This window comes from Mobula hypostoma, chromosome X1, assembly GCF_963921235.1.
Source record: "Mobula hypostoma chromosome X1, sMobHyp1.1, whole genome shotgun sequence".
In the NCBI taxonomy this organism is placed as follows: domain Eukaryota; kingdom Metazoa; phylum Chordata; class Chondrichthyes; order Myliobatiformes; family Myliobatidae; genus Mobula; species Mobula hypostoma.
In genome coordinates, this window is record NC_086128.1 from 33533897 (window position 1) to 33605985 (window position 72089).

The 72089-nt window shown below is 41.3% G+C and overlaps 2 protein-coding genes across 3 annotated transcripts in view; one reads left to right on the plus strand and one right to left on the minus strand.

The window, feature by feature from the left end:
- LOC134340433 (male-specific lethal 1 homolog) overlaps window positions 1–4122 on the minus strand; it is a 17796-nt gene extending 13674 nt beyond the window's left edge. The window contains exons 1-2 of the mRNA XM_063037662.1: window positions 3348–4122; window positions 1093–1316 (exon numbers count right to left, since the gene is read on the minus strand). Of these exons, the coding sequence (XP_062893732.1) occupies window positions 1093–1316; window positions 3348–3824 (701 nt within the window). The 5' untranslated portion in view covers window positions 3825–4122. The remainder of the gene's footprint in view (window positions 1–1092; window positions 1317–3347) is intronic.
- An 18815-nt stretch (window positions 4123–22937) lies between these two features.
- On the plus strand, window positions 22938–45974 carry casc3 (casc3 exon junction complex subunit). 2 transcript variants are annotated; one of them, XM_063037659.1, is made up of 13 exons: window positions 22938–23119; window positions 28505–28532; window positions 29067–29119; window positions 31418–31567; window positions 34236–34387; window positions 34676–34852; window positions 36563–37266; window positions 37515–37570; window positions 38692–38863; window positions 40447–40545; window positions 41890–42095; window positions 42651–42813; window positions 44061–45974. In XM_063037659.1, the coding sequence occupies exons 1-13, from the start codon at window positions 22973–22975 to the stop codon at window positions 44072–44074; spliced, it is 2121 nt and encodes a 706-aa protein (XP_062893729.1). In that variant the 5' UTR covers window positions 22938–22972; the 3' UTR covers window positions 44075–45974. The 2 variants fall into 2 exon arrangements, with proteins under 2 accessions (XP_062893729.1, XP_062893731.1); XM_063037661.1 differs by having other exon boundaries at window positions 22940–23119; window positions 42651–42773.
- The last annotated feature ends 26115 nt before the right edge of the window (window positions 45975–72089 follow it).

Consider the following 72089-nt stretch of genomic DNA (forward strand, 5'->3'; position numbering starts at 1 on the left):
AATACAACTCCGTAACAAGAGTCAGGAACTACTGTCCTATAGACATCAAGCATAGGAAAAACTTCAAAACAGGAATCACTTTCACAAGATAGGAAAATAATGTCATCCTTAGAGCTTCCTCTTTCGTTTGCAAAGTGCAACCACATAATTTAATAAGTTAATTTGTGTAACAGTTATTTTTCTCACTGCCACAAAATGAGTTTTCTAACAATCATTAATACTTAAATCCGCACAGCTACTTGTGGTAGTACTTAGGTTTGCTCTTTGACTAATACTTTGTCTGTAAAGAAATGATACATCCTGTGTTTTGGTTTGGGGTAAGAAATAAGGTTCTCCACTCACTTTTGCTTTTCATCAGGCACTACAATCAGCACAACTTAGAAAGAACAAGAGCTGCAAGAGGTAAAAAGCCCAAAAATGTTGGGGGGGGGGGGTGTCCTATCATACCAGATTGGAAATGCAGGAGAAAATTTCACAAAAACCAGCTTCTTGCCCACTCCCTGTTGAGAAGCAAGCTAGTTTCAATAGTTAGTATGGAACTAGGGTTAGAAATGCAAAATTGCTCGAACCAGATTTTTGTCTTTCTCTGTCAATGATCTTAACATACCATTTTAATTGTTACAACTTAAAAATTGTTACAATGTTTATCTGCAAGTCCAGCCAAGTTCTACTACACCCTAAAAGAGAAACTATGTTGAAAGTAACACATGAGGATAAGCACAATGATATAAACGGCCTAGTTTGTGTAAAACATGTTCCCTCAGGAGAAACTGGCACCATATGTTACCCCAGTAGCACGTGACTACACCAGTTCCATTAATAAATGCTTTATTTTCATAATAATGACACATCAACTGCAGTGTACCAGAAGTTTCACATTTTAATTAATTTTACCTTCAATATTGTTTTATGTTTTAAAAAAACTCATGCAATATCTTTGCAATTCTCATTCTACCCTTTATTTAATTGCTGAGGCAATGGAGCAAGAGGAGGAACATTCCATGTATTTCCACAAATTTGCAATCTACCATACCTCCCTTAATAAAAAGCACCCAACTAAACTTGAAATTCCGCTTATAAAGCACCGAGTACCTTTTGTAACCCTTCCCTGAATGAGTTTCTGTTTGATTGATCTGTGCCTGAACCAGAGGCTGTTCAGGGGTTATCTGTTGATGTTCTGGCTGGATTTTCTCTGGTTCTGTTATATTCTTCTCCTCATTCCCATCCACCGCGGGAATGAATCGATGCTTGTCCTTATCATTCTCTTTTTTCACCAGCTGCATCCTCCTTTCCATGCGCTCAAGACGAGCCAGAAGCTATAAGGAAAATTGAAGACCTCAAAGTATCCAGTATTTTCACTTGTTACTTTATGGTAGGATCACCCAGCTTCTTTTAAAAAACCTAGCATTGACTTCAGGTGAAACAATGGTACAGAACATCAAATGCCATTTAAACCCCCAATTTAAGTCATTAATTCTGTCCTTGTCTTCATATTTCTGGTACAAATACCCAAGTGTAGTGTGTAGTACCTAACGGCACAGAGAGTTAGCTACCTTTGACTCAGCACAATTACTATGAGAAAAGTACTTTGCTGCACAATGGGTTGGTGCTTGCAACCCAAGATTAAATATGAAGATGAACTCACTAACATTTCTCATTCATCAGTGGGACTACCTAGAAATATTATGTACCTGATATCCGATGCTGTCCCACATTAGCTCAAGGTGCAAATTTAGTGATCCTTTCAATGGGTGACTACTGCTTAAACTCCACCATGGACAGCTGTGATAGGAGGCAGGTTGGGGATGGGGTTAACAACCCCATCCAGTAAAAACCTAGAGCTATAGAAACATCAAAAGAAGCTCCAAAGACCTCATCCCTGGGCGGGGAAGAATCTTCACCTAAAAGACTAGCCCAAGACAGAGGGTTCTGGCTAGCTCCTGTCGGCAGCCTATTCCCCAATAGAGATGGGCTAAAGTAAAAGCTACTGCTTACTGAAAACATGATTGCAACCATTGTAGAGACTTTCATTTAGAACCCGTGCTAACAAAAAATGATTCTTATTAAACAAGATTATTTTCGGCATACACCATTCCTTGCTCCCTTCTATTTTAGGACTCTTTAAATTAAAAAAGGGAATATTCCACCACTTTAAAGCAGAAATAATCTTAACAGGTTGCAAAGAAAAATGTCTGAATGGAAATGCAAATCTTTAGGATGGTAATATAGCATTTCTTACCTCAATCCTCCTTCTCCCAAATACATCTTAACTGCCAAAATGAAAAAGCAGATGCTAAAGTCAAGCTTCCTATAGCATTCCCAATATGACGCTGCACCAATTTACTTCAACCATATATATAAAAAATAAAATACATATGCAGCAACAAAAGCTTTAGATCCCAAAAATAATTTTACCCAGTGAGTGGGAATAAAATAATAAAGGAAAAACAAACAATAACCTGGTAGCCAGAATCTACAAGTACTATTCTCAAGCATTTAAGATTCCAAATGCACTGTTTGTAATACAAGCTTGGGATCTAAAATGGAAATGATGCTTAAAATGTTTGTATGGCAAGATGGCCTCAAGAATAAGGGTGCACAACTATGATTTTATTAAAAATTAACAATTGATAAAAGCAACCTTGGCAACTAATTCTGCATTTTAACAAATTACACAGATGGCAGCACATTGGTTTGTGCTTTATTTTTTAGATGTAAATCGAGTCAGGTTTGATGTTTCTTTTTTCAACGTCATTAAATATTTAATGGCAAAATAGACAGTGAAACCAAAATGTTTCCCTTGTTTATTGGTGATTGGAACACAACCATTCGGCAGTAGTTCTACATTTAAAACATAACAGCTGAAGAAACATACTTGAACATATGAGACATCTCTGTAAAAGATAAAAATACTGAAGAGCAGCATGGGTAGTACTAGTAAAGGCTTATCAAAGGAAACATATGAAGAAATTGAACATCTGAAGCCGCCCTTTCGGTTGATTTGAGAAAGAAAGAAAATGGAGCTCTTTCTTCCAAAGACTTTGAATTACAGGCCAAGCAGGAAGGTAGTTTGAGGAGGACAGTGACGTCATTGTCGTGCGCCACTTTGCCCAGCCAGACTAACACTCGCTCGACACCAGTGCAGCTTGGGAACTGTAGTCCTGCAAGCAACCCAGGTTTGTAGGTCAGCGTGGAAAGAGCAACTAGGGGTCTACAGTTCCCGGCGCGCCCCGCGGCGACTCCTCTCCCTCCACCATTTTAGCGGATTCTAAGATGGTTCCCCGACACCCCAGCACATTTAACGCCTGTCATTGTCAGAAGCGGCCCCGCCATTTTAGGTTCCTCACCGTCTCTTTCTCTGCCTTCAGCTCGTCGATCTCCCTCTCTTTGAGCTGGAGTTGCTGCTGCTGCTGCTCAATAAGGTCGAGCTGCAGCAGGACGATCTGTTTGAGGCGGGCGCTCTGGCTCGGGCCCTGCTGTAGCGGTTGCTGTTGTGATGACGGCGGCTGTTGCTGCTTCTTCACTTTACCCCAGTATAAGGCCTCCAAGCCGGGAACTGGAGCTATACTCTCGCCAGGTCCCCGTCCGCCACCGTCGCCGCCACCTTCTGCACTGGGCACGGCCGCTGCTCGAGCCCAAGCCGTCCGCACTCCCTTCGCCATCTTGCCGTGCTCGCTGCCGTTCACCTTTCGACCGCCTTTGGTCGGGTTCTCCCCGCCGGATCCCACGGCCTCTCCGCCATCGTGCTCGCTTGCCGTCGCCGCCCGCTTCTCGGCCTCGGCCACCCCGCCCGGCTGCTTTAACAGGCCTGGCTTCATTGTCATGGCCCGTTGGCCCGCTTCGGGCACAGGCTCCGCGCCGGCCCGCACCTGGCGGGCGGCCTGTCCCCGCTTCCTTCGCCGGCCGATTTCCCCCCCTCGGAGGCTCGGCGCCTCTGCCGGGGCTCACAGGCGGCGCTGCTGATTTATGTTATTGTCGGGGCGGAGTCGCCCCCTCCGCTGCGGCCCAGCTGCTCTTTATTCAGTGTGCTTTATTATTCATTGATTCATACATGTCTGTGCTTGCCCGTCCCCAGCCCGGCTCTCTCCCTACCTCCCACCCCCACCCGAACCCTAGCTCTTTCTCCCGGTTTGTTTCCCTCCGCATCTGCTTGGAGATTGCTTGCGGACTGCGCAGACGCAGCTTATGTTGAATAGCGTTACGTAACAATCGGTGGGCGGAGTCAGACGACGAGACCAAGTCACTGGGCGTATTTAAAGTGGGGGTTGATAGGTTCTTCATTTGTAAGGGCATCAAAGGTTACAGGGAGAAGGCAGATGAATGGGGTTGAGAGGGGAAAAATAAATCAGTTATGTTCATAATTACCAGAACAAACTGGATGGTCTAAGTCTGCTATATCTTATGGTCTTATTATCACTGATTATTGTGAAATTTGTTGTTTTGTGGCCACAGTACAGTGCAAGACACAAAACAATTAAAAATAAATAAAATGCAAAAGGTAGTGTTCATTGACCACCCAGAAATCTGATGGCAGAAGGGAAAAAGCTGTTCCTAAAGCACTGAGTTTTAGTAAAAGCTGAGGCTTTGTTACTTCCTCTGGTGCAGTGCAGAGTACTTGCCGGTGCTGTAGGTTAGGACTAACACATTCAGCTATTCCACCTGCTGCATGTTGCTGAAAACATCAATTCACTATTCTTGCTGTTATATGTGTATTTTGCATTCAGTTTTACAAAGGACTTCACCCGAAGCTGAAACTCTTTCCCCAGATGCTTTCTGCCCTATTGCCTTTTTAGAGCATTTTCTGTATTTTCACTCAATCGATGGCAGCAAGATGTAGCTAGATGTAAGCTGATCTTTATTATCTTTAACTTTATGAAATCATGGAAGTCATGCTGATTTTTATATGAATTGAATTGACTATTTCCCATACCAAACTTCCTCAACCATCTGAGGTGAAAGAGGCGCTGTTGTGCCTTTTTCACCACACAGCTAGTGTGTACAGATCATGTGAGATCCTCAGTGATGTGGATGCCGAGGAACTTAGAGCAATTTACCCTCTCAACCCCACATGCATTGATGTCTATAGGGGTTCTGGATAAAGCTCTGGATCGGCCAAGTGATAGAATTTTTTGCCTAGTTCTGGTCATCATAATTTAGGAAGGATATGAGGGCTCTTGCGAAGGTGAAGAGGCGACTTACCAGAGGGATGAGTGATTTTTATCACATAAATTCTATGCCCATTAGTGGGTGGTACAATGGCTGGAAGGCACATTTAGAGTTTTATGTAAAAGCAATGATTTAAAAAGGAAATTGGATAGACACCATGGGGAATAAACTTGCAGAGCAACAGGTATAGGGTGTAAAGTAATGTTTGGGCTGCCATGGTCTCAGTGGATCAAAAAATGGCTCCTGTGTTATGATTAACTGTGACTTATTCCCCCTGTTGCAGTCTGGGTCTGATGCACTGAGTCACTCCTTGTTATAGTTGGGGGTTACTGCAATATGGGACTGTGTTTACTCATTCCTCCCAATGCATATGAACTGGTACATTCAGCCATTCTCCCTTATGAACTGTTCTGTTGTTGTCCTTGTTCCATTCTCAGCCTGCTGTGTTTAGTCGTTCTCACTTCTGCAGTCTGAGGCTGAGATCAATAGCCTGATTAGCATGTGTTGCAGTGGAAAGCAAGGGCCTTGGGCATATTCTTCCACATATTTTGTGGGTGGGGCATCAATACTGAAATAGAAAATGTTTGAGATAAACCCCGTTACTACAGACCTGTTTTGGCAATGAAATCTGGAAATAATGATCAGGATATTGATAGAAACTGAAGACAGAATAGGTTACAGGGAAAATAAGTGGGTGAATGTGATTTTTCTACAAACGAGAAAATCTGCAGTTACAAAGGAGTAGAATAGAAAAATGTGATTGTTATTGAGAATTCAGTAACTGGAGTGATGAATAATATCTTTTCCATTCATAGTTGTCTCCTGAAGGTTTTGCTGACTATCTTCTGCAATAAAACTCCAATAATCTGCTTCAGCCTGCAGAGGGTGGTAAACCTAGCCCAGTTTATCACAGGCTCCTCACTTCCTTCCATCCTATCCACCTCCACAGTACTTTGCTTCAGGAAGGCTAACAGTATCATTAAGGATTCCTGCGACCCTGGCGATTCCATTTTCTCTCTTCTATCTTCTGGTAGAAGATACATGAGCTTGAAGGATTGGATGTCTAGACTCAAGAACAGCTTGTTCTCTATTGCTATCAGACTCCTCAACCAATCATCTTTTTTACACTGACCTCAGAATCAGGTTTAATATCACTGGCATATTAAAGTTTCAAAGTACATTTATTATCAAAGAAAGTATAAATTATTCAACCTTGAGACTTGTTTGCTTACAGGCAGCCACAAAGCACGAAACCTGAAAGGACCCAATTTTAAAAAACTAAATAAGGACCAACGCCTGATGCGCAGAGAAAGGGGGGAAAGCCACAAATCATGCAAACAATAGAAGCGAGCAACAACATTCTGAACCAAAATGAGTCCTCAGATCCAAACCCCGGGGTAGGCCCAAAGTCTGGGTATCAGTTCATCATATTAGCAGGCATGAAGCACAGCAGCTGGAGCGGTCTTCATAGCCTCGGAGTCGTGGAGCTGAACATTGCGAGAAAGAGAGCAAAAGATGTCTTTCCAGTATATCTGAGAGGGTGTTTAAATTGTCCAGACAGCATCTTTTACCTTGCCCTGGTACTGGGACTCGGGGCCCCGGCACAGCAAAATGCACTGGGTCTAGACCACACTGCCCAGTGACCTGCTCCAGGCCCAGATTTTGCCATCCAGCCCGATGCTGCTCTCGATCTCTCCAAATCGGCTCGGCACCCAGAGCGAGCCAACCTTGCACCCAGGCCAGTTGTACGGGCATCAGAACTCCTCTGCCTCAACTCCTCCTCTCCGAATAGCTCACTCCATCTGTGTCAATTCTGCAACGTACCAGCACCGTTCATCCTCGAATTTGGTTTGCCTTCACTCACCTCTTCATTGTTTGCAGTGATAATTTACCACAACTTACCTCTGAGAAGGTGTTATTAGTAATGTTTTTAGTTGCGTTTCTTGCCCTTTGAAATACCAGTAAGCTGTTGCTTGCACTCAGTAGTGCCATTTTAAATCATAAGTTTTAATATTTCATGAAATTTGCTGTTTTGTGGATGCAGTGCATTGCATTACATAATAATGAATAAAACTAAATTACAATGAGAAATATTTATATATAAATTAAATAAGTACTGTGAAAAGAGACCCCAAAAAAACAGTGAGGTAGTGTACTATGGGTTCAGTTTCTATTCAGAAATCTGATGGGGGAGGGGAAGAAACTGTTCCTGAAACATTGAATGTGTGTCTTCCGGCTCCTGTACCTCCTACTTGATGGTAGCAATAAGAAGGCATGTCCTAGGAGATGGGAGCTCTTAATGATGGATGCTGTCTTTTTGAGGCATTGCCTTTTGAAGATGTCCTCAATGCTGGGGAGGCTGAGTTTGCAACCCTCTGCAGCTTTTTCCAATCCTGTTCAGTGCCCCCCCCATAACAGACAGTGACGCAACGTGTTAGAATGCTGTCCATGGTACACCTGTAGAAAGTTGCAAGAGTCTTTGGTGACATACCAAATCCCCTCAAACTCCTAAGGAAATATAGCTGTTGTCATGTTTCTTTGTAATTGCATCAGTATGCTGGGCCCAGGTTAGATATTCAGAAATGCTGACACCCAAGAACTTGAAACTGCTCATCCTCTCCACTGCTGATCCCTCGATGAGGACTGGTGTGTGTTCCCCTGACTTCCCTTTGCTGAAGTCCACAATCAATTCCTTGGTCTTATTGACGTTGAGTGCAAAGTTGTTGCAACGCCACTCAACCAGCTGATCTATCTCGTTTCTGTACACCTCATCACCATCTGAAATTCTGCCAACGATAGTTGTGGTGTGATGGCATTTGAGCTATGCATAGCCACACAGTCATATGTATACTGAGAGTAAACAGTGGGCTAAGCACGCCTACTTGAGGCGCACCAGTGTTGATTGTCAGCGAGGAGGAGATGTTATTTCTGATCCATACAGACTGTGCTCTCCTGGTGAGGAGGTCAAGGAACCAGTTGCAGAGGGAGGTACAGCTGCCCAGGTTTTGAAGCTTGTTCATTAGTACTGAAGGTGTGATTGCATTGTATGCTGAGCTGTATACGACACACAGTAGCATGATGTACATATTGCTGTTGTCCAATGGTGCTGCCACATTCTTGTACTCTTAACTCTACGTCTTTTCGGTTGCCACAGAAACACTATTGCTACTTCAGTGTTTTTTTTTGCTCTGCTTCAGATTACATCACAATCTTTGTACCATTCTGCTCTTTTGTACTTGTTGTTATATTGTTGTGTTAATTATGAGGCCCTCTATTGGTTGGGGTTGACTATGGATGTTGCATTCCAGCTGTCTATGATACGCAAGCTAGGGCAATACAATATGGAGAGCAAGCTGTTGCTCACACAGCTAACGAATCCAAAGGAATGGCAGAGACCAGCGGTGTTGCAGGACTTGCCAGTTAGCATTGAACTCAATGTAGGACTGTCTTGGGGATTCCAGCTCTGGTTTACTCCCAAAGACTTCCCCATGAATGGGTATAGCCTCAAGGTAGCGGAGGTTTGAGATCAGAGTTTTACTTCTCCTAGATGAGCTGCCAACCACAGCTGACTAGCCCCATCTGCCCGAAGCAACTAGTTTTAAGGCGTCAGTAACCCACCTTTGCCCCTTCTCCTATCAGTAGAAAGAGCTTCGCCGGGCTTAGTAGCTAAGCCGCACGTGAAGGCCAGGAGCTGGACTTGGTTGTCAGAGGCTATTTGAGATGCACGCCATTGAGAGCATTTAATAGGTATTGGGAGCTTGTCCCCATTACCAGCCCCATGTCCCCCACCCCTCCCCCAACTATAACAACCTTAAAGAACGAATTGTGTTATAAACTCTTCTCAGACTTCCAACCGAATACAGGTATTGATTTTAACCACCATTTCGATGACAAACTTGCCATCTGGTGAAAACATCGGTTAAAATTGATACCTGTACACAGCTGGAAGCCTGAGAAGAGTTTATTCGTCATATACATCAGGAAAGCACTCAATCCTTTTTAACCAATTGTGTTAATTATTAATCTAAACACACTGGGGCCTCGGTTGTTCCACTTTGTTTAAACTCATTAAGGCACTGTTCCCATGCTCCCTGTAAACTTGTTGCCTTGTTTCAAAATTCAAAGTACATTTACTATTGTGCATATATGTCACAATATACTGATGATTGAAGGGTAATGATTGTTCCTGAACCTGGTGGTGTGGGGCCTAAGGCTCCTGCTCCTTCCTGATGGCAGCAGTGAGAAGAGCCTAGATGGTAGGGGTCCTTGATGATGGATGGTGATTTCTTCTGGCAGTGCTCCTTGTAAATGTGCTCAATTGTGGAGGAGAGGGGGGGAGGTGTTTTTGTCTGTGATGGACCAGGCGGTGCCCAGCTATTTTTGTAGGCTCTTCCATTCTTGGGCATTGGTGCTCCCTTTAAGTTCACCTGGTTCACTGGTAAAATTATTGTACCGTAACATCTTAAAAACAAATTTAAAGTACTTTGGATTATTAATGGGAGCAATATCCAGTGGGCTGGAAAATCTGGAACAACAATCTGCTTGAGGAACTCAACAAGTCGAGCTGCAATTATGGAAGGAGAGAAGTTGTTGACATTTTGTCTTTGAATTCACTGTGCTCTGTGAAAGAAATTTATGGCGTTTAAAATTCAAGTCTTTTGAAGATCCAGAGTTCCGATTCTATTCTCAGATTTGCCTACAATCCCTGATGCAGGATGTTGACCCAAAATAACAACAATTCTTCCTCTCTCCCAGATGCTGCTTGACCCACTGAGTTCCTCCAGCAGTTTGTTTTTCGCTCCGTGGAAGATGTTTATACCTGGAATGCCAATAGGGTAGGTCCCATCCTCACCCAGAGTTCTTGCAGTAGTTTGGTTTTTGTTGCTGAATGAGAACTTTTCACAAAAATTTGGAAATGCAACACAACAGCTGAAAATTTGAGGCCGTGCTTCAGACTTAGTTGTTTTTTAGGTTCATAGGGATGGTTTTGGGGACAGCGAGGGGAGTTAGGGATCAGGTTAGGGTTTCGGGATAGGAATGTGAAACAGTTAGAAGTCAGGCTGGAGCCTCTGCTCCATGCTCCACATTCAAAAGCCAGTGATGTGGATGTGGACGGATGTTGGGCCAGCAAGAACTCTAGATGAAAACCAAAGAGGCTGAGGGCTGGTGGCATCGCATCCCTCCAGGTCAGCGGGTCCTGGGATCAAAAGTCCATGTGGGCAGGAATCATGGAAGCCGCTAACCCCCTTAGGTCATGAGTCAGTGAGTCCAGAGTTGAAGGCCTGGAGTTCAGGATTCCGTCACCGCTGAGTCTGGAGTTTGAGGCCTGGTGTTTGGGGTCCCATCAGCGGTTAGTCCTGGAGTTGATACTGAAGATCGAAGCCCAAAGGTCAATCAGAAGTACGGAAGCCAATGCCCGACAGCCGAAGCCCTGGGTCCATGAATCCACTGGAGATTAGCGGCCGGGGCGGCTTGTCCTGGGCTGGAGGAATGGGTGAGTGTGTGTGTGTGTGTGAGTGTGTGTGTGTGTGTGTGTGTGTGTGTGTGTGTGTGTGTGTGTGTGTGTGTGTATAAGAAAAAGGAACTTATTTTGATGTTGTGGTTTTGTTGCTATTGTCTGTTGTTGCTTGTGTTGTCTGAACATTGTGGGCATGCTATGTTGGCACTGGAATGTGTGGCGACACTGTGGGCTGCTTAGGTCGTTGATGCAAATGACACATTTCACTGTACATTTTGATGCATGTGTGATATATTAATGAATCTGAACCAGAATCTAGAAATTGATACTTATGAAATGATTCTGTTCATAAGAGCAATGCCTTATATGTTCCTTTGTTTTACAACAGGTAAATGAAGTGGAGCCATATTGGCAACGGATACCATCAGACCACAAAATGGCAGATGTAGGTAAATCACCATTAATGCTGCTTGTAACTGACTAGCATAGAGTTTTCAAAAACTGCCATCTGCTGATTTGTTATAAAATAAAATTGACCTCATTTTTCAATCCTTGCTTGTTCAGTAATACTGTGTTTTGAATCTAATTATAACTACTGGAATAAATTGAGGTAAGCTGAAAGGATGTATTATTTAACACATGCATTTGATCTGCCAGCTCTGTGATGAAATCTGAGAACAGTGTTCATCACTGAAATCAGTAAATGAAGTCCTAGGATCTGGTTTTTTGGTGGAGCCTTGAGCAGGTTTGCACCTAAACATCCTTTTCCCATCCAAGTGGTTGCAGGGTGCAGGTCTGTACACCAATTAATTACTAATTACTTTACCACACAGAATAGGTTTCAGTCACCTGAATTTTTTGTTAACCTCCAGCTGGCTAAAGTTAACCTGCAGTGGTTTCCTGCTTTGTCTTTAAAACTTGTTCGTGCCAGTTACAGATCAGACAGAGTCGTGGTGTATGTATATTTGTCTTCTGTATTATTGTGTGGAGTAACCAGAATAGAAGATTACTTATTTCTGTTGATAACAACAAAAGAAAAAAAAAAGCATACTGACTTTGCAAGTAACCTTTCAGTAATTGTAGTGTAATTTCCATTTCCTATTTGGAATATATTAGATACGCCATTTAAGTTGCATTCTATTGAGTCGGTCCACCGTGAAGTTTGAATAAACCTCTTTCATCGCAACTCCAACTCACCGACTCCGTGTGGTTATTCTAGCGCTGTGTGTAGCACATCGCTACAATTGGTGACCCCGACGTGATGCGTCCTCTGCCTGTGCGCGCTGTTTCGTGAGCCGGTTCGTGGGTGTCAGAAAGTGGGTCGCCACAATACCAGCATTGTTGCATCATAAGACAGAACTTCACAAGTTCCAGAAACTGAAGATCCTGATACTAATTCTTGCGGTACTGTTAACACAGCAGAAACACCATCTTAACATGACCTTCTATTGATGAGAGTAGGAGATCCATTCATACTTTTACTAACTCTGCCACTTCCTTATTTTTTTCTTCCCCTCTATTGCTGAAAAACATCTACACACAGGACACCGGCTTGAATTGATCACCTTGGTAGAATGATAAAATTCAAGTCTCTTGAAGATCTGGAGTTCTCATTCAATTCTGGGATTTGTTTTCACTATCTGATGCAGGATGTCAACTTTATACTTTATTGTCGCCAAACAATTGATACTAAAACGTACAATCATCACAGCGATATTTGATTCTGCGCTTCCCGCTCCCTGGATTACAAATCGATAGTAAATATTAAAACATTTAAATTATAAATCATAAATAGAAAATAGAAAAATGGAAAGTAAGGTAGCGCAAAAAAACCGAGAGGCACGTCTGGATATTTGGAGGGTACGGCCCAGATCCGGGTCAGGATCCGTCCAGCAGTCTTATCACAGTTGGAAAGAAGCTGTTCCCAAATCTGGCCATACGAGTCTTCAAGCTCCTGAGCCTTCTCCCGGAGGGAAGAGGGACAAAAAGTGTGTTGGCTGGGTGGGTCGTGTCCTTGATTATCCTGGCAGCACTGCTCCGACAGCGTGCGGTGTAAAGTGAGTCCACGGATGGAAGATTGGTTTGTGTGATGTGCTGCGCCGTGTTCACGATCTTCCGCAGCTTCTTCCGGTCTTGGACAGGACAACTTCCATACCAGGTTGTGATGCACCCTAGAAGAATGCTTTCTACGGTGCACCTATAAAAATTAGTGAGAGTTTTAGATGGCATCTGCCGTTGACCTGTTGCTCCGGTAGGCGAATTGCAAAACGTCGAGTTTGACCAGTAGGCTGTGGTTGATGTGTGCCATAACCAATCTCTGGAAGCACTTCATAGCAATTGATGTCAGAGCCACAGGTCGATAGTCATTCAGGCATGCCACCTTGCTCTTCTTCGGCACTGGGATTATCGTTGCCTTCTTAAAACACGAGGGGATCTTAGACTGAAGCAAGGAGCAGTTGAAGATGTCAGCAAACACTCCAGCTAGCTCGCTTGCACAGGCCCAGAGAACCCGTCCTGGGATGCCATCTGGGCCCGCCGCCTTCCTTGGATTTATCTTCAGGAAGGCCCTTCTAACGTCCTCCTCGGTTAAACGCAACCGGAATATAGGTGGTAAGTCAACTATAAGTCACTTGTAAGTGGCTAATACACTCAATTTTGTTTCTAAAGGGGTTTATCTAACAAATTTAATATTAAACACACAGCACATACTTTCCTCGCATGAATGTAGATATAAGTCAATTATAACAGTGGTCCCAAACCTCCGGGCCGCGAAGAATGCAGCGGTACAGCGGTGGCTGGAACACACCCAGCACATCTTTTAAGAAAAACAGCCTCAATAAACAAGCTAATTGATTAGGTGCCGCCCGGCACGTAAATGTCAGCCCAGATCAGAGGCGACGCAATCAGCAATCGCCTCTGATCTGGGCCGACATTTACGTGCTGGGCGGCACCTAATTAATTAGCTTGTTTATTTTGGCTTTTTTCTTAAAGATGTGCTGGGTGCGTTCCGGCCACCGCTGTATTCTTTGTGGCTCAGAGGTTGGGGATCACTGAATTATGTCACTTATAAGTCAATAGCATCATAACATTTTAAGTAATGTTTGGATATTAAACACACAGCGCATATTTTCCTCGTATGAACATATAAAATCATTGCAACGCACCAACATCTCTGAATCAGTGGGAGCCCTGGGCTTGTTTCCCTGCAACAAGACGGTCCTATCGAGGGGTGATGGGAGACAGCGATACTCGAAGGGGGTTCCTTATGTCCAGTCTATTCCGCAATTTAGTTTCCGTTGCATTCATTGCGGGAAAACTCCACTTCGCAGAAATATGTTGGAAATGGAAGCAATGTTTTCAGTGCTTTTGTGGCTATCTCAGGATATTCAGCCTTGACTTTGATCCAGAATGCCGGCAGAGATGTTATGTCAAACATACTTTTCAGCCCACCATCTTTGCAAGCTCGAGGAGTTGATCTTTTTCCTGCGCTGACATGGATGATTCACCAGGGGCATTCACAAATGGGTCACGGACCCATTCCTTTGCACGTCTTGGGTCACTGATGACCTTGCATGTGTTAAAATTCAACAGTGCGTGACAGGGAATGAGGAAAGGTGCAGCTGACTCATATCGTGCACGAAGAGAGACCAATTAGGATGCTCGCTCTCCCTCTCCCTCTCAAAAAATCTATTTCTGGGCTATTGTATATAATCTCTGAGCGTCAGGGAGCCACTATCGATATGCGGGAGGCTCCCAGAACTTCCGGGAGAGGTGGGATGTCTCGTAATAACTGTTCTTGAATCTGGTGGTGTGGGACCTAAGGCCCTGTACCTCCTTCCCAATGGCAGCAGCAAGAAGAAAACATGGTTATGGGACTAAATGGAAAATAACTACTTCGATAACAATACATACAAAATGCTGGAGGAACTCAGCAGGTCAGACAGCATCTATCTATGGAGGAAAATAAACAGTTGATGTTTTGGATCAAAATCCTTTATAGCGGTTACTTTAAAACAAACCAAAACTGCTGAGAGACTAAACGCAGAGATTGACACTGTATGACGCACTTCTAAAATAACAAAGTTCCCAAGTTGAAAAAGGTACTTTTGATCCTTTATTACGAAACCAACAAAGATGAACAATCTTATAGCGATTAAAAAACTAAGGAAACTAAATTAGCAATATAGTGTTCTTAGCGTTCAAATCAGCGTAACTAAGCAATCTAATTAGCAATATCAGAATTAGTGTTCTACACGTATTGAAGCGTTCCAATAACATCCCAATCAGCGGTCAACAGAAAGGTGGCTCACTCCTCTCCACTGGACTAAACTAAATAACTAACTAATGAAACGAGAATATGTAACTATACTGATTTGCTTCTACCACATCCCAACCCACATGACAGATTACTATAACAAATTAGCCACAAAATAGAATACAGACAGAAAGTATATGCATGGCTTCAACGGACAAAAAATAGATAAATAGCTCCTGCACCCTTCACTGGGTGAATTTGTACAAAGATGAAAATATAATTCTAACTTTACAAAAGTTAGTCTTTAGGAATTGCAGTATTGAATTGAAATGGTACCGCAGTATAAAAGCCAGGGCCAACAGGCTCCGGGACAGCTTCTTCCACCAGGCCATCAGACTGATGAACTCACGCTGATCTGAGTGTACTCTATATTGCACTGACTGTTCTATTTATTATTAATTACTATAAATTACTTTGATTGCTCATTGCACATTTAGATGATGTAACATAAAGATTTTTACTCCTCATGTATGTGAAAGATGTAAGAAATAAAGTCAATTCAGTTTAATTCAATTATTAAAATATGATGACTATTCCAAGCAATGCTGGAGAAAACTACAGCAATATTTAATTTTTTTTTTGCTTTATCATTGACTTCAAAGTCTTTTACAGTTTAGTTAATTTATTAAAAATGGTGAGGGCACCATGGGAATTGGAGTTCATATAGGACAGAGGGCTGAGTATTTAATGGAGACGCTTTATTTGTTGTGTGGCTACAGAGTGATACAGGTGCACAGAACAGAAATGTGTCCTTTGGCTGGCTACATCTATACGGAACCATTTGTATACACTAATCCCATTTACCCACATCAGATCTGTAATGTATGGATCTATTTCTTTTAGAGCAACAACTCCCCTTAGCACTGTGTATGATCTGTCGTCTGCGTATGCACATTGATCTCTCGCTCTCTCACTGCAATGTGAATACACCAGTTAAAGCCATCTCCTGCGTGCAATTGATATGTCGTTGCACAGACACAACAAGTCGGGGATGAGTACGAACCTGAATGTCAGAGCACATCACCAACTGCACTGACAGTTACGGGACGAAACAGCAAGAGGAAAGAGTTAAATAGTAGGAGAAGGCCGTCATGGACGCTAACAAAGGGATGTGTGTATAACAGTGCACAGTACACGGTGAAAGACACAATTAGCAAAGTTAAAATGAAAATAACGTGGCGATGGCTTCAGATGGGAAAGTTGAATAATGTGATAGTGCTAGTGAAGGCTGGGAGTCGTATATTGAGAAGGTCGAACTGTATTGTAAGTTGAACAACGTGGATGAGTAAAAGAAAGCTCCCACAACTTCCTAGCTTAATGGGTCCTAGGACGTACAGTCTCTTATGCAACTTAGTAACCCCTGCAAGGCCAAAACGAGACATTCGACAAAATTGTTACAATTTTGCAAAATCACTTGAGCCCTAAACAACAGGTAATAATGGAGAGATTTAGATTTTATAAAAGGAACCAAAGGATGAAATCATTGCTGAATACAATGCAGAAATGCGCAAACTTTCCTAGTACTGTGACCATTGCAGTATCGTTAGACTGCAGCAAAGGATGCGGCAGAACTACAGAAAAAGAGGTTAGAATGGGAAATGCAAAAAATGTCCTTGAATTGAGCAAAAAGTCAAAAATGTTATCGATGTGGCAAATCCTCCCAAATACAAATGACTGTTGGTTCAAAGAGAAGGTTTGCAGAAAGTGTCACAGACAAGTTCACATAGAGAGAGTGTTCAAGTCAGATAATGCATAATGTGACCGAATGCAAAACAGAATCAGACAACACAGCATCTGACAAAGGTGAGCTGTCATGCCTAGAATTGCATCACATTACTAAAGCAGATGTGTCTGGTGTAAAACTGAAAATGGAGCTTTGTCTGTAATTTCAGAGACTGACTGTAATGGACTGTTTTCTAAGTTACCATTAGAAAAGACCCCGGTGATGGTAAAGACCTACACAGGGAAAAGATTGTCTCCCAAAGGCAAAGTGGAGGGCCAGCACTTTTTGGACGTAAATGGTTGAGAAAAATCCAACCAGACTGGCACAAAGCAAAGCTCTCAATGTGACATCAACAGGCAACGGCTGCCCAAATGGTAGCAATAACCAGAGACTGGCACAGCTGTTTAATGTAAATGAGAAGGTGTTTGAGAAGGGTTTTTGTAAACTCAAAGACATGAAGGCCAGAATTGAACTGGATGAAGCAGCAACACCAATATTCCATAAGGTGTGTCCAGTGCCTTATGCACTATGTCCTAAAGTGGAGGCTAAACTTCAGAGTTTGGAGGCATCTCACCAAGGCTGAGTGGAGTGATTGGCCCATTGTCCCAGTGATCAAGAAAGAGAAGGCCGGAGCTGTTCGCAGATGTGGGGATTTCAAAGTGAGCATTAACCCGGTGCTGCTGATTGTGCAGTATCCCCTGCCATGAATGGAAGACATATTTGTATCCTTGGCAGGCGGGGAGAGCTTTTCAAAGATTGACTTGTCACAAGCCTATCTGCAAATGGAGATTGAGGAGTCAAGCAGGAGGTTCCTCACTATCAACACTCACAGAGACTGTTCCAATATAATCGTCTCATCCTTGGCGTCGCACTAGCTCCAGCAATTTGGCAAACAGCAATGGACCAAGTGCTCCAAGATATCGCAGGAACACAATATTACCTTGACGACATCATTATGACTGGCAAGAATGATGAAGAACGCCTCCAGAACTTTGTTAAAGTGCTTACCAGGCTGAATGAGTATAGATTGTATACAAAGAGAGAGAAATGTGAGTTTTTCAAGAATGAAATCTCATATTGTGGACATGTTATTGAAGAGCATGGCTTACATAAGTCACAAGAGAAGATTGAAGCAGTTAGAGAAGGTATTACCTCAGATTATCTCTGTGGACCAGACTGGATTTATTAAAAATCATTATTCATCTTCTAATATTAGGAGATTAATTAATATTATTTATACTCCATCACTTACTACTCCAGAATGTGTTATTTCACTAGATGCTGAGAAAGCTTTTGACAGAGTTGAATGGCCATATTTATTTACTGTGCTTGAGAAATTAAATTTTAGTCCCCGATATTTATATCTTGGATTAAATTGATATATCATACCCCTGTAGCTTCGGTTTTTACTAATAATCAAAGATCTCCCTTTTTTCGCTTATTTCGGGGTACTAGGCAGGGATGTCCTCTTAGTCCATTATTATTTGATATTGCCTTTGAACCTTTAGCAATTGCTATTCAAGACTCACCTGACATTCACCGTGTGAATAAAATACATAAGTTACCATTATATGCAGGCGATTTGCTACTATATATTTCTAACCCTGAGAAATCCATTCCTGCTGTTTTATTCTTGTTGGCTCAGTTTAGTAATTTTTCTGATTATAAATTGAACCTTAATAAGAGTGAACTATTTCCCCTAAAGAGTTCTGATGAAGGGTCTCAGCCTGAAACGTCGACTGCGCCTCTTCCTATAGATGCTGCTTGGCCTGCTGCGTTCACCAGCAACTTTGATGTATGTTCCCCTAAATATGCAGGTTCCAATTTATGGATGTTTACCATTTAAATTGTTTACTGATTTCTTTACATACTTAAGGGTCAAAATTACAAAAAAGCAGAAGGATTTATTTAAGGCTAATTTTTTACCTTTAATTGATCAGATTAAACATTTGTTTATTAAATGGCCACCAATGTCTCTATCATTGATAGGTCGGATCAATGCTATCAAGATGATTATTTTACCTAAATTCTTATATTTATTTCAAGTGGTGCCCGTTTTTATTCTGAAATCCTTTTTTGATAAGGTTGATTCCAAAATTTCTTCATATATATGGCAGAATAAAAATCCTAGGTTAGGTAAAAGATACTTACAGAAATCTAAAAAGGAGGGGGGGGTCTGACATTGCCAAATTTTAGATTTTACTATTGGGCAATTAATATTCGATATTTAAAATTTTGTTCATGGGATTTGGACATAACTTCAAGTCCACATTGGGTAAATCTTTTGAATGTAAATCTTCACAAGGGTTTTCATTGGGTTCTATTTTAGGGACTTCGCTTCCCTTTTCTCTTTCTAAATTGCATAAACAAATGGTTAACCCAATAGTAAAATATACTTTACGAATATGGTTTCAATTTTGAAAATTTTTTGGGTTGAATCATTTTGTTCTAGCAAGTCCTATTATATCTAATTTGTTTTTTCAACCCTCTATCATGGATCAAGCCTATTTGGCTTGGAAAACTAAAGGTATGTTAAGATTTTGTGATCTATTTTTGGATAATTGTTTCATGTCTTTTGAACAATTATTTAATAAATATAATTTGCCTAGATCCCATTTCTTTAGATATTTACAGATTAGAAATTTTTAAAATACTGTTCTTCCTACCTTCCCGAATTTATATTCAACGGATATTTTGGAAAAAAATTTAGGTTTAAATCCTTTTCAGAAAGGTGTAATAGCAAATATTTATAATATAATTATGAAAATACGTCCAGACGTATCTAATAAAGTTAAGATTGATTGGGAAAGGGAACTTAAGATTACTTTACCTATTGAAAAATGGGAAAAAATTCTTCAATTAGTTAAGTCATCCCCTATATGTGTTAAACATACTGTTTAAAGTCGTGCATAGGGCTGATATGTCTAAGGATAAATTAGCTCATTATTACTCTCATATAAATGTGTGATAGATGTCACTCTGAGATCGCTTCTTTAACTCATATGTTTTGGTCATGTCCTCTTTTAAAAAAATACTGGAAAGATATCTTTGATATTATTTCAACTGTTTTGAGTATTGATTTACAACCCCACCCTGTTACTGCAATTTTTGGTTTACCAATGATAGAACCAAATCTTTTAATATCTTCAGCCTGTCGGATGATTGCATTTCTTACGCTAATGGCCAGAAGATCCATTTTGCTGAATTGGAAAGAGATCAATACCCCTACCACATTTCATTGGTTCTCTCAAACTATGTTGTGTTTAAACTTAGAAAAAATTAGAAGTGTTATTTATGATCCCTCTATTAAATTTGAAAAGACTTGGAGGCTATTTATTCAACACTTCCATATGATGTAATTTGACCTTTTCCAAACCTATTGCATTTCTTTTTAGTATATGTTGGGAGGAGTGGAGTCAACGACACTAATGGTTCTTTCTTTTAATGTTTCACAACAGCCCATGTCTTTTTTTTTCTGTAGTTGGTTAGTCTTGTTAGATTAGTTTTTTGGGGGGTATATATATTTTTTTCTTCTTTTTTCCTTTTTCATGTTATTTTATTTATATATAATATTTGTATCTTGTATGATTGGGAGGTTTAGTACCCATGTGCTAACTGGGTTTATATTTATATATGATAATTACAACAATGTAATCCCAATAACGTTGTACGATTATTATGTTATGTTAATCTTTATCATTACGATACTAATAAAAAGATTGAAAAAGAGAAGATTGAAGCAGAGATACAGGCACCCAAACTGGAAAATGCGTCACAACTTGGGTCATACTTGGGCCTTATAAACTACTACCCAAACATTGCTGCACCCATTGAACACACTATTGCAGGCATGAGCAAAGTACAAATGGTCAGAAAGATGTGAAAGAACATTTAAGGAAACAAAGAGACTAAACATCAGATGAACTACTCACCCATTATGATCCATCGCTGCCCATCAGACTGGCGTGTGATGCTTTGGAGTCGTTTTGTCACAGTCTATGAACGATGGATCTGAATGTCCAATTGGATTTGCTTCAAGATCACTGATGAGTGCAGAACGCAACTACACACAGATCAACTGAGAGGCTCTTTGTCTAGTATAGGGAATAAAGAAGTTCCACCACTACCTCTACAGACAAAAGTTTAGACTGACCACCGGCCCTTTGTGTCCGTTTTCAATCCCAGGAAGGGAATCCCAGTGATATCTGCTACCCTGTTGCAATGGTGGGCACTTTTCCTAGGAGTCCACTCTGTTGACATAGAGTTCAAGGGTACCAAACAACACAGCAATGCTGATGGCTTGTCATGTCTTCCACTGTCGACAACTGAAGGAGAAATATCTAGCAGAGGTGTTCCAAACTGTACTGGTGGACCAGTTGCTGTTAACAACTTTTGAAATACAAAGGGAAACAACATTGTCAAAAGTCTATGACATCACAATGCAAAGCATTATTTCCAGAGGTCTCAGCAAGATAAGACCAACTGTCAGTATCTCTGATGTGTGGATCTTGTTCTGAGGTTCTAAACTGTACCTGAAGGACACCTGGGTACAGTCAAGATGAAGAGTCTCACCTGGAGGTACATGTGGTGGCCAGGAATAGATAAACAGATTGAAGACTTGGCCAAAAGCTGTTCAGAATGCCAAAAAGTTCAAAATGCACCCCCACAGGCACCATTACACCAGTGGGAGTGGCCCTCAAATGATACTGCACTTTCTCTGTAACTGTAACACCTTATTCTGAATTCTGTTACTGGTTTACCTTGTACCACTGCATAATGATTTGATCTGTATGAACAATATGCAAGTCAAGTTTTCCCACTGTGCTTCAGTATGTGTGTCAATAATAAACCAATTTCAGAATCAGGTTTAGAATCAGTTCAAGTTCAAAGTTCAAAATAAAGTTCAATGTAAATTTATTATCAAAGTTCATATATGTTACCATACTACTCCCCAGAGATGCATTTTCTTGCAGACATTCACAGTAAATCAAAGAAACACAATATAATCAATGAATAACTACACCCAAACAACCAATGTGCAAAAGACAATAAATTGGAAAATACCAAAAAGAAAAAAAAAGTAATAATAAATAAATAATAAATCTCGAGAACATGAATTTCAGAGTCCATAGGTCGTGGAATCAGTTCAGTGTTGGGGTAAGTGAAGTTCTCTACTTTTGTTCATGAGCCTGGTGGTTGAGGGGTAATAACTATTCATGGACATGGTTGTGCAAGACCTCAGGTCCCTGTACCTCTTTCCCAAGAACATGGCTTGGATGGTCAGGGTCATTGATGATGGAAGCTCCTTTCCTGCAACAACACTCCTTGTAGATGTGCTGAATGGTGGGGAGGGCTTTACCTATGATGGACTGGGCCGTATCCACTACTTGTTGCAGGCTTTTCCATTCAAGGGCATTTGTGTTTCCATACCAGGTCGTGATGCAGCCAGTCAGTATACTCTCCACCATGCATCTATACAAATTTGTCAAAGTTTTAGATGACATGCTGACTCTTTGTGAACTTCTCTGAAAGTAGAGGCACTGCCATGCCTGCTTTGTAATGGCACTTATGTGCTGGACTCAGGACAGATCCCTTGAAATGATAACACTGAAGAATTTAGAGTTACTTACTCTCTCCACATCTGATCCCCTGCTGAGGACTTCCCTCATGGACTTCTGGATTCCTCCTCATGTATTCAATTACCAGCTCCTTAGTTTTGCTGTCGTTGAGTAAGAGGTTGTTATTGTGGCACCACTCAGCCAGATTTTCAATCTCCCTCCTATATGCTGATATCGTTATCAAACTTAAAATATGGCATTGGATCTGCACTTAGCCTCAGTCCTAAGTATAAAGTAAGTAGAGCAGGGGCTAAGCACACAGCCTTGTGGTGCAAATTTGCTGATGGTGATTGTGGAGATGATGTTGCCAATCTAAAATGACTGAATCAGAATTTACCAAATTGTTCTTTATTACTTATACCCTTCTAAAGATAGTGCATTTTTGTTTTATGTTTTCCTAGTGGCACCTTGAGGTTTAATTGAGAAAAAGGCAAGCCAGGATTGAAGAAACAGCCTCACAATTTGATTGTCTGTTGTCTCTGCAACAAGGGCACGGTCTCCCTGGACATTGTGGGAATGGTAGTCTTTTTCCACCCAAAGCTCTTATTATGAGGACTCCATTGTATTTTGTGATGTAAGGTTGGGCCATTTGTCTATCGGGAAATGTAGTCTCGTGTCTTATAGTTTACTTTTGACTACAGCACCCAGGATGCACTACGCCATAAGTTTTTCGGTTTCCTCAGTGAGCGAAGATGGCGGACAGGCGGCGGCGACGTGCTTCTCAGGACACCGACGAGGAAGACGACGACGTGCCTCAGTCGGAGCTGGAAGTTGTTCCCTCCGTCCCTTGCATCTTGGACCTGTCTGGTGTTCAGGCTCGCGAAGCAGAATCTGAGTGTGTGAGTGTGGCCAGCGGGGGAGAGTGAAGGGATAGGGATGGGGATGGGGATGGGGATGGGGACTGGGCCTGGGGTTCTTAACACAGCCTGGTGGTACAGGGATGTGTCGCCGGTCAAGCTAGAGCTGAAGGTCTTTCAGCCTCCCAGGCTCTGTGTTAGTTTGATATTTTTTTTATTTAATGCCGTCTTATCTGTTCACACATTGGGTTCAATATGTAGAAGTGGTTGAAGACGAATCCAGGCGATTTTTTCGAAGTTATTTTGCTGGGAAGTGGACTGTACTGTGATATAGAAAATAAGGCTGCAGTACGGTCATGTATTCTAATTTCGTTTACGATCGTGTTGCAGATCAAATATGACCTCATTAAAGGCTGCATTGTTGCTAAGGTTTATGTTGTAGACTGCGCTCTTGTACGTTAGCCTCAACAACGATGTGCTTTTAACTGTAGTCTGTGGGAACTCTAGACAAGTTCATTTCTTCCAGGTAGGGTATCAGAAATTTTTTTTGTCTTACGTTTTGCCTCTTGTACACAAACATTTTTCCCCATATCATGATCTGCTGTTTCATTTCCTTTTATCATGATTAGCTGATTTTTCAAGACATTTTGTTGCACCCTGGCATATATGACGATAGCTTAACTGTTTCAAATAAATATTGAACTGCTAGTCATGTTAGTAAGGAATATGGAAATTTCAGGCCAACTTAGTCGATGGTTGCATCTTCCTGTTCAAGTATGAAAGCTAAAAAGTGGCAATATCAATGCTTTGTGCCTGTAACATTGTTGACAGGTTAAAGTGCACAGTAAGAGTTGTGTAAGGCATGTATGTTGGAGGTACCAGAACTCTTAAGTAAGATTTTTGCTGATGTGACATGTAGACTTTTTTTTTGCTTATTTGGACTAAAGCAACAAGTATGCCTTTGAAATGTATTAATTTATTTTAATGTCTACAGATAAAATGAAGTGACTTAACAACATTGATTTTGTTCCTTTTGAAAACACAGGTGTAATCAGTAGTACTAAAATAAATTGATTTCAACTGTACCTGAAACATTGATTATCAGTCAGATGTATCAAGTGGCTTCCATTGTACAAGAGGTTTTGTTTTTGTGTAGTGGAACAAAATATACACATTTGCATATGACCAGTGAAATAATTACAAAACACAATATTAAGCTTCTTGGATTTCTTTTTTTGTTTTGTGTGACTATTATGTCACCAAATAGTAATGATATCTGCAGGATTTGACACTTATTGATTAATTTTTAGAAAAATTTTACTTATTTTTTTTCTCTTCTATATTTATTGCATTGAACTGGTACTGCTAAGTTAATAAATTTCACATCACCAGCCGGTGATGATAAACCTGATTCTGATGTCCATTTTAAAATAAAATTAACATAATAACAAAATATTGAGCTACTCAGTTAATGCAGTCTGTCTGCTGTTTATTTGCCAGAAGTTGTGACTGCTGAAGTTGTCATTGAAACTGATTGTTTAGGCAGCAGTCTCCACTATATAGTCACTAGTGTAGTGACTACATTATCTGAACTGCTGTTCTCACTGGTGTGTTTTTTTTAAGATATGACCTGGGGCTTGCCTTAGAGTTATTATGGACACTTACAAGATTGTAGTGAGGGCACTGTGGTGGTGCACAGCTCTGCCATCAAGATTTAGTTCTGATCTCTGGGAGTTTTCTGTGTGAATTTTGCATGTGAACTTCCTCGCACATCCCAAAAAATGTGGTTGGTAGGTTAATTGTAAATTGTAAATTGCACCCCCATCCCTCTATTGTATAGATGACGTAGAAGATTCTAGAAGAATAAAATGGCTCATGGGAACTTTAGTGTAAGAATGGTTGTTTGATGGTTGGTGTGGACTCAGTGGGCCAAAGGTGCTGTTTCCATGCTGTGACTCTGACTACATGGCTGAAATATTTTGCAACTTAAATTCACCAGTCAATTAATTCGTAGAAAAAGATGTATTGTTTTACTGTTTTCATTTGAGATTAATGTGTTTTGCTTAGGTTTCTACATTAGAACATAAGAAGCAGGAGTAGGCCATCTGGCCCATTGAGCCGCCACTCAATAAGATCATGACCATGGACTCATTGCCACCTACCTGCCTTTTCCCCATAACCTTTAATTCCCCTACTATGCAAAAACCTCATTCAGTATAACGGGTATATGAAGAGTGAATGGGGCTAGCGTATCATCGTTTGTAAATCCACATAATTCAGCATCTGGTTCATATATTAGTTCAGAATGTGAACACTGCTTCCAGAGTGTAGCCAAGACTTGAATGTAGATTATGGGCTGAATGTGTGGTTGTAGCTTGGGGTTGGAACACCAAGGAAGGGTCAGGAAAGTGGGTAGGTTTGCAGCTTGGGCAGGGGTCCATTTGTTTGTATATTTTCGGCTTCCTTTAAATTCACCTGGTTTAGTGGAAAATTTATTATACTACATTGTAACAAGAAAAAGATGTTAAGTAAAAGTGTGTTAATACAATGTTACTAATGGGAATACCATTCAACAGTCTAAAAAATGTGCTGGTCTGATATCACCAAAATGCTAGGGATGCCAAGTCATTAAAGTTTTACTGTAAGTTGGTTTGGTGTATGTGCTTCAGCATTCAAGTAGTTTTTGCCTTACAAGTAATATTCATATCATGCTGTGCCAAACAATGATCATATTGAACAAAAGAGATTTCAGTTCCTTTTATCATTTAATAACATTACCATTCTTGATTACCTGACTGGCAGACCACAGTACGTGTGCTTGCAACACTGTGTGTCCGACAGAGTGATCAGCAACACTGGGGCTCCACAGGGGACTGTCTTGTCTCCCTTTCTCTTCACTGTTTACACCTCGGACTTCAACTACTGCACAGAGTCTTGTCATCTTCAGAAGTTGTCGGATGACTCTGCCATAGTTGGATGCATCAACAAGGGAGATGAGGTTGAGTACAGGTCTACGGTAGGAAACTTTGTCACATGGTGTGAGCAGAATTATCTGCAGCTTAATGTGAAAAAGACTAAGGAGCTGGTGGTAGACCTGAGGAGAGCTAAGGTACCGGTGACCCCTGTTTCCATCCAGGGGGTCAGTGTGGACATGGTGGAGGATTACAAATACCTGGGGATACGAATTGACAATACACTAGACTAGTCTAAGGACACTGAGGCTGTCTACAAGAAGGGTCAGAGCCGTCTCTATTTCCTGAGGAGACTGAGGTCCTTTAACATCTGCCGGATGATGCTGAGGATGTTCTACGAGTCTGTGGTGGCCAGTGCTATCATGTTTGCTGTTGTGTGCTGGGGCAGCAGGCTGAGGGTAGCAGACACCAACAGCATCAACAAACTCATTCGTAAGGCCAGTGATGTTGTGGGGATGGAACTGGACTCTCTCACAGTGGTGTCTGAAAAGAGGATGCTGTCCAAGTTGCATGCCATCTTGGTCAATGTCTCCCATCCACTACATAATGTACTGGGTGGGCACAGGAGTACATTCAGCCAGAGACTCATTCCACCGAGATGCAGCACAGAGCGTCATAGGAAGTCATTCCTGCCTGTGGCCATCAAGCTTTACAACTCCTCCTTTGGAGGGTCAGACACCCTGAGCCGATAGGCTGGTCCTGGACTTATTTCATAATTTACTGGCATAATTTACATATTACTATTTAACTATTTATTACTATTTTTCTATTAGTATTTATTATTTCCATGACTATTACTATTTACTAATAGTAATATTACTATTACTATTTCTATTACTATTTATTATTTATGGTGCAACTGTAACGAAAACCAATTTCCCCCGGGATCAATAAAGTAGGACTATGACATTGCCATGTACTTATTCAATATACTTGTGGGGTTGCTATTGATCAGACACTCAGCTGGAACAGCAAGGTAAATAATTTAACTATGAGAGCAGCATTTTAGGTACCTGCAGAGAGCAGCTTGTCTCTCGACACTTCAATGTCTTTCCACCATCTACAGTAAACATCATGGAATACTGTCCACTGTCTGGATGAGTGCAGTTCCAATAACTCTCAAAAGGCCCAACACCATCCAAGGTATCACAGTCTACTTGACTGGCATCCTAGTGGTGGTTGGCATCCGTCTGTCTCGAAGAGCAATGGGTGATGGTGCCCAGTCATCAAGATCCTTCTCTTGGCCTCACAGTGTAGTCCAAAAGAAAGCTTATGAAGCAATATGTTTGGTACCAGCTTGGCTGCAGGAGCTGCTGGAAGGATGTTCAATGATATCCAGTCATCTTCGGGGCTCCACTCTGGATTTGCTGTCTGGGTTTACTCCCGTAGCCTTCGTCTCTCCTGAGGCCAGTACGTAGCCTCTCAAACAGAAAGCCTCATGTGGTGCCTCCTTGCTGGCTACACAGAAGCTGAACTCCTTTCGGACTCAGGCTGAACCACAAGGCAGTGGGGCTATTTACCCATCGCTGAAGATCTGGTTCATGAGCACCAGGGCATGTCCACACACTGGTGAGCCTGTGTGCTACATGTGCAGAGGCCAGACCTCCTCCCTGTCCTCTGTAGTTCAGCCTGAGTCCGAAAGGAGTTCAGCTTCTGTGTAGCCAGCAAGGAGGCACCACATGAGGCTTTCTGTTTGAGAGGCTACGTACTGGCAGGGAGAGACTTAACCATTCAGCTCTCCTTTTCACAAGACTGCTAGCCAGTAGTGGAAGCTGGAAGTGAGAGCAATAAGCACTACCCACTCCACTACCACACTAGACGCATCACAGCAACCATTTTGGCACCCTATCCATTGCATCCTTCACTACTACAGTGAGTGAGTGCTTTGTGTACCATTACAATATGCATTGCAGTTATTTACCTAGGCTGCTTCATTTCCCAAACTTGCAACTTCTACTGCTAAGTAAGACTGTAGTTTCAAATGTACAAGAAGATGGTCATCAGTATGTTCCCGTCCAAGTCCATCTTAAATTAGCATTTACTGTTCTTCATTATTGCATCAAACTCTAGACTTTCTTAACCTAACACTTCTTTACTGGAAGGACTACAATTATTCAAAAAGCAACTCACTGCCACTTCTCAAGAGTAGTAAGGGGAAGGGCAATAATCACTAGCCTTGCCAGTGATGTCCAGGTTCTGGAAATTGAAAGAAAGAAACAGGTGAGGGTTAAGTGGGGAAGTGGTGATGTGAAGGATGGAATCCCTTAATTTTTTTGTTACTCTCCAATGGTATACAATATGTTTTTTGTACCTGTGTGGATGTGTATACATACACTGAAACTCAGTATATCTGTTAGCAGGGGTAGTATGTACATTTGGTGTTAAATAGCAGATGTAGTAACATGCACTGAAAAGGCAGAAAATGAATACCAATGAAATTGTCTTTCTTTTGTAGGAGAGTGAAGATGGCATAGAAGGCGATGGTAAGTACCACAGATACACGCAAGCCTTATAATTTGTTAGAAGGTTTTGACACTTTTTAATCCTACCTGTATTGAATTTGTAAGTGACTGTGTTAAATAAGTGTGTTTGTATTCTGTGTAATCACGAACTTAGAAAATGATCTTTTTTTTGCCCTTCCTCTACAATGCTAGTTTATTGTGGAGAGGTTTAGAACTCAAGCCTCATGATGTTCACAGCATTTTGCAGGAGGAATCACTATATGATATTCAGCAGTGCTGGCTGTTTTCCCACATCGTAACCTATAAACACACAAACATATATTGCATCATAAAGTCCTTTGTTGCTTTGTTCTCCTCAACATATAACTGCTTTGTTGAGAATTCAGTATTGAATCAAAGACCAGTAATGGCACATCAGACTGTACATTTGCCAATCAAGCCATGTAAACTTAACACAAGACTCTCCAATCATGTTTTGTGGTTATTGAAATTGACATGTAGGTTGTTGGTTCTGTTATACTTTATACACTTGCTAATTTTTTTATTTTCTTTCAGCTGTTGTACTTTCAGATTATGAAAGTGCTGAAGAGAATGGTTCTCAAAAATCTGTAAGTGTAGTAGTGAGTGATTGTATAGTTTGATTTGGCTATTTTAATTTTTTCATGTAATTGTAAATTATGTGAAATAGATTTGTGAGTATAATTTTAAAACCTTTGGATTTTAGTATATACTGTCAGCTTCATCAATCATCAAAGTGTATTTATTATCAAAGAATGTATAAATCATACACCTTGATCATTTTACTGACTCAGGAATATGTCAGAAACAAGTTTTGGAATATATCCACTTTTGGTAGCTTAATATAGTTTCTAATTGTTGAAAATGATTCAGAACATTGCCTGATAGAAAATTTCACAGTAGATATATTTTGTACTTAAGTCATTTATGATCTTGCTCAGTCCATGTTCTGAGCTGAATCCGTACTTTAATTGGGCTAAAATAGGGAGAAGGAAGGAAAAGTGCTGACTCTCTGTAATGCAGGAGAATAAAATATTACGCTGTGACTAAATTGAAAATGTTAATATTATATGTACAATGTAAATATTTTGTGCTGTTTTCTGTTAATTTTTAAGTATGTAACTTAATAAAAGCTCAAGTTTTGGTGTACAGGTGGCTCCCGTTTTCCGAACGTTTGCTTTACGACACCTTGCTGTTACTAAAGACCTACATTAGTTACCTGTTTTCGCTAACAGAAGGTGTTTTCACTGTTACGATAAAAGGCAGCACGCGCCCAAACAGCCAAGCTCCTCCCCCGGAACTGCATTCTAGCCTGCATTGCTTAAACACGTGCTTTGTCTCATTTATTTTGTGCATCCGTTAGCAAGATGAGTTCTAAGGTATTGGAAAAGCCTAAAAGAGCTCGTAAGGGTGTTACACTTTGCGCAAAACTAGACATAATTAAGCGTTTCAGTCGTGGTAAGGACATTGTCCGCACGTTGAACTTGCCTGTGTCCACCATTCGCACTATTTATACGCAGAGAGAATTTTGAAAGCTGCTGATGTTACTGTTGGTTCTGCTCGTAGCAAAGTGGTCTCTCTTAGTCGGCATCCAACAATGGATAAAATGAGAAGTCTATTGCTTGAGTGGATTGATGGGTGTACAAAGCGTGGTGTTCCATTAAGTTTTCTTATACTTAAGGAGAAATCAGTCAGTCTTTTTAATAAGCTGAACCAGAAAGCACTGGATGATGGTGATGAAAGTGTTGTGAAAGTGGAATTTAAAGGTAGTCATGGGTGGTTTGATCGGTTTCTGAGGCGAGGGCAACTTCACAGTTTAAGCAGTGGTCCCCAACCTCCGGGCCGTGAACTGATACATTGCTGCGAAGAATGCAGTGGTAGTCGGAACGCACCCAGCACATACTTTAAGAAAAAAGCCAAAATAAACAAGCTAATTAATTAGGTGCCGCCGGGCATGTAAATGTCAGCCCAGATCAGAGGCAATTGCCGATTGTGTCAGGTGGTTATTCGTATGAGCAAGTGTTTAACTGTGACGAAACTGCAATTTATTGCAATTCCGGTAAGTGAAACTACACTGTACATACATTATTTCTACTTTATATAGGCTGTATTTTTATGTGTTATTTGGTATGATTTGGCATCTTCATAGCTTAAAGGTTACTGGAGAGTGTGTTTCTGCCGAGAGCGCTTCTGTGAGATTTTTGCTGCGCTAGACAGTGCTGCAGAAAAGTATTTCTACTTTATATAGACTGTATATTTATCATATCATTCCTGCTTTTACTATATATTACTGTTATTTTAGGTTTTATGTGTTATTTGGCATGATTTTGTAGGGTTTTTTTGGGTCTGGGAATGCTCAAAACTTTTTCCCGTATAAATAAATGGTAATTCCTTATTCACTTTATGACGTTTTGGCTTACGAACCGTTTCATAGGAACGCTGTACCTTCGGATAGCGGGGGAAACCTGTACTGTGTAATTCCTGTTTTCTCTAATGTAAATTTATCTATATTGCTGTTTCCAAATGAACAGTTTCCAGATTGGTCCTGGAGTTCTGTCATGACTCTGACAAATGTATAAATATGTGCAGTGGAGTCTGCTTTAACACACATAGTCAAACTCACTTTTATTATTCACACATGGCTACTTGGAACATTTGTCAGAGTATCGTGGAGCTGATAACTGCCAAAGACAGCTTGAGTCACTGTACTCAGAAAAGGATGGAGGCAGAAAAAACTTGAGTGTTGAGACTCAAAGGAAGCTGTGGTAACATATTGATCATTATGATGAACAACATCAGACTGTGCTTTGTAAGAAAAAATAGTTTGTTGCGCATTCTGTTTTAAATCTATTACATTATTTTACCAGTGCTTAATCAAATGTTTGCAGGAAGAAGATGGTGAAGAATATAGTGAAGAGGAAGTCCCAAAAGAGGGAGCAAGAACTGGCAATAAAGAGGATGAGGATGAATCATCAAAGGAAGGAAAGCCTGAAGAGAAAGGAGAGATTACTGGAGAGAGACAGAGTGGAGATGGACAGGTAACATAAAATGCTACTTATTTCACTTTGCAAGGATAAGACAGATTTGACCTTATAAGCCTAAAAAGCTCATTTCATTTATGGTGACAATGTGTACATGGTAATGTAGAGATCCCCAGCATTCAGAAAGAAAAGTAATAAAACACTTCAATTGATGGAGACAGACTTGAGAGCACGGAGGAACATTTGGAAAACTGAAATGCCCGCTTCACTGCCGCTGCTACTGTATGGTAACCGGAATCTCCAGAGCTGAAGGCCCCGAAATCCTCGGCTTTGCGTGTTTCAGTGGCTGGGGAGAGGTCGAAGGTGCTCGGCAGAGGATGGCGCTCGGGAGGCTGTATTGGAGAGGCTGGTCGGAAGCTCGAAGTTTTCGGACGGATGGACTCAGTGTCAGCTGTGGTCGGCTGCTTCCAAAGTATCGGCAAGTTGATGGTGCCTGGAGGTTTATGGCAGGGAGTTTCTCCCTTTTGCCGCCTGCTATCGGGGACTTGGGAGTCAATCGACTCGGGACTTTGAGACTTTTTTTTACTGTGCCCATGGTCTGTTCTTCTTCAAATTATGGTATTGCTTTGCACTGCTGTAACTTTATGTTATACTTATGTGGTTCTGTCAGTGTTAGTCTTTGGTCTGTCCTGTTTTCTGTGATACCACTCTGGAGAAACATTGTATCATTTCTTAATGCATGTATGCATTTCTAAATGACAATAAAAGAGGACTGAGTGTACTCATAATCTAAATTTTGTAGCAACCCATCACTTTTGGAAACATCTCAAAATGAATTATGATCAGTGAATTATGCACAATCCGCATTCATTTACCCACTTATTATTTTGATGTTCACTAGAGAGCAGTGTCAGTCATGAATTTAGAAGGATTCCATTTTAAATAGTGACATTTGTTGCTACTCAGAAGCAGCTGGACTTGTAATGCCTCATCCAGAAAGTATCACTTCTCATAATATGCTATTTTACTAAGTAATTATGGAAACTGCACAGCTGAAAGTTCAATGTAAAGTTGCTGGGACATAGAGCTGGTGATAAAACTCTTTTGCTATGTGCATTGTTTGTATTTGAATCTGGCAGTTATTAGCACAGTGTAAAAGTGCATTTAGGATGCACTTGAACAAAAATATTGCAAATGAGTAGAGATGCATTTCATGCACAAAGCATCTCAACCAAGGTAATAATCCTATTGGAAAGCAAATTAATTGCAGGTGCTAAAAAGAGTCCATGTGGAATAGGCCCTTTGAGCCACACAGCCCAGCAATGCCCAATCTAACCCTAGCCTGATCGTGGGGCAATTTACAACAACTAATTTACCTAGCAACTGGTACATCTTTAGAATGTGGGAAGAAACCCACACGGTCACGGGGAAAATGTACAGGCACTGACTGGAATTGAACCCGGTCACTTGTATGGTAAAGCATTGTGCTAACCACTATGCTACTGTGCCACCCCAATATCTGATGTATAGACAGGAAATGCTGGAAAAAATACAGTGCATCATGCATCGTCTGTGAAGTGGTGAAACAGAGTTGATGCTTGAGTTCAATAATCTTTTGCCTCTCTCTGCAACTGTTGCCTGATCTGTATTTCTAAGATTTCTACCTTTGTTATAATTTCTCTCTTTGCCATGTTAACTAATCTGCACATCTCTTAGTAAGTTGAGCAGTGTTAAGTGCTATCCTTTTGCAAGACTGTCATACTTCTGCATTAAAATAGCCACATTCTATCAGAATTTGTGCAAGTAGTCATGCATCTCGGAGTCATAGGCTCCATCAGAAAGTTAGGGTCTTCAGGAGAGAAAATAACATTAAGATTTTACATACTTTTGGGGGGGGACAATATCTATTCATACAAGCAGATGAATTATGAGCGAGAGGAGGTCATTCAATCCCCCCCCCAACCTATTGTGTCATTTAATGAAATCATGACTGATCTGATCTGACCTTAACTCCAGTTTCTTATCACCCACAGTAACCTTACACCCTCTTATCAAGTGTTTGTCTGTGCTTTAATAATATTCAAGGACTGTTCCTCAACAACAATGGAAACAGAGTTCCAAAGATGTACAGCCCTCAGACCAAATGCTTGCTTCATAATTGTAATAAGTGGGTGACCTTTTGCTTTTAGACAGTGACCCTGTAATGCTAGATAGTTCCACAAGAGGAAACATCCACTCTACCTCCATCCTGTCAAGACCCCTAGATGCTTGTGTGCATTCAGTGACACAGACCAAGTTCCCACATGACAGAAAATGCCTGAATGCCTGGAGCCCTGCAGCAGCTTCGAATGTGCCAAGCACTCATTTGTATATATAGTGAATGAGTGGGGCAACCAGAAGGATGGGTTTGCCAGCTGTTGCAGGTTTCAGGCAACTCTGCCATGTGAGAACTTGGTTTGTGGCAATATCATTGCACCTTGCAGAGAAATTGGAATGGTTGAATTGTATGCCCTAGATGAACTACTTACTGCACGTGGTTAACGCATGTGCTTATTTAACTACATGGTTGAGGGACCACTTTCCAACTTGTAATCTATTCAGCTTTCAAGCTGTTTTCAGGAACAGAGCCTTATCATATCATGGAAGGAACTGGATTAAGTGACATGAAAGCTGTTATTTCCTGCTCTGAAAATAATTGTTTTTGTACCACATTTTCTCCCTATAGGAAAGCACGGAACCTGTCGAAAATAAAATGGGTAAAAAGAGCAGGCGTCAACTGGATGATGATGAAGATCGGAAAAACCCTGCCTATATTCCACGGAAAGGACTCTTCTTTGAGCATGATCTAAGAGGACATACTGAACCAGAAGAAGTGAGGTTTGTGATTGATTGTCATCCTATTGTATTAAATTTGAGCCTGTGATTTCCTCTCCATAGATGCTGCCTGACCTGCTGAGTTCCTCCAGTGTTTTTTGTCTGTTACTGAATTTAGTTGCTGCTTTGTAAGAATCAGTGCTGGACGTCAGTGCAGAATTTAAGATATAATCATGCAGTATATTTGTCTTTAGGAGAAGTCCAGGAGGTATACAAAAAAGGTTCTTTTCCCCGTGCTCTCTTTCTGGATATATTTACTCTGTTCAGTTTTTAACTTCTTTCTTTCTTCAGGCCCAAAGTCAGACAGCGCAAGCTCTGGAAAGATGAAGGTCGATGGGTGCATGATAAGTTCCAAGAAGATGAACAAGCGCCTAAATCCCGAGATGAACTGATTTCCTTGTATGGTTATGATATTCGATTAGACAGAAATCCTGATGAAATAAGGCCACGAAGGATTAGAAAGCCGAGGTTTGAAGAATTTCTGGAATTCGAACCTTGAGAAAGCTGATAAAGTGCATGTAAAATGTGTAGTTGTATTTCCTAAGCATTAAGTTCCTATGAATTACATTTACTGCCTTTCATCATACTTCCATTCTACCTTCTCATATGATTTTCCTTTATTTTGTTTGCAATCCATCTGATGGCATTATAGTGTTAAGATAGGAATATTTAAGAGTTTGCAACATTGGGAAGGCTTGGAGTTGGGTCGTGATGTGGTAACATTGAAGGAATCATCCCAGGGTTCTGTTACACTGGATGGGAGTTCTCTGGTATACTGAGGATGGTTGCTGATAGATTGTTGCGGGAGGTGATAGGGTTGATCATTAATGAGGTACCTGTGTGTATGGCAGTACTGAAATGGAGTATTTGGGTTTGTCCTCATGTAGTCATGTTGATAAAATTCCAATGGTAAATTCTGGCAATGGGCAGCAATGGTCCTTAGGACTCTGTGCTAAGGCAGCTGTGATTTGACTTGCTGTGCAAGACAACATTTATAGTTGTCACCAAGTTTGGAGGGGTGATTAAACAGTGAAGAACATGTTAGTAGATTGCAATAAGTCTATGCTGGTAGAATGGGCAGCAGAATGACAGATGAAAGTTAACAAACATAATTGTGTTGATGTCTTGGCTGGCAGATTGAAGGGCAATGCAGGTTCAATGCACAACTTTAAAGGTTATGTAGGAATCAATGGAGGGAGGGGACTGAATGTATACGTGCATTAGTTCCTTGAAGAAATTTCCCAAAACATTTCTAAGGTCAAGATTTCAGTTACAAGATTAGACTGTAGGAACTGGTTCTCTTCGGAATTTATTTGAAAAAGGTTCACGAGATCAGGATAGTTTTAGATGGATATGTAGCAGCTGCTTATACTTGCAAAAAAATTTAAGAGACGGGCAAAAGATAAAATGTGTCTGCAGTGAGTGTTTGTGATCTGGAACTTGCTGTCTGCAGAGGGGATCAACAGGAGCTTACAAACAAGATTTAAAAAAGTGTTGAAAACTCTCTTCAGATCATGTTCACTTTCCTTTTTTAAAAAGAAATTAGATAGTAAACTGCAGGAAAGTAATTTGCAGGTCTATTGGGAGAGAGTGAAAGAATGGAGTTTTGTTCGCATGGATGTTATCATGGGCTTAATGGCTGCATCTCATGCCATGTAATTCTACAGAGGAAGCTGAGATATGTTAGTGTAGCAAAACCTCTACAACAAGAAAGCAAGCATAAATATTGTACCCGGTTGCTATTGTATTTGTAGATCGAACATAGAAAACTATGAAATTTTCAGTCAACTTATCCAGTAACTTCTGTGCTTGACTAAAATTGTTATTTATGTATGCGTTAAATATTAGTTTATTGTCGATTTGATGCTTAGACGTGTAATTGGGGCGCTATGTTAGCATAGTGGTTATTCCACACTATTACAACTTGGGGTGTTGGAGTTCAGAGTCCAATTCCAACACCATCTGTAAAGAGTTTCTATGTCCTCCCTGTGGAACATATGGGCTTCCTCCTACATACCAAAGAACTACTGGTTAGTAGATTAATTGGTCATTGTAAATTGTCCTGTGAATTAGGCTAGTGTTAAATAGGTTGTTTGCTGCGCAGTGCGGCTCATTGGACCAGAAGAGCCTTTTCCGCGCTGTAAATTAATTCTCTCTTTATGTAAAATTTTACAAAAGGTTTAGAAGTCCTCAAAACCGAGACTCTGATTGGATAGAAAAACCACCACCAAGGCCTTACCTACGTAAAACTGTCAATAGCATCCCTTCTACAAGAACTTTTAACCGAAGGATAGGAGGACAAGAACGGAAATCTCCAGCAAAGAACTACTTTAAAAATGTTTCTTATGTTGAAGATGATGAGAATGTGAAACCGAATGAAGTAAATAGTTCAAGAAGTTATTCTTCAGGGGAATTATCCACCAGTGAAGATAAAATGGATGCAAAGAATATAGAACAGGGTCATGTGAAAGAGACTGTGATTATAACAGACTGTTTACAGTCAGTGAAGAGCTATGGTGTGACAAGAGAAGATGGCTCTGTACAAAATCAGTCCCTCCCTACTGAGAATATGCCACAGGTACAGGAAAAAACAATAGAAAAGAAATCCTATTCCCGTATTCGAAGAACCAGGAACAAAGTCACTGAGGTAGGGAAGCCACAGTCTGTGGAGGACACTCCTGTCCCAGGTTTGGTTCCTGCTGCTCAGCAGATACCTATTCAACCTCTCCCTCCACCAGTGACAAAGACTGGCTCCTGGGAGACCCCATCCATAGACTCTGCTGTGACTGGGCTCGAGTGTGAGATGACCCAAATGAATTTATCGGGGAAAAGCTGGACTCCAAATAGCCAACCACAATATGCACAGTCAAGAGATCTCCAGGGTAAGTTCTGATACAGTTCTAATTTCTGCCTGAGCAGTATGAAATGACTTGTTTATTAGCATTGCAACATTGCTTATCGTGAGTGTTCTTGAGGTGGGAGAGTGCTTCAGTTTTTCTCTACAATAGCATGTTGATCAGGGATGATTTCCTTTGTTATCAGCAAAACATTGTGTAATGACATGGTTCCTCTTTCAGTTCTTTCATTTAGCCGTTGTTACGTAAAGTGTAAACTACTGTCTTTCTTCCAGGCATTCCCAATTCACTACACATGAATGCTTCTCAATACAACAGAGTGGAAGAAATGGTAAGAAGTTTATGTCACAATATTAAACTAATATGTAATTCAGTGGAACCATGTGAGCTGGATGAATAGCTTTAAAATCTTTGTAGACAGTACCCTAATTTGGTTTTAGAGCATAGTTTTTCCAGACAGTATTTGTGTAAGCATTTGGGCACTATGGTAACATAGCAATTAGTCTGATGCTATTACAGCTTGGAGTGTTCCAGAGCTCAGTTACAGAGCCATCTGTAAGGAGTTTGTACGTTCTCCCCGTGAACTGCGTGGGTTTCCTTCGGGTGCTCTGGTTTCCTCCCATAGTCCAAAGACATACAAGTTAGTAGATTAATTGGTCATTGTAGATTGTCCTGAGATTAGGCTAATGTTAAATAGGTGGGTTGCTGGGTAGTGAGGCTCATTGGGCTGAAAGTGCTTGTACTGTGCTGTATTTCTAAATTATTTACTTATATGGGTAGGTTAGCTGCTGTCTGCATTTATTGGGAAGCATTTAAAGAAATCTTGTATTAGAAAATGCAGCCTTTGATGACACATGAATGTGACCTGTACTGTAATTTTTCTCGTGTTGTGTTATGTGGTACATCACTGTGGGTACATATGGCGCACATGTACGGGGTAGCCACTCAATTTCATGGATGTTAAACAAAGAAGGGAAATTGATCGAGGATACTGTACAGTGGACTATATCTTTCACTTTCAATACTTGAATGCATACTCCTGCAGAACAAATCTTGCAGTGTGTGTGTGTGTGTATATAAAAATAAAAATTGGTCTGGTGGATTATGATAGTCCACATTTACGGTACTTTGCAATGGGATGGAAAAAATGTTAAGTTTTATATGTAACATCAGTTTACTAAAACAAATATAGGTTTCAAATTTAACTGATGCTCAATAACTTAAGAGGTTGGTTAATTGTTGCTTATGCCTGTTATTAGCTTCAAGAATCACCTGAACTTGTTAAATGAGCATGGTGACACTTCTGCAGTGATGGTGATGCAGGAGGAATAACCAGTCGCAAGAAGAAAAATACATGACTTTTTTCCAAAGACAACAGAGTAAAGTTGTGACATTGACTCCTTGTGAAGAGTGTGTCGATTAAATAGTATTAAATGGTTGAATGTCTTCCAGGGCAGCCAAGCAAGACGGGCAAAGCGTTACTCATCTCAGCGACAACGGCCAGTACCCGAAACACCTCCACCACCACCTCCTCCAGCACCTGCACCGGCACTTGGGCCAGCCCCAGCTCCAGGCCCTGCTCCTATGCACATTGGCCTCATGGAAGGGCATTATTACGATACATGTAAGGGGCTGATTTTAGTATTTATCCTTAAATAGCAAATTGAATTTCAAGTTATTTTGTGTCCAAGTAAAATACCAATAGGTAATTCATAATTTAATTTTTAAGTTTTCATTTTTCTTTAGGGATAATTTTTAGAATACATTGTTCACAAACTTGTACTTATTTCTGAACTATAATTTAGAGTTCTGGCGTAAATGCTATCACCGTATAGTAGAATCGTAGAAAAATATGGTCCATTCGGTTCATATTTATGCTGGCTACAAATGTGCTATTTGTGCTGGAAGTACGATGTATATGTGCTCGAAGTTACAGCTCTTCATATCAGAGTACTTTTTAAAATCTTATCAAATTTATGCATCTACCATAATTTCAGGCAGCAAGTTTCAGACCCTTAAGTCCCTTTGGATGAAAAGTTTTTTTTCTCCCCTTATTCTCTCTTCTAATCTTTCTACAAATTTCATTAAATCTACTCTGTCTCCCATTTCTGGACTTTAAAAGAAATGGATCTTTCCCATTTGGGCCCCTTGAAGGCTCAATTAAGTCATCTCTCATCCTCTTCTAAAGCAAGCTTATCCTGTTTTTCTTCACGGAATAATTTTCTGGTCCTGGTAATATTTTCATAAACTTCCTTTTCTCCCACTCACTCCCAATCAATTAACTTTCTTGTAATACACTGGCCAGAACTTGATGCAGTACTTATTGAATGTAACATGAAATCTTAGCATAACGCAACCCCCAACCCCCATCACCACTCTTTCTTTCTAATAAAGCAGAGCATTCCATATTCCATTTTTAACCTCAGTTGTACCTTTTAAGATCTCTGGATGTGCATTGCAAGATCCTTTTGCATCTCTGCATCAGGCAGTGACCCTATTCATTATGTGTTGCCTTGCCTTGTTTCTCCACATCTCATGTGTTGCCTCACTTCCCTGGGCTAAATTCTTCAGTGGGCATGGTAAAGCTTTTGTCCTCTCTGTCAGCTGCAATATCAGATGTATCATTCTGCACATCATTATTTTATACTCTACATTTAATTTTATATCATAAATATATATCACAAAAATGCAAGCTGTTGAGTATTCTTGGTAATGGACTCTATATTGGCAAGGTGGAATGATGATCAATTTTAGCACAATATTTTGATGAATAAATTGCCTTTCTTAGAGAAATATCTGATTGGCCTTGCTACAGTCATTTGAAACTTTTTTAAAAATCCATTAGTTATTATTTTTTTAAAAAACTGGACGATGGAAACCTGAAATGTGAAGAGGAAATGCTAGGGACACTGAACAGGTCAAACAACGTATGTGAAAGGAGAAACAGTTAATGTTTCAGGTCACAGAACTAGGACAACTTCAAGGTTGGTGTATCCGGAAAAGAAATGGCAATGAATTCAGGATAATTAAAATCTTAAAATAAGTATGTGAAGGACTTTCTAAAGCATTGAAATATCATGTAAATATTTCTGAAAAGTAACCTCAATCTGACATATGTGGAAAATTATATATCTTTAAGTAGTTTTTAACTGTTTTGTTAGTGATGCAATGATCTGTTAACTAATCCAATCTGTTTCCTTTTTGCAGTACAATTTCAAGGACCAATTTATACCCACAGTGAAAGTTCAGCTCCTCTGCCACCTCAGGGCATGATCGTTCAGCCAGATATGCACCTTCCCCATCCAGGTATTCTGTTCTTTTGAACCAAGGAAGGGAGATTGAATATCATTCAGATGTACTGGTGGGCCAGGAAAGAATTTAATTTTAATTGAAAAGCCATAAAGATGGATTATCTGTTTAGATTTGCATTTGATTACTTCAAGATGTCATCTTATATTTCCTTGATTCAATGCTTTTTATCTTACAGTATCTCTTTCTTTGATTATGTAGTTGGATGAAACTGACTTGAAAGAGGTAACAGATCTGATGGTGTTGCAGAGAAAAATTAAACAGTTTAAGATGGTGAATGTTATTTCTACCAACATATGGTGCTGAATCAGTGATGTTAACTTCAGATTGTAGTGTCCTCATTATCAAAAACTTGAAGATGCAGGAAATCTGAAATCAAAACGTAATGCTGGAAGTTCTCTGCTGACTAGGAAGCATGAGTGAAAAGGAAAAATCTCAGGTTGATAACCTTTCATCGGAATTGGCTGGGAATGATGATTATCCAATTTTTTAAAAATTTAGTAGTGGCAGCTTAAAAGCCTGATGAAGGTTCTTTAATCACAAGTCTCTGAAGGAGATGTAAATAATGACTTGAATGAAGACAAAAGTAGAGAGAAAAATAGAGGGGTTTAAAAAATATATATAAATAATGCTGGATCTGTAAGACTTGCACAAGCGAGGCCAAACCAAGCAGATGCTGGAAATGTTCCAAGGGCTAGGCAGAATCTGAAGGGGAGAGAGGTAAATGGTCTTTCATGAGAACTGGCTACTCTGATGCAAACAGGAAAGGCTGTTTATCTGAAATAATTGAATTCAACATCATGTTCTAAAGGTTGTACTGAAGCCAGAAAAGAGATGCTGTTTGTTGGGCTTGATGTAAAAGTGCAAGACCAAAGGCAGCAAGGTTAGCGAGGGAGTGAAAAGGCAACTGGAAGCTCAGTGTCAACCTTGAAGATGAATAGCGGTGTTCTGTGTAGTCACCAAATCTGCATTTGGTTTGTCCTATCTATTCATTCTGAATGCTATAACCAGCAGAGATTTTAGTACTCAAAGGTGACTGAAGTTGCTTTTTCTGTAGCTTTAGGTCTTAAAGCTAGAGAGAGAGCAATAAGTAACGGATGTCTCTTCATTTTTGGAACAAATCTATTTCCCCTGTGTTCATTGAGTACTTGTAGAATTGTGCTGACTATGTCATCTTTTATCAGAAGCACACAAGTCTAAAGAAGCATGTTACTTACATGCATCATTGAATTTTCATAGAATCCATAGCATAGCATGCACCTTGTGAAATTTGTGATGGCTCCTTGGAATGTAAATTATCTTATATTAGATTTTTTTAACGAATCCTGTGTTCATTGTCAGTTCCAGGTTTTAATCACCACCAGTCACCTGGCCACCTCACCAACACTGGTCTTTATGCGCCACAAGTTCCATTGCCATCTGGGCAACCACCTCCACCCCAGGTGCTACCCCCTCCCTTCTTCACTTCTGGAATGATGAACTATGGAAATCCCAGTTATCCATACACAACGGGAGGACTCCCACCCCACATTTATCCAACTACTCAGGTAAGCAGACATACAGGGAATGGATATAAAGCAAGAGTTTGTGGATCAGGATGCATAATCTTGTTATTAATAAAGAAATGTTTATCTTAAGTACAAGTAAATGTGTTTGGAGCTAATGAAAGTTTTTTTTTTCCTTAATGTACTGGAGAGCAAACCAGATTATTTTTAACATCGTGTATTAGCATTTACTTGTCAAAATAAATAGTTTTCAGTGATTCTAGGACATCCAGTAAGATGCAATAATAAGCAAATGTTATAGTTCACAGCAGTTGTACAAATTAGTGTTCCTTGAGCTATGATGACACAATTTTCACTGTTTTGTCAACCAGCCATGTCATCTTTATTGCAAGCACTTACTGCTGGTATTAGCAAAATGTTTATGTTTAGGTTCTTACTGTAAGTTATTGTTCACATTATTTCACCCAGTGCCAAAAAAGTGACTCCACTGAGGACCTTTTTGAAAAGTATAGAGATGTTTATTGTTTGGTTGTGCACATCCTGTTTATTATTGAAATTGAAAAATTTATGAAATACTAACCATGTGTTTGTTGTCAGGCCCAGTCTCAGGTCTTTGGTGGAGTCACTTACTACAACACTGTACAGCAGCAGGCTCTGCCAAAGCCATCACCTCCAAGACGACAATCGCAGCCTGTTACTGTTAAACCACCGCCACCTGAGGTACTTGATACATCTATCATCTGGTTTCCATGCAGCATAGGTACAACACCATCTGAAGCTGCAAAATATTATGTACTTATCAAGTTAACTTCTATAAAGTAATGCTGTGTCTAGTTAATATTTCCCTATGCCTCTTCTCCCCCCTCCTCTTTGCTTCACCCTTTTCCCCCTCCATTTCACCCCACATACCAAAGATTCACACTTCATTCTGTTCTCTTTACTGCATCCTCCCAGAACTGTCTGCACTGTTCCTAAGTTAGGTGCTGGGTCTCTCCCATCAGTGCCTTCCTCTCTTCAGATCTTATTCTCCATCATCTCCTCCTTTTCTAATTAATTATAAGTATTAAACATTTATCATTTGTTTACAAATGATTGTCTTTTGTTCAGGACTTACGTACAGAGCTTAAGATGGGAATGTCACTTAAAATGAAACAACATGAAGAACGTTCACATGATTGCTTTTCCTGCTATGGTTCAAGATGTACAATCTTGGAAGTTCTGATTTTCCTATAATATTGCAGTGAGGTCTGCAATATTGTATTGCACTGCTTTTCTTGAATAATTGAGCAAGTTAACATATTATATACAGATCCTCTCCAGGTTATGACAGAGTTCTGTGCCTGAGAATTGGTTTGTAACTCGAGCAATTCTCAAGTAGGGAATGCAGCAACTAAGTAAAAAAAAAAGAGGCCAAACAAGGACAATGTGTAGTTAAAACAGGGCATTTAACTCCCAGAATGTGGAAGGTACTTAAAGTGCTGCAACAGCCAAGAATTCATCCTGCTGGAACACACATCCCTATGTATGGGCTGTACATAAGTTGGGTGTTCATAACCTGGCTATGTGTTTGTGCATGTGTTTTTAAGGTGTCAATTCGTTATCCACTTTAGGTCAGGTGAAATTTCTGATAATTGTTTTGCAATAAAATTGAACAGGTGGGAGCTTATTGAGATAGCAGTTTTAATGTCTCTATCTCAGTAGTGAATTTCATCAGGCGCTTTCACTATAAAGAGCCACATTGTCAATTTCAGTCATGCATGTCATTGGGGTGTGGGATGATGCTCAGAAAAAAATTCCAGTTGGATTACTGGTTGGTGATTTGGAGATGGATTTTCTTTTTCTCCCTATCCCAGATACCCTAACAATAAGTTCTACTGCCCATGCAGCAAGTAATTAACTGTTATCAGAATTTTAAAAGGCTACAATTTCAACATTTTTAAAAAAACAGTAGAAGACATTTGTTCCAGATTGTTGTGATCCAAATTGTTCCAACCTTTTATTTTCTAGGACAGCCGAAGTGAAAAACTGAAAGAAAGGAATGAAGCTTAGCTACCAGGGAAGTCTGTCCATGAATTAAAAGAAGATTAAATTTGTGTGGATAATTGGTCCTCTGTTCATGTGTTGGATACCCTGCTGACTTGACAATACTACTAATGATGCTGATGTTTGTGGCTGTTGTTTAACTCTGGTTGCAGGATTTGCCAGTCAGTTTTTTAACAATACGCAGCTACAAGCAAAATTGACTCCTTGGAGGCTTACCCTGTAGCAAATGACAAATTATGGTTCTTGAGCAGCTTTTCATTACTGTGCGAATGGTAACATTGTGGAAATCCAGCAATCAAGGTCTAATTTTTAAATTGAATTCCATGTGAACAAGTGCGACTAAATAGTTTCAACATATAGCAATAATTTACCAACCACTGAGCCTTCATGTTGATTGGTATTGATTTATTTGCAGGTTAGCGTACTGTAGCCTTGTATTTTCTCAGCTTTCAATAGACATTTATTAATATTCTAAAATTACTTAAGATGGCTGCTTTTACTCACTGTAAAGTCATATATACAACATGGAGAAGTGGTTAACTAATTTCCTCTTCTGCAGAGTAGAACAAAAATATCTAAATGTAGTTTAAAGCCTTTCAGTTACATTACTCTTGAAGACAGAGTATTGGTTCAAAAACTTTTTTATTTATTTAATTCATCATTTTTTGAAAAAAAAAGCACCCTAAAATTCCCTCAAATCAGTTGTGAATGCTACAGTACATTGCCATACCGTACACCTTGCTTGTAGGTACCATATACTGATGTTTTTGTTTAAAGAACATTGCAAACAAAAACCTGCCTGGCACTGAAACAACATTTTCATTTTGCATTGTATTAACTTCAGAAATGGTTGGGGGGGGGTGGGGGGAGACATTCTCTTGGAAACAAAAAAAAGGGCGGGGTAGGTGAAAACTGATGAAATGTAGTTGGCTTGTGCTATTTGAAATTGGATTGTTCATTTAATATCATCTGCCACACTGAGGGAAGCATGACTCAATGAGAATTTTTTGTTATTCCTCTTGTAATTACAATAACTCAATATTGATCGAATCTGTAATGCGCTGTATTAGCAAGTACAGACATGATCCAGTGAAAATGTCTGTGTTCTAGATGGTAGCATTTATCCTGTATTGGAGCACTTAGGTGCATCCTTGACATGTTCACTAGAGGCGGTGTGATCATTGATAAAATAAATAGACATATATGGACAATTTAATATTGAGGAGAAGCATCTAGGTATTCGAAGTTGAATTGACCAATTATTTTTCAACCTATTTAGGTCAAAAGTGAAAATTATTGACAAGATTCTTGAATGATTGGGGATTGAGTAGTGAATTGTAGTGCTACATTATCCATTCTGCTACAGAGCTTGTTTGCATTTATATAGCATTGCTTACCAGGCGGCTTTGTTGGTGAAAAAATAGGTATTGTATCACCTCATTTACCAGGCCATGGACTTGTACGTTTCCTTGTTTACAGAACAGAGCATTGATGCTGTTAACTTAGATTAATGTGTCTGCTACTCCTGGGTTCTGTTTAGCCTGTATCTGTGAGGCCGCTTAGGGCAGCTTGTTTATATTTGAATGCTAAATTAATAAGTGTGTAATTATTCATTTACAAAAATACATTCTAGTTTAAAATGTCAAAATACTGCAGAGTGTAAACTTTTGTCAATGTTAAATTTAAATGTAATAAACCGTCTTTTTTCATTTTGCCTTAAGATTTAAATGTATTTGTTAATTCCACTTATCAATTGTGTGACTAATCTAGACCCCAGAACACTGTGATGGCTAGTTTTTAATCTTCTTAGAAATGGAGATTTGTAATCAATATTTTTGTTGCCATTTGGTGGACACAGTTTAATAAAGTGTGGGAAAAAATGGAACATCTTTACCTTGTGTACCAAAATGAAAGTTCTATCTTTCCGATTCTTGGTTCAGTTCTGTGTTTTTACTAATTCCTGCCCCTTGTTTCCTTTAATAATCAGCTGCTGCCACAACAGGGCATCTTTACTCATGAACTAATTGTAAGTGCACCTTGAATTAATCCTGTTCCTTTTTCCCCTCTGCAAGTACTGTTTGGCAAAATCTGGCGTGTCCATTTCATCATGCAAATATTCCAAGTCCCACAGGTTGTCAGATGTGAATCCTGTGGCTCGACAGACTCATGATCTTGTCTAGAGACGTGGGGAAAAATAGAACTGACATCTTGTGAGCCATGTAGGCAAGAAGACCTAGCCTTTCAGTTGATATCAAGGCAGCTTTCTACCGAGTGTGGCATCAAGCTGCCTTGGTAAAACCAAAACCAATGGGGAAGCATTCAACAGTTGCAGTTGAACCTTGCACAAAGTGATTGTGAATGTCAATCTTCCTGCCTCCAGGAACATGAGCTCTTCAGGACAGTGTCCTATGCCCAGTTTTGTCTGATTGCTTCATTAGTGATCAGAAGACCAGAAGTGCAGACGACATTTGATCCATTTGCATTTCCTCTAGGTGGCAAATGAAGCAGTCCATGCCTATGTGCAGTAAGACCCAAACATTCAGGCATGGGCTGATATGTGGCCGATAACTGCTGTAAAAGTGCCAGGCAATGACCAGCTCCAACAATCTGACCACCTGCCCTTAACATTCACTGGTATTGCCATTAATGTGACTCCAACATCAGTATTACTACTGACCAGATTTATCTGGACTAGATGTGGCTACGGGGTATTCTGTGACAATGCCTCCTGACATTTCCAATTGCCTGGATGAGGGCAGCTCAAATGGCTCTTAAACTGGACACCATGCAAGGACAAAACACACACTGGAACTGTACTCCATGTCCCACTCTAAATATTCAGACCCTCCACCACCTCATTGGCTATAGTGTTTGACACCTATAAATGTTCTGTATACAGAGCAGGCTTAGCATGCAACCCCAACAGTCAAGGACAAAGGCCGCAGGCAAATGGAAATACGCCACTTCCACCAATGCCTGTTCACTTGCACATCATCAGGGCTTGGAAATATTCCCTCATTTCTGGGCTTAAATCCTGCAGCTCACTCCCCAACAACCTTCTAGGAGTATCTTCTCCAGAAGAACCATAGCAGTTGGGAAGGTAACTGGGAATGCTTAATAAACCCTTGTCAGCAACAAACAAGCCTTGTAAAAATTAACTAAAAGAAGCAAATAATTCCCTTAAACTGATTTTTGCCAGGTGATTTCAGGATACAGTTAAGAGTCAACAAAATTGCTCAGAATCTGAAGCTGCAGGTAGGCATAGCCAAATAAAGATGCCATTTCTTCTGTGAAGGTCTTCATAAACCAACTTTATTTTTACAAGAAGCCACATGATTCATATTCAGAATTACTGATACCAATTTCATACACTCAGAGGCCACTTTATTAGCTGCAGGAGTGAAAAGTGACATGGTCTTCTGCTGCTGAAGTCCATCCACTTAAACATGTGGTTATTTGAGTTACTGTCACCTTCCTGTCAGCTTGAAACAGTTTGGCCATTCTCCTCTGATCTCTCATTAACAAGGCGTTTTTGCTATTGGATTTTTTTTTGTTTCACACTATTTTCTGTAAACTTTAGAGATTGTTGTGCATGAAAATCCTAGGAGATGAGTTTCTGAGATACTCAAAACATCCTGTCTGGCACTGACAATCATTCTAAGTTTAAAGTTACTTAGATCAGATTTCTTCCCCATCCTGTTGTTTGGTCTGGACAACAACCCCTTCACCATGTCTGCATGCTTTTATACATTGATTAGTTGTCACACGATTGGCTGATTAGATATTTGCATTAATAAGCAGCTGTACCTAATGAAGTGCACTGAGTGTAAATTTTAAAGGTTTAACTAAATTGGGGTTCCCTGCTTATCATGGTCACATTTGAACTTGTCCCTATGAACCTACAGTCTAACCCTCAGGATTCCTAGACTAGTAATGTAACTATATACATTACCTGATATTCTGAATCAGCTGATAACATCCAAGGCAACATCTAACGAGGGAACCGAAATCTGGAAGGTGACCTGCCTCCAGAGTGCTGGCTGCTGGAATTACATCTGAAGACAGTGTCCACTTTAGCTTTGATTTTCTGAAGTGATGAACGGTATGCCATTAATAGAACATTCAACACTTGGAGCAACTTTAACCCATTCATTTCAAGCAACACACACAAAATGCTGGAGGAACTCGGCATGCCCATCCATAAGAAATGGTCAAATGTGATCAGTGTCTTAACACTGGGAGGACATTGTTGACCCACCTACAGGAAAGATATCAATAAGATTGAAAGAATGCAGAGAAAATTTACAAGGATGTTGCTGGGTCTTGAAGACGTGAGTTATAGGGAAAGATTGAATAGGTTATGATGACTTCATTCCCTGGAGCGTAGGAGAATGAGGGAGATAAGGTATACAAAATTATGAGGGGTATATTGATAGGGTAAATACAAGCAGGCTTTTTCACTGAGGTTGTGTGAGACTAGAACTAAAGGTCATGGGTTAAGGGAGAAAGGTGAAATGTTTAAGGGGAACATGAGGGGGAATTTCTTCACTCAGGATAGTGAGAGTGTGGAATGAGATGCCAATGGAAGTCGAGGATGTGGCTTAGATTTCAATGTTTAAGAGAAATTTGGATAGGTACATGGATGGGAGGGGTGTGGAGGGCTATGATCCAGGTGAGGGATGATGGGACAAGGCAGCATAATAGTTTGGCACAGGCTAGGTGGCCAAAGGGCCTGTTCCTGTGCTGTAGTGTTCTATAACTCTATGACTTTTAAGTCCTGCTGCAACAAAGCTCGAAGAACCTGGGTTTGATCATGACCTTGGAAGTGACTGCATGAGTTTCCCCAAGTGTTCCAGTTTCTTCTCATGTCCCAACGACCTGTTAATTAATAGTCTAAATGGCTATTGTAAATTACCCCTAGCTTTATTAGGTAGCAGAAAAATTGGAGGGGGGGGGCAGGCAGTTAAAGGGCATCTGAGAGAAAGAGTCAGACAGGGAAATCAATGTGGGAACCAGTAGAGACTCTGTGGGCTGAATGGCATAAGACATTGGAGCAGAATTGGGCCACCTGGCCCATCGGGTCTGCTCTGCCATGATCACGGCTCAACCATTCCCCTCTCAACCCCATTCTCCTACCTTCTCCCTGTAACCTTTCACACCCTGACTTATCAAGAATCTATCATCCTCTGCCTTAAATATACTTGATGACCTGGCCTCCACAGCCACCTGTGGCAACAAATTCCACAGGTTCACCACCTTCTGGCTAAAGAAATTTCTCTTCATTTCTGTTCTAAATGGACGTCCCTTTATTCTGAGGGTGTGCCGTCTGGTCCAAGATACTCCCACAGTATGAAGCATTCTCTCTACATTACATCCACCTCTTCCTAGGCCTCTTAACATTTGATAGGTTTCAATGACCCCCTCCCCCACCCTCATTCTTCTAAATTCCAGCGAGTTCAGCCCCAGACCCATCTAATGCTCCTCATATGACAAGCCATTCAATCCTGGAATTATTTTAGTGAACCTTCTTCGAAGCCTCTCCAATGCCAGCACATCCTCTCTTAGATAAGGGGAACAAATCTGTTCACAATACTCCAAGTGGAGTCTCACCAGTGCTTTATAAAGCCTCAGTATTACATCCTTGCTTTTATATTCTAGTCCTCTCAAAGTGAATGTTAACAGTACATTTGCCTTTCTCACCACCAACTCAACCTGCAAGTTAATCTTTATGGAATTCTGCATAAGGACCCCCAAGTCCAGTTGTGCCTCAGATTTTTGCATTTACTCCCATTTAGAAAAAAGTCTATGCTTTGATTCCTTCTACCGAAGTGCGTTTCCCAACACTGCACTCCACCTGTCACTCTTTGCCCATTCTCCCAATCTGTCTAAATCCTTCTGCAGTCTCCCTGCTTCCTCGTCACTACCTACCCTTCCACCTATCATATTGTCCACAAACTTGGCCACAAATTCATCAATTTCCATCATCCAAATCATTGACATACAATGTAAAAAGAAGTGGTTTGAATACCGACCCCTCTGGAACACTACAAGTCACTGGCAGCCAATCAGAAAAGGCTCCCTTTATTCCCACTCTTTGGCTCCTGCCAGTCAGCCTACGCTCTATCCATGCTAGTATCTTTCCTGTGATACCGTGGGCTCTTATCTTGCAAAGCAGCCTCATGTGTGGCACCTACTCAAAGGTCTTTTGAAAATTCAAGATCACAACATCCACTGATTCTCCTTTGTCTATCCTGCTTGTTATTTCCTCAAAAAATTCCAGCAGATTTTCCAGGCAAGATTTTCCCTTAAGGAAACCATGCTGACTTTGGCTCATTTTTTTCATGTGCCTCCATGTACCCCCATGTACCCCAAAACCTCAACCTTAACAATCAACTCCAACATCTTCCCAACCACTGAGGTCAGGCTAAGTGGACTATAATTTCCTTTTTTCTGCCTCCCTCCCTTCTTGAAGAGTGGAGTGACAGTTTCAATATTCCAGTCCTCTGGAACCATGTGAGAATTTAGTAATTCTAATGGCTCCACAATCACTTCAGCTACCTCTTTCAGAACCCTGAAGTATAGCCCATCTGCTCTAGATGACCTTTCACTCTCCCATGCACCTTCTTTTAGTTGCCTTCTGTTGGTTTTTAAAAGCTTCCCAATCCTCTGACTTCCCACTGATTTTTGCACTATTATATGCCCTCTCTTTTGCTTTTATATTGCTTTCGATTTGCTTGTCAGCCACGGTTGCATCATCCTGCCTTTAGAATACTTCTTGTTTTTTGAGATGTATCTATCCTGCAGCTTCCAGATTCCTGTTTTGCTCTCATTCCTACTAGTGCTCCAATCAACTTTGACCAGCTTCTTTCTCATGCCTCTGTAATTCCCTTTACTTTACTGTAATTCCGATGCATCTGACTTTAGCTTCTCTCTCTCAAATTGCAGGGTGAAGTCTATCATGTTATGATCATTGCCTCCTAAGGGTTTCTTTACCTTAAGCTCCCTCATCAAATCTGGTTCATTACACAACATCCAATCCAGAATAGCCTTTCCCTTAGTGGAATCAACTACAAGCAGCTCTAAAAAGTAATCTCGTTGGCGTTCTACAAATTCTGACCCTTGGGATCTGGTGCCAAACTGATTTTCCCAGTCTACGTGCACATTGAAATCCACCATGACTATTGAAACATTACCCTTTTGACATGTGTTTTCTACCTCCCATTGTAATTTGTAGCCCACATCCTGGCTACTGTTCGGAGGCCTGTATAAAACTCCTATTAGGGTCTTCTTACCCTTGAAGTTTCTTAAACTCTACCCACAAGGATTCTACATCTTCCAATCCTATGTCACCTCTTTCTCAGGATTTGATTTTATATTTTACCAAAAGAGCCATCCCACCCCCTCTGCCCACCTGCCTGTCTTTTTGATACAATGTGTATCCTTGGATGTTAAACCCTAAACTATGTTCTTCTTTCAGCCATGACTCAGTGATGCCTACAACATCATAACTGCCAATCTCCAAATGCGCTGCAAGATCATCTACCTTATTCCGTATACTGTGTGCATTCAAATATAACACCTTCAGTCCTGTACTCATGGCCCTTTATTGATTTTGTCCCAATTTTACACTGCAACTCATCCCACTGACTGCATTTTTGCCTTACCATCTGCCTGTCCTTCCTCACAGTCTCACTGCACGCTGCATCTAGTTGTATACCAACTGCCCCATCCTCAGCCCTATCACTCTGGTTCCCATCCCCCCGCCAATTTAGTTTAAACCTCCCCAACAGCTCCAGCAAACCTGCCCACAAGGATTTTGCCCTCTTGGGTTCAGATGTAACCCATCCCTTTTGTACAGGTCATCCCTTCCCCAGAAGAGATCCCAATGATCCAGAAATCTGAAGCCCTGTCCCCCTTGCACCAATTCCTCAGCCATGCATTTATCTGCCAAATGATCCTATTCTTACCCTCACTGGCATGCGGCACAGGCAGAAATCCAGAGATTACTACCCTGGAGGTCCTGTTTTTTGGCTTTCTACCTAACTCCCTAAATTCTCTCTTCAGGACCTCCACCCTTTTCTTACCTATGTTGTTGGATGTCGATATTGGGTAATTCATTTGCACAAAAACAAAGAAATCAAAGTAAACTGCACCCAAAGCATCTTACAGCTAACGGATTGCATATCAGCTTAAAAAAATTGCAAGCATAAAGCATTCTTGGATTGAACATAACATCAGTGCTCAGTGCTGCTGGGGCTGAAGTCTAAAAGAAATCTCATGAGTGATAGGGCTGAGGATGGAACAGCTGCTATACGACTAGATACAGTGTGTAGCAAGACTTGAGGAAGGACAAGAAGACTATCGGGCAACATTGCAGTCAGTGCGATGAGTTGCAGTGTAAAGTGGGGACAAAATCAAAAAGGGCAATGTGTACAGGACTGATGCTGTTATAATCTCAAAGACAGATGGTGGGAGTAAAGAACATGGGAGGTTCAGTAAGTAACCAACAGCTATGACACTTGGGAATTCTTCAGGACTGTCAAGACATGATTTGCTAAGAGCCAAGAGCAGAGGAAAGTTTGTCAAGAAGAGTGAGGCAGCCATGACATGCTGGAAGTGGAAGGAGTAATTGGCGATCTCCTCAGTTAAGACTCTCACCTATGATGTGAATGGACTTGGATCCTCAATCCAGAACAAGCTCACAATTTATCAAGCTGTGATTCCCACTCTTCAGTACGTGCATGGACATTAGGGAACTTAGCATGGAGATGAAGGAGAATTTAGGGAGCTAGGTAGAAAGCTGAAAAGCAGGACCTCCAGGGTAGCAATCTCTGGATTGCTGCCTGTGCCATATGCCAGTGAGGGTAAGAATAAGATGACTTGGTGGATTAATGTGTGGTCAAGGAAAAGGTGTAACATCTCTTTTGGGAAAGGTATGACCTGTATAAAAGGGAAGGCATATAATGGAGCCAACTTTAGTGGGAAGTTAGAGGATTGGGAAACTTTTAAAAACCCAACAGAAGGCAGCTAAGAAAGTCATAATGACGGGAAACATAAATATGAAGGTAAGCTTTCCAATAATATGAAAGAGGATACCAGAGGTTTTTCCAGAGATATAAAGACTAAAAGAGAGGCAAGAGTAGATATCAGACCGCTGGAAAATGATGCTGGACAGATAGTGATGGGGGACAAGGAAATGGTGGATGAACTAAATAAATATTTTGCATCCACCTTCACTGTGGAAGACACTAGGAGTATGCTGGAAGTTTGAGAGTGTCAAGGGACAGAAGTGAGTAAAGTTGTGATTACTAGGTAAAAAATGCTTGGGAAGTTGAAAGGTCTGAAGGTAGATAAGTCACCTGGACCAGATGGTGTACACCCCAGAGTTCTGAAAGAGGTAGCTAAAGAGATTGTGGAGGAATTAGTAATGATCTTTCAAGAATTACTAGATTCTGGCATGGTTCTAGAGGAATGGAAAATTGCAAATGTCACTCCACTCTTCAAGAAGGGAGAGAGGCAGAGGAAAGGAAATATTAGGCTACTTAGCCGGACCTTAGTGGTTGGGAAGATGTTTGAGTCGATTGTTAAGGATGAGGTCTCAGGGTATTTGGAGGAACATAATAAAATAGACCAAAATCAGCATGGTTTCCTTAAGGGAAAATCTCGCCTGACAAATCTGTTGGAATTCTTTGAGGAAATAACAAGCAGGTTAGACAAAGGAGAATCAGTGAATGTTGTGTACTTGGATTTTCAGAAGGCCTTTGACAAAGTGCTGCAATGTGGCTGCTGAACTAGATAAGAACATATTGTATTATAGGAAAGATACCAGCATGGATAAAAGATCGGCTGATTGGCAGGAGACAAAGAGTGGAAATAAGGGGAGCCTTTTCAGTTTGGGATTGCTTCTTTTTACATGGTATGTCAATGATTTGGATAACGGAATTGTTGGCTTTGTGGTCAAGTTTGCAGACGATACGAAAGTAGGTGGAGGGGCAGGTAGTGTTGAGGAAGCACAGAGGACTTAGACATTAAGAAAATGGTCAAGGAAGTGGCAGGTGGAACACTGTGTCAAGAAGTGTGTGGTCATGCACTTTGGTAGAAGGGACAAAAGTGTAGACGTGGAGAAAATTCAAACATCTGAAATGCAAAGGGACTTGGGAGTCCACATGCAGGATTCCCTAACATTTAACTTGCAGGTGAATCAATGGTGAGAAGGGCAATGTTAGCATTCATTTCGAGAGGACTGAAATATGAAAGCAAGGATGAGGCTTTATGAGGTACTGGTGAGGCCTCTCTTGGAGTACCATGAGCAGTTCTGGGCCACTTATCCAAGAAAGGATGGGAGAGGGTCCAGACGGGGTTCACGAGAATGACTCCAGAAATGAAAGAGTTATTATATGAGGAGTATTGGGCAATGAGGGGGGAGACGACACCACGGTGGTTGGTCTGATCAGGGGGATTGACAAGACGGCCTACAGGGAGGAGGTCCAGCATCTGGCTGCGTGGTGTGCTGACAACAACCTGGCCCTTAACATCCAGAAGACCAAGGAGATAATTGTGGACTTCAGGCATGATAGGAGCCACACTCACGTCCCCACCTACATCAACAGAGCTGTAGTGGAGCATGTATCAAGTTTCAAATTCCTTGGTGTCCACATTTCCGAGGATCTCACTTGGTCCCTGAACTCCTCCATCCTGATCAAAAAGGCACAACAGCGTCTTTATTTCCTGCGGAGCATCAAGAAAGCTCACCTCTGTCCCAGGATACTGACGGAATTTTACCGCTGTACCATTGAGAGCATACTCACCAACTGCATCTCAGTGTGGTATGGCAATTGTCCCGTATCGGACCGCAAAGCACTCCAGCATGTGGTGAAAACTGCCCAGCGGATTATCGGCACCCAATTGCCCACCATTGAGAACGCCTACCATAAACGCTGCCAGGGCAGGGCGAAAAGCATTATCAGGGATGCATCTCACCCTAACCATGGACTTTTAACTCTCCTCCCATCCGGTAGGCGCTACAGGAGCCTCCGCTCCTGCTCCAGCAGGCACAGGAAGAGCTTCTTCCCTGAGGCTGGGACACTGCTGAACCCCTCATCACAGCACTAAGCAGTATTACATCCGTATTGTACTGTCTCAGTACTTTTATATTTGTGTGCTGTAGCACTTACTTTTTATTCACAGTTATTTTGTAAATAATACTATTCTTTGCATTTCTGGTCAGATGCTAACTGCATTTCATTGGTTTTGTATCTGTACTCGGCACAATGACAATAAAATTGAATCTAATCTAATCTAATCTAATCTCATTGAAATCTATCAGATGTTGAAAGGTCTAGATAGAGTGGATGTGGAGAAGATGTTTCCTATAGTGGAGAAATCCAGGAGCAGAGTGACAGCCTCAGAATACAGAGACATCTCTTTAGAACAGAGATGAGGAGGAATTTCTTTAGCTGGAGGATGTTGAATCTGTGGAATTCATTGTCAAAGGTGGCTGTGGATGGCATCATTGGGTGTATTTAAAGTGGATGCTGATAGATTCTTGATTAGTAAGGGTGTCAAAGTTTATGTGGAGAAGTTAGGAGAATGGGGTTGAGAGGGGTAATATATCAGACATGATCAAGTGGCAGAGCAGACTTGATGGGCTGAATGGCCCAATTCTGCTCCTATCTCTCTGGTCTTACGGTCATCCATCAAGAAAATGGGGTAATGTAGCATCAAGTGTAAAGTTTTACAGTGCCAATGATTGGGGTTTGTAAGGAGTTTGTATGATCCCCCTGTGACTGTGTGGGTTTCCTCTGGGTGCTCCAATTTCCTATCACATTCCAAAAACATACAGGTTGGTAAATTGTGGGCATGTTACTTTGGTACTGGAAGCATGTCAACATTTACAGGGTGACCCAGCAGATCCTCTCCCACTATTGGAAACATCCTGTCCACATCCGCTCTATCTAGGCCTTTCAGTATTTGATAGGTTTCAATGAGATCCCCCCCCGCCCCCATTCTTTTAAATGATGAGACTACTGCTTCAGAGCTCTTAAAGAATGTTATCATCAGAATTGCATTGGTCAGATTTTCAACAAGTGTGTTTGGCTTAATAGATTTTATTTATAAGTATATAAAGGCCTACACTCAGTGGTCACTTTATTAGGTACACCTGTACACCTGTATGGTAATACAAATATCTAATCAGCCAATCATGTGGCAACAATTCAATGCATTAAAGCATGCAGACATGGTCAAGAGGTTCAGTTGTTCAGACCAAACATCAAAATGGGGAAGAAATGTGATCAAAGTGACTTTGACCGTGGAATGATTGTTGGTGCCAGATGGGGTGGTTTGAGTATCTCAGAAACTGCTGATCTCCTGGGATTTTCACACACAACAGTCTCCAGGGTTTATAGACAATGGTGTAAAAAACAAAAACAAAACAAAAAAAAAATCCAGTGAGCAGCAGTTCTGTGGGTGAAAATGACTTGTTAATGAGAGAGGTCAGAGGAGAATGGCCAGACTGATTCAAGCTGACAGGAAGGAGACCGCAAGTCGAATAACCACGTGTTACAACGTGGAATGCGGAAGAGCATAACACATTGAACCTTGAAGTGGATGGGCTACAGCAGTAGAAGACCACAAACATACACTCAGTGGCCACTTTATTAGATACAGGAGATATTTAATAAAGTGACTACTGAGTGTACGTTCAGTCTACAACTCCCAAATTCTGCCTTCGAGTTTGTTAATCTCCTCGTTAGTGTCTGAGAGCTGTTATTAAGGCAACGGAAATTTAGAGAGGAAATGTGCTGTATAGAAAAGCTGAACTCATCTTTGGTAAAACCAATTTTCAGATCAGACTGCCCAAAAATGCAACTAATTTGAAAAAACTAGAGGCACACAGCAGGTCAAAGAGTATCAGTGGAGAGAGAAGAGTCAACATTTCAGGTCAAAGACCTTTCATCAAAGTGTACTTTGCTTTAAAGCAAAATAATTAGGTATTTATTCAGTGTTTCTGCTGTGAATGTGGGTTGTTTGTGCCTGGTCACAGATATAAGCTTTCAAAACACATTAACTGCTCACAGTTCAGACGGTGAACAGGTGCTAAACTTCTCTATTTTTGGACACCTCTTATAATTAAGACAATAGACAATAGGTGCAGGAGTAGGCCATTTGGCCCTTCGAGCCAGCACTGCCATTCACTGTGATCATGGCTGATTATCCACAATCAGTACCCCGTTCCTGGCTTCTCCCCATATCCCTTGATTCCACTACCTTTAAGAGCTCTATCTAACTCTTTCTTGAAAGCATCCAGAGAATTAGCCTCCACTGCCTTCTGAGACAGAGCATTCCACAGATCCACAACTCTCTGGGTGAAAAAGTTTTTCCTCAACTCCATTCTAAATGGCCTACCCCTTATTCTTAAACCGTGGCCTCTGGTTCTGGACTCCCCCAACATCGGGAACATGTTTCCTGCCTCTAGCGTGTCCAGTCCCTTAATAATCGTATATGTTTCAATCAGATCCCCTGTCATCCTTCTAAATTCCAGAGTATACAAGCCCAGTCGCTCCAATCTTTCAATATATGACAGTCCCGCCATCCCGGGAATTAACCTTGTGAACCTACGCTGCACTCCCTCAATAGCAAGAATGTCCTTCCTCAAATTTGGAGACCAAAACTGCACACAGTACTCCAGGTGTGGTCTCACCAGGGCCCTGTACAACTGCAAAAGGACCTCTTGGCTCCTATACTCAATTCCCCTTGTTATGAAGGCCAACATGCCATTAGCTTTCTTCACTGCCTGCAGTCCCTGCATGCTTACTTTCAGTGACTGATGTACAAGAACACCCAGATCTTGTTGTACTTCCCCTTTTCCGAAGTTGACAACATTCAGAGCGTAATCTTCCTTCCTGTTCTTGCCACCAAAGTGGATAACCTCACATTTATCCACATTAAACTGCATCTGCCATGCATCTGCCCACTCACCCAACCTGTCCAAGTCACCTTGCATTCTCATAACATCCTCCTCACATTTCACACTGCCACCCACCTTTGTGTCATCTGCAAATTTGCTAATGTTACTTTTAATCCCTTCATCTAAATCATTAATATATATTGTAAATAGCTGCGGTCCCAGCACCGAGCCTTGCGGTACCCCACTAGTCACTGCCTGCCATTGTGAAAGGGACCCATTAATCCCTACTCTTTGTTTCTTGTCTACCAACCAATTTATGATCCATGTCAGTACCCTACCCCCAATACCATGTGCTCTAATTTTGCACACTAACCTCCTATGTGGGACCTTATCAAAGGCTTTCTGAAAGTCCAGGTACACTACATCCACTGGCTCTCCCTTGTCCATTTTCATAGTTACATCCTCAAAAAATTCCAGAAGATTAGTCAAGCATGATTTCCCCTTCGTAAATCCATGCTGACTCAGACCGATCCTGTTACTACTATCCAGATGTGTCATAATTTCATCTTTTATAATTGACTCCAGCATCTTCCCCACCACTAATGTCAGGCTAACTGGTCTATAATTCCCCATTTTCTCTCTCCCTCCTTTCTTAAAAAGTGGGAGAACATTAGCTACCCTCCAATCCACAGGAACTGATCCTGAATCTATAGAACATTGGAAAATGATTACCAATGCATCCACGATTTCGGGAGCCACCTCCTTAAGTACCCTGGGGTGTAGAACATCAGGCCCTCGGGATTTATCAGCCTTCAGTCCCATCAGACTATCCAACACCATTTTCTGCCTAATGTGAATCTCCTTCAGTTCCTCCATTACCCTAGATCCTCTGGCCACTATTATATCTGGGAGATTGTTTGTGTCTTCCCTAGTGAAGACAGATCCAAAGTACCTGTTCAACTCGTCTGCCATTTCTTTGTTCTCCAAAATAAATTCACCCATTTCTGTCTTCAAGGGCCCAATTTTGGTCTTAACTAATTTTTTCCTCTTCACATACCTAAAGAAGCTTTTACTATCTTCTGTTGCTCCTTAAAGGTTTCCCAATCCTCTGGCTTCCCGCTCATCTTTGCTATGTTATACTTCTTCTCTTTTATTTTTATACTGTCCATTACTTCCCTTGTCAGCCATGGTCGCCCCTTACTCCCCTTAGAATCTTTCTTCCTCTTTGGAATGAACTGATCCTGCACCTTCTGTATTATTCCCAGAAATACCTGCCATTGTTGTTCCACTGTCATCCCTGCTAGGGTACTGTTCCATTGAACTTTGGCCAGCTCCTCCCTCATAGCTCCATAGTCCCCTTTGTTCAACTGTAATACTGACACTTCCGATTTTCCCTTCTCCCTCTCAAATTGTAGATTAAAACTTATCATATTATGGTCACTACCTCCTAATGGCTCCTTTACCTCGAGTTCCCTTATCAAATCCGGTTCATTACACAACACTAAATCCAGAATTGCCTTCTACCTGGTAGGCTCCAGTACAAGCTGCTCTAAGAATCCATCTCAGAGGCACTCCACAAACTCCCTTTCTTGGGGTCCAGAACCAACCTGATTTTCCCAGTCTACCTGCATGTTAAAATCCCCCATAACAACCGTAGCATTACCTTTGCGACATGCCAATTTTAACTCATGATTCAACTTGCACCCTATATCCAGGCTACTGTTTGGGGGCCTGTAGATAACTCCCATTAGGGTCCTTCTACCCTTACAATTTCTCAGCTCTATCCATACTGACTCTACATCTCCTGATTCTATGTCCCCCCTGTTCGTTGTATTCTTCTTAGAGAATTTGCCTTTTCACTGCCTCTAGGCTTTGACTCATTGTGTTGGCCTCTGTCTGTCCAAATAGACAGTGGATTTTGCAATTAGTTATTGCCCCAGCAGGCAGTACTATTCAAGGACAAAGCACGTTAGGCAGACCCCCTGATGGTTACTGCAAGTTAGCTTTTCAAAGGCATGATCTTTATGGACCTTTTTCCCTCTGATAATGGGCATGTTCCATCTTCATTCATCTGTAACCCCTTTGCAAATGAACTGCTGTCTGGCGATTAATGGTCAAACCAGTGGGCCAAAGGGCTTATTTCTGTCCTGACTGTGACTCTGACTCTAGCTGCCCCCATTTTTTAGCTGTGATCCAGTCATATGTATTTTACAAGATGCTATGAATCTCATCTGTGTCTTGCCAATTGGTCTCATGCAGATGAGGACCCAATATAAATGATGTATTTGAGGATTCAACCACTGCTTATCCTATGGAAATATTCAGCCATACCAGGCAAGGTTGACCTTACATGGAATATGTCAGGAGTATTTAGGCAAAACTTCAGTGTTTGTCACCTGATCCAAATGGTTCAAGTTCGGGACACAGCAAAGGTAGCTCTTGTGGAAGAGTTGATCTTGTCTTTTCCTAAACTCAACTTAATTCACTTCCTTGGACCAGAGAATTACCGATGCAGGTTGTAATATACCTATTAGCTCTTCGTTATTGCATACATCCCATAGGTGGCTGATGCCTTCTCAAAGGTTGAGGTTGACTTTGGTGTCAGGTGAGAGGCCAATGTTGGAAATGCACATTTTATGTTATGCAGTGACTTGCACTAAAGTTGTCGGCCTTAACCTTTCAAATGCCGATGCAAGGTTTCCACCCAAAGCATCAACATTTCCATTCCCCCCACAGATGCTTCAGTAGATTGATTGTTGATTCAGATTCTAGCACTGGCAGTCTTTTGTGCCTCCAGTGTAAAACTTACTTTTGGTGTTATTGTCCTCTGGACCACATGGACCAGAACTCACATTTTAATAGTCTGCAGCCAGAATGCAATCAGAATTTTCCGATACCATTTGATTTGGTAATGTCAGTAGTATCACATTGACCAATCATGCAATCTGATGTCTACTAACAACTTCCTGCTGCTTCCGTTGCAGTTATGGCAACATCTTTGTCGATTTGCTTAACAATAAATGTGCCAATCTCCTGACTGAGTTACAACTGGTAGACTACGTGGAGCTCTCCACACCTCTAGTATTCAGAAGATTGCCTACACTCTGTCACTGATGACAAACATGAGAATCCTTGAAGACCTCTCTCAATTGGTGCTATTTTCTGAGGTGGGGAGTGACCTCACACAAACCTGTCACTCCAAAAAGGAGCACAGATGAGAAATGTCACCAGGGTTTCTATGTTAATGATCTGGAAGGAATTAGGAGTTAGTTTTTTTAGGGCCAAATTCTATTTTCATTGAATTGTTTGACACTAAGTACCTTCAACTGGTTGACTGTTTTTTTTTGGGGGGGGTGGAGGGAGGTAACACTTATTTGACAGAAAATATTTGCAAAATTTATTTGCCAGCCTCCCTCCCCCAATTCCCTGAATCCCAGAGTGAGTTGGAAACCCCACCATTTTTTGATTCTGCAGAGCACCTACAATCAGTCCAGAGTCAGGGGTGACAATGATTTCACTGTTGTCTACCACTTCAACTCTCCAGCCCATTTCCACTTAGACCTGTCAATCTGAGGTCTCCATTACAATGAGACCCAATACAAGTGGGCGTGTTGCAGCATTCTGGTTTCAATATCAAATTCTCCAAATTCAGTTAATATGGTTTTGTCTACATCAAAATTGACCATTTCTGCTGTCACTCATCCACTTGTGACAGCCATACGGTTTTCCTCTCTCTGTGATATGATGGGCATGTCCTCTTATATTATATGGTCATGGCTTTGTTCATGTTATCACCCTCTAACTGTTCCCATTAACCCATCTGCAGTTCATCCCCTTGACAACAGTGGCCTCACCCTATTGCAGATACTCCTCTCCTATCAAATTCTTTCTTCTTCATCCTTAACCTTTCCCACGCACCTGGCTTTACCCAACACCTTCCATCTAGCTTCTTGCCCCTCACCCCCACCACCTCCCTACTTCCCTCTCATTTCTGAAGAATGGTCTCGGCTCGGAACGTCGACTGTTTACTCTTTTCCATAGATGCTGCCTGGCCTGCTGAGTTCCTCCAGCATCTTGTGTGTGTTGGTTCCATCCATCCTATTGTCTCTTTCCCAGTTCTGACTAAATGTTAAATCTGTTACTCTTTCCACAGATGTCGCCTGACCTTTATTTAGAGATATAGCATGGTAACAGGTCCTTCCAGACCAACAAGCCTGCATCACCCAGTTACACCCGTGTGGCCAATTAACTTACTAACCTGTACGTCTTTGGAATGTGGGAGGAAACCAGAGCACCCGGAGGAAACCCACGTGGTCATGGGGAGAGCGTACAGACAGTGGCAGGAAATGTACCTGAGTCGCTGGTGCTGTGAAGCGTTGTGCTAACCACTACGCCACTGTGTCACCCCCTAAAGCACTTGTTGAGCGTGTCCACCATCCTGTGTGTTTATTTAAAACACAGCATTAAACATCCAGCATTCCAGGTGTGCCAAAGCAATCCCGGCAGATTTGGTTATCTGGATACAGACGTGAGCACATTTGAATGTATGAATTAAGAGCCAGGAGTAAGCCATTCAGCCCCTCAAACCTACTCTTCCAGTTAATAAGATCGCAGCTGATGTGATTCCAATTGCAGGATGGTGGGAACCCTGCTCTGATGCATATGCCATAGCCTCAAGATTCGGGGGAGTCGATTTAAGACAGAGATGAGGAGGAACTGCTTTTCCCAGAGAGTGGTGAATCTGTGGCACTCTCTGTCCAATGAAGCAGTGGAGGCTACCTCAGTAAATTAGTTAAGACAAGGTTGGATATGTTTTTGCATAGTAGGAGAATTAAGGGTTATGGGGAAAAGGCAGGTAGGTGGAGATGAGTCCATGGCCAAATCAGCCATGATCTTGTTGAATGGCAGAGCAGGCTCGACGGGCCGGATGGCCTACTCCTGCTCCTATTTCTTATGTTCTTATGCCAGGAGATTTCGGTTCCGTGTGGTATGGTGAGGAACCAATCTCGGCACTGTGCAGGCGGGTGACAGGATGATTGGCAAGTTACCCAGCCTGAGCAGCCACCTTCTGACTGGAAACAAAGGTAAGTCTCAGCTGTTGCTGCAGTGACTGCCAGCTGCTGGGTTGGATGATCCAGTGCTCTATACTGGTGCCAAAGCAGCCCATGAGCTTACTCATAGTAAATAACTGTTGCTTGTAATAAAAAAACTCGATACACAGTTATTACCGGGACACTTCAATGGATCCATTTAAATTAAAGAGCTTCTTGGAATCTTGACCTGTTTCATGTCATTGTGTTCATCCTTACATTAAACACGGTTTAATGGAAGATTAACTGTTAATGTCCCATTTTCTCTCCAAAGTAGCAGTAACTCATGATTGATTCTAAATGGGTTCCAAATTTATCTTTATCTGCTCTGCTTGGGTGGTTTTTGATTTCAAGCAGATTATTAATCTTTTGCATGTACAGTTAGTATGTTGGCAAGTGCCGAGAGGATGAAGAGCAGGGAGGAACATAGAACAGTACAGCACAGTACACGGCCTTCAGTCCATGATGTTGTGGCGGCCTTTTAAACTACCCCAAGGTCAATCTAATCCTTCCCTCCCACAGAGCTTTCCAATTTTTCTTTCATCCATGTGCCTATCTAAGAGTTTTTTTCATGTTCCTAACATATCTGCCTCTACCACAACCCTGGCAGGGCATTCCATTCACTTCGCACTCTCTGTGTAGAAAGAACGTCTGCCTCTGAGATCCCTCACTTCCCACCAGGAGGGGAGTTAAGTCTCATAAAATATTTACCGAATGACTGAGGTTAAATTGCTCACAGGATGACTGCAGGCAAATCCAGTAAATAGCTAAATTATGGCCTATAAATTAGGGCTTGTAAATGCCATTGTCTTCGATGTACACAGAAGAGACCACAACATAGGTGTCAACCATACAGAGATTGGTTGTTGAATGTAGCCCTAGATTACAGTTTATGATAAAACTTCCAAGTGCAGGAAATCTAAAAGCAAAATATGGCAAAAATTCAAGTAAAGATTCCATAATTGATGTAGAGCACTCAGTATGTCCTTCTCCACTTTAAAACTAATCTTCCTTTCGTATGCTTTCTGTAGCTGTATCTGACCTGGGCAGCCTGATCAATAGCAGTGTCAAAGTCAAAGTTGAAGTCAAATTTGAGTCTATCGTCATCGATAAAAGCACATGTATGCACAGGTGCAACGAAAAACTTACTCGCAGCAGCATCGCAGGCACCTAGCATCATATAAGCAGCATTCCCAGAAAAGAAAAACAAAAAAACAATAGCTTAGGTTAGATTAGATCAGCTTTATTTATCACTTGCACATCGAAACATACAGTGAAATGCGTCATTTTGCGTTAACAACCAACACAGTCTAGGAATGTGCTGGGGGCAGCCCACAAGCGTCAACATACTTCTGGCATCAATATAGCCTGTCCACAACTTACTGACCCATATCTCTTTGGTCACGGGAAGGACGTACAGACAGTGGCAGGATTTGAACTCCAATAGCTATTGTTGTAAAGCATTACACTGTCTTATTAAACACACAGCTTTTATAAGGCAGAACACAATTAGAACAAAGAAAGGTCCATTTTAATGCAACATGATCCAAGTGGCCATATAGTTGCTAAACTACAGTGATTAGGGTTGTGCCAGTTGGTTCAAGAACCAAATAATTGAAGGGAAGTAGCTGTTCCTGAAGTTGGAGGTGTGGGACTTCAGGCTTTGGTACCTCCTACCCAATGGTAGCTGCAAAAAGATAGGGGCATGGCCTGGAATGTGAGGTTCTTGGATGACAGCTGTTGCCTTCTTGAGGAAGCGACTCCTGTAGATTTTACCAATGGTGGGGAGGAATGCGCCCATGCTATAGAGTGCTAGACTTGTATCCCACACATCTCCCTCAATCACTTCTCGATACTGCTTGGCACTATGTAGTACTAATAACTATTGCAACCTCCATGAAAACACACAGCTTTCTGGTGAAACAGATTCAAATTAAAATGTGAAGCAAAATAAAAATCACCTTATAGTTGGTTTTCCTGTGAGACTGCCAAGGAAACAAAGTGTTGCATATTTCTTGCATCCTTCACTGAAAATGAGAATCAGAATCAGGTTTGACATCACTAGCATATGTATCATGAAATTTGTTGTTCTCTGGCAGCAGTATATTGCAATACATAATAATAAAAATATAAATTACAGAAAGTATATATACAGTAAAAGAAATAAGTAGTGCAGAAAGAGAGGGGAAAAATACTGAGGAAGTGTTCATGGATTCATTGTCCATTCAGAAATCTGGTGGCAGAGGGGAAGAAGCTGTTCCTGAAATGTTGAGTGTGTGTCTTCAGGCTCCTGTACCTCCTTCCTGATGGTAGCAATGAGAAGAGGGCCTGTCCTGGGTGATGTGGGGTCCCTAATGATGGACGCTGCCTTTATGAGGCATCGGCTTTTGAAGATGTCCTTGATGCTGGGCAGGCTAGTGCCGATGATGGAGCTAGCTAAGTTTGCAACATTTTCTGATCCTGAGCAGTGGCCCCTCCATATCAGACAGCGAACCAACAAGTTAGAAAGCTTGCCACGGTGCATCTGTAGAAATTTGCGAGTGTCTTTGGTGACATACCCATTCTCTTCAACCTCCTAATGAAATATAGCTGCTGTCGTGCCTTCTTTGTAATTGTATCAATATGTTGGGCCCAGGATAGATCTTCAGAGATGCTAACACCCAACTTGAAACTGTTCACCCTTTCCACTACTCATCCCTCAATGAGGACTAGTGTGTGTTCCCTTGACTTCCCCTTCCTGAAGTCCACAGTCAGTTCCTTGGTCTTATTGACATTGAGTGCAAGATTGTTGCTGTGACACCACTCAACCAGCTGATCGATCTCACTACTGTATGCCCCCTCGTCACCATCTGAAATTCTGCCAACAATAGTTGCAAATTCATAGATGCCATTTGATCTGTGCCTCGCCACAATCGTGGGTGTAGAGAGGGTAGAGCAGTGGGCTAAGAATGCATCCTTGAGTTGTGCCAGTGCTGATTGTCAGTGAGGAGGAGATGTTATTTCTCATCCGCACAGTCGGTGGTCTCCCAGTGAGGAAATCAAGAATCTAGTTGCAGAGGGAGGTACAGAGGCCCAGATTTTGGAGTGTTTTGTCAGAACTGTAGGAATGATTGTGTTAAATGCTGAGTTGTAGTTAATAAGCAGCAGTCTGACGTTAAGTATTATTACTGTCCAAGTGATCCTGGGCTGAGTGGAGAGCCAGTGAGATGGCATCTGCTGTAGAACTACTGTGGCAATAGGCAAATTGCAGCGGGTCCAGGAATTTGCTGAGGCAGGAGTTGATTTTAGCCATGACCAACCTCTCAAAGCACTTCATCACAGTACATGTGAGTGCTACTGGACGATAGTCACTGAGGTAGCTCACACTGCTCTTCTTGGACATTGGTATGATTGTCACCCTTTTGAAATCTCCGCCTGCAGCGGTGAGAGATCGAAGACGTCCCTGAACACTCCCGCCAGTTGGTTGGCGCAGCTTTTCAGAACCCTACCAGGTACTCCATCAGGGCCTGTCACCTTACGCAAGTTCAACCTCTTGAAAGATGTACTAATGTCGGCCTCTGAGACAGAGATCACAGGGTCAGCAGATGCTACAAGGATCCGCACAGGTGTAGTTTTGTTTTCCCTTTCAAAGCATGCATAAAAGGCATTGAGCTCATCTGGGAATGAAGCATCCCAGACATTTATGATGTTACGTTTTGCTTTGTAGGAAGTAGTGGCCTGCAAACCCAGCCAGAGTGGAAATGTGTCGGATTCCATCTCTGACTTCAATCGCAATAGTTATTTTGCTCTTACAATAGCCTGCTGTAGGTTGTACCTGGACTTGTATAGTTTTGGATCGCCGGTTTTGAATGCAACAGATCTAGCCCTCAGCAAACTATGAATCTCCTGGTTCATCTACAGCTTTTGGTTTCAATATGTCTAGTATGCTCTGGAAGGCACACACTCATCTACGCAGTCCTAGATAAGTTGGTGGTAACTATAGCAAATTCATTCAGATTCAAAGACGAATCCATGAATATTGTCCAGTCCACCGGCTCAAAGCAGTCCTGTAAGCCTCAGGGTATGTTGTTTCGTGACTGCTGATTACATTGCCCAACTCCTCCAGAGCCTGCCTGACGATGGCCAGAGGTGGAATGTACACAGCTACCAGGATGATGGCAGAAAACTCCCCCAGCAGATAAAATGCAGATAAAGCTGTTAACTTTGTTCCCTTGACAGTAACTCGAGATCCAAGCTCAAAGTTAACATTGATAGAGAATGCTGCAACAAAGATAAAATCCGGGAATCTGCCTTTCTGCACTAAGTATGATGTTCTATTTGGCACATTCTCTCCTCTGCCACACCCCCCTGGTGATGGAAGAAATCATGCTTCAAGTATCACTAATTTAAAAAATGCACCTGTAGGATTCTGGATTTTTTTCTCCCCATTGATTTTGATTTTAAAGTCACCGGCCTTCTCCAGTGTAATTATGAATGTTCCTCAAATGAGGCAGCGACCCATACTCCGTGCTTCATATGAATTTTGATGTCCTCCTTTTGAAGGGCAGAAATACCAGCTGAAACTGAGAAAATGGAAAGCTGTACTATGCAGCGATAAAAGTTAATGTGGACATTCTTCAGTAATTGGCAAGTTAGTTAATGGAGAATGGGGCCTGGAGAATTTGGGGCGGTGCGGTAGCGTAGCAGTTAGCAAAACGCTTTACAGTACCAGTGACCCGGGTTCAATTCCCTCTGCTGTCTGTAAGGAGTTTGTACGTTCTCCCTATGAATGCGTGGATTTCCTTCAGGTGCTCTGGTTTCCTCCCACATTCCAAAGAGGTGCAAGTTAGTAGGTTAATTGGTCATATAGGTGTAATTAGGCTAATTAGTCATGTAGGTGTAATTGGGCAGTGGGGACTCCTTGGGCCAGAAGAGCATGTTACCACATTGTATCTCTAAGAAAAACTGTCAAAGAAATGTTTTCTCTGATTCTTAGATAATCTCTAATCAATTACCCAAACTGTACAGGGAAGGTTTGAGTAATTTTCCTTACTGTGTATTTATAGCAAAAATAACCCAAAGTAAAGTTGATGGGCACGTGTAAGTTTCAGACTTGTAGGAAAGTGAGGAGAGTGCGATGGGGCGAATGGGATTGCTCCCCATGAAACTACATGGTCCCAATGGGCTGAATGGCCTTCCTCTGCGCTATTATAAGTGTACGCATAAAATAATACATCACCTGAGTCTAGAAAGAGTCTGGTAAGCAAGGTTTCAGCTAGCTGTGTGCATGTGTACATGTCAGGTACTGCTCTCCATGGGACAAGGTCATGTGAATAGGGTTAGAGAACTGGAAATATCATCAGAGTGATTTAACATGTTAATCAATTTCTTATCAAAAGATTTCAACATCTGAGTTTAGACTTAATTGCCTGGAACTTTAATTGCATAATACTGTTTCCTCTTAATCCAATTGGAAATAGATTTTTTTTTGGAGTTGAAATACAATAGTGACTGCTTTTCCTCTGAAAGGTTCTTGGCCCAAAGCATTGACTATTTATTCCCCTCCATAGATACTGACCTGCTGAGTTCCTCCAGCCTTTTGTGTGTGTGTTGCTCTGGATTTCCAGCATCTGCAGAACATCTTGTGTTTGTGACTATTTTTCCTGAACCTTTTCACCCGGAGAATTCACCTGAACACTTCCTGTTATTAGTTCCTTGGGATCCTGTCATGATCCCTGTGTCGGAGTTGCATGGGATGAAATGATTTTTTGTGCAGCATTCCTCTTGGAGCATTGCGGGGCAACTTGGAGTATGTTGTCCTGTGGTGCTGGTCCTAGTCATACTTTCTGGACAGGATTGTCTTCATGTGTTGATTTTGGAGTCGGGTAAAATAAAAAACTTATTTCCTTTTTTCACGTGATCGGCAGCAATGAATATAGAATTGAGTCAGGTTTTATAAAAACAATCACACATTTATTAAACTCTGCTCAATATTAAAAAAAACAAACAAAGATCTTAACCGGAAGTAAACTGCTATGCGGCCATTTAAAAAACCACCACTCAGTACTAGTTCTTAAAGCGATAAATGCGAAAACAGTTCTTAAAGTGGTAAATTCAAACACAGTTCTTAGAATGGTAAATTTGAAAGTCCAAGAGATTTATACAGTCAATTAGGAGAGACTTTCCTGAAGTAAAGAATTCCTTGAAGATGCGACGTTACTGCTGATCCCAGCTGGATCCTGCTTTGTCCGCAGGATTCACAACGATGGAAATAAAACAGTTTAAAGGCACTGACCTTTCCCTCTGGATACTAGATACTGCACAGCCCTTTCTGCTGCTTTTAGCAGAGGCTATCTCATGCAGATCACTCTTTCTTGAATGAATTCGATAATGGTCGATCCTTTCAACCGTCGAACGACTCCTTCAGGTTTCCGTCTTCACTCTTCAATATTACTGAAAAGGTACATCAACAAATCTGGCAGCTATTGGTTAAACTGCTGGCCCAACACTTTTGTACCTTACAATGGAACATAAAACTCCGTTTTAAATCAAAACTGCGTCATAAGGCCAATACGCAGTGGAGTGGAGTATTTGGCTGACGTTCTAACTGGAAAACTAACTGCGTCACCCCAGGGGTCTCCTTTTATACCCGTGGTGAACATGTCATCATGTGACCTCACATCGGCGGGAAAATTACATCAGGTGACCTCCAAAAGACCATTACATCATGCTCATCAGCTACTCAATTACATCATGGCCATAAGACAGTCACAAGATATCCATGAGGTATGTAACACTTTATCTGTGAATTTCCTCCATAACCATATTGAAACAATCCCCAGTCTCCAGATCGATTAAAGATTAGCTGTATTTGTCACAGGTATATCAAAACATACGAGGATATTTGATTGCAGGAGAGGTCAGGACTAGAGTGAGCTCAAAGCAGTGGTGCAGCAGTTAGCAGTGCCACTTCACCACTTCAAGGACCTGAGCAGGATCCTGAACTTTGGTGCTGTCTTTATGGAGATTGTATGTCTGCCTTGTGACCATGCAGGTTTGCCTGGGAGCTCTGGTCTCAAACCATATTCTAAAGATGTGCAAGTAGGTTAATTGTCTACTGTAAATTATCCCTTGGTGTAGGTAAGTGACAAAAGAACCAAATGGGAAAATAGGGAAAATAAGGATTGGTGGAATAGGTCCAATGGGATTGCTTGGCTGGGAGGCATCATGGAGACTTGTGGGCCAAAAGAGCTCACTCTGTGTCAAAGAAAAGGAGATGAAAGATTAGCATTATTGTCACATGTACCTCCAAACATTGAAACATGCAGTGAAATGCATTGTTTGTGTCAAATCAAATCAGTGAGGATGTGTGTGTCTGCGTTTGTGTGTGGGGGAGGGGGGTAGCCCACATATATTGCCATACTTCCCACACCAACATAGCATGCCCACCACTTAACCTGTACATCTTTAGTACGTGGGAGGAAACCCACCCAGTCATGGGGAGAATGTACAAACTCTTTACAGGCAGCAGTGGGAATCAAACCCCGATCTGTGATCATGGACGTTGCTAACCGCTACTGTGCTGCCCTTTGGTTCATAAACAACATGTGTTTATGCCGCATTTAAGAAAAGAAATGTCCCAAGCCACTTTCAGTAGATGTGAACTGACATAGTTAATAGTGTAGGTAAAGAGGGACGTGAGCCACGACTTCCTCTCTCGTTAAGTCAATCTCTTCCCCTGTTGGATAAACAATTGCAACAGCATTATGTTCAAACACCAAGGTTACTTATCTCCATCTGCTTGACAAGGCTCACCTTTAGTTTCTAGCTTGGTCCCACTGCTACTAAAATGCTTATCCATAGTTTTGTCTGAGCTCTGCAATGTTTGATATCTTAAAATCAAATCTTCTCAAAGACAATTAGAGATGGGCAGTAAAGTCCAATGAGGCAAGCGACAAACTCCAATTCAGCCAGAGCCCTTATACTTGGATAATAAGTGTACTCTGAACTTTAGCTGTCACAATCTTCTTCCTCGCAACTCCCATTGATCCAAGCGCTTCTGCCCACGCAGAGATTTCAAAATCTTTATTTTTTTTAAACCCTCAGTTGGCTTTATTCATTCAGCAATCATGTCCATAATTTTCATTTTGGAATGGTCTCTGAACCCCTTTGCTGTCTACATTTCTTTGCACACACTTCTAGGAGCTGCCTCTAATCTTTTAAACACAGAGCGTAGAACAGCACAGCACAGTACAGCCCCTTCAGTCCACGACCTTTGAACCAAGATCAATCTAACACTTCCCTCCCACGTAACACTCCATTTTTGCTCCATCCGCCGAAGAGTCTCTTATATCTCCCTAATGCATCCACCCCCTACCACAACCCCGGCACTTACAACTCTCTGTATTTAAAAAACCTACCTCTGAAATCATTCCCCCTGCCAATACTTTCCTCCAATCACCTTCAAATTATGTCCTTTCATATTAGCCATTGCCAGCTGGCTGTCTATTCTATTCATGCAGTTTATCATACTATATGCTTCTAATGATCTATACACCTCTGTCAAGTGGCCTCTCATCCTCCTTCGCTCCAGGAGGAAAGCCCTAGCTCGCTCAAACTAACCTTCTAACTTGTCTGAGGTATCCATCTTCATTTTGTATGACACCTCACAATATTTGTAGTGTGGAACCAAACAGGCGAGAATGTTTAATATGAGGGAATTGAATTTATCTTATTGTGCTAAGCATGGTTAGACTTTGAATTGTTTACAGTCTTTGTCGCACCATAGCCTTGAATTATTTTGGGGATTCTGGGAACAGGCTGTTCAGTTTTGTTTTCACCATCTCTCTCATGATATTTGTTTGCAGTGACTTGTGAGTGCTACATAGGCAAACGAGCTTGTCAAGCAGGATAGTTAATTAGCATAAGATTGAAAAAAGTACCCCTTGCAGACATCAGCCATTTGATCTGTCACTTTAATAGAATTAAGTGAAGAGAATTTGCTAGGACTGCGGT

Excerpts from the sequence above, each read along its gene's own strand:
- casc3 (XM_063037659.1), top strand. The coding sequence starts at position 22,973 with ATGGCGGACAGGCGGCGGCGACGTGCTTCTCAGGACACCGACGAGGAA. Across the intron at positions 34,388-34,675 it reads ACTGAACCAGAAGAAGTGAG|GCCCAAAGTCAGACAGCGCA; the intron begins GTTTGTGATTGA and ends TTCTTTCTTCAG. Across the intron at positions 40,546-41,889 it reads TATGCACCTTCCCCATCCAG|TTCCAGGTTTTAATCACCAC; the intron begins GTATTCTGTTCT and ends GTTCATTGTCAG.